The sequence below is a fragment of the Nicotiana attenuata genome, chromosome 12 (assembly GCF_001879085.1).
Source record: "Nicotiana attenuata strain UT chromosome 12, NIATTr2, whole genome shotgun sequence".
Taxonomy (NCBI): Eukaryota; Viridiplantae; Streptophyta; class Magnoliopsida; order Solanales; family Solanaceae; genus Nicotiana; species Nicotiana attenuata.
The window spans coordinates 46,081,773-46,153,861 of record NC_032000.1 but is presented as its reverse complement, the minus strand read 5'-3'; the positions used below and the strand labels follow the sequence as shown (position 1 = coordinate 46,153,861).

At 38.9% G+C, this 72,089-nt stretch overlaps 3 protein-coding genes across 6 annotated transcripts; 1 reads left to right on the top strand and 2 right to left on the bottom strand.

Moving 5' to 3' along the window:
- LOC109235667 (probable plastid-lipid-associated protein 13, chloroplastic) lies at positions 27,709-30,137 on the top strand. The gene is made up of 3 exons (XM_019401866.1): positions 27,709-28,077; positions 29,850-29,971; positions 30,050-30,137. Exons 1-3 carry the CDS (start codon positions 27,841-27,843, stop codon positions 30,135-30,137), a joined length of 447 nt encoding a protein of 148 aa, XP_019257411.1. The 5' UTR covers positions 27,709-27,840.
- LOC109235666 lies at positions 34,422-39,088 on the bottom strand. The gene is made up of 4 exons (XM_019401865.1): positions 37,993-39,088; positions 35,637-37,123; positions 35,006-35,066; positions 34,422-34,913 (listed from the first exon to the last, which is right to left on the bottom strand). The coding sequence occupies exons 1-3, from the start codon at positions 38,645-38,647 to the stop codon at positions 35,007-35,009; spliced, it is 2,202 nt and encodes a 733-aa protein (XP_019257410.1). The 5' UTR covers positions 38,648-39,088; the 3' UTR covers positions 34,422-34,913; position 35,006.
- On the bottom strand, positions 45,553-60,867 carry LOC109235665 (protein PHR1-LIKE 3-like). Of its 4 annotated transcripts, none has more exons than XM_019401861.1 (6): positions 60,363-60,867; positions 54,452-54,528; positions 53,726-53,777; positions 52,522-52,600; positions 52,368-52,440; positions 45,553-46,223 (listed from the first exon to the last, which is right to left on the bottom strand). In XM_019401861.1, exons 1-6 carry the CDS (start codon positions 60,559-60,561, stop codon positions 45,813-45,815), a joined length of 891 nt encoding a protein of 296 aa, XP_019257406.1. In that variant the 5' UTR covers positions 60,562-60,867; the 3' UTR covers positions 45,553-45,812. The 4 variants fall into 4 exon arrangements, with proteins under 4 accessions (XP_019257406.1, XP_019257407.1, XP_019257408.1 ...); XM_019401862.1 differs by having other exon boundaries at positions 52,368-52,437; XM_019401863.1 differs by having other exon boundaries at positions 52,522-52,585; positions 60,363-60,866.

Sequence of the window (72,089 nt, the reverse complement as noted above, 5' to 3'; positions counted from 1 at the left end):
GACATGGTTGACTTCGATATTATATTGGGGATGGACTGGTTATCACCTTACCACGCTATCTTGGACTGTCAGGCCAAGACTGTGACCTTAGCTTTATCGGGAATGCCTCGTTTAGAGTGGAGAGGGACTCCTGGTCATTCTACCCGCAGTGTTATATCGTATGCGAAGGCTCGGCGTATGGTCGAGAAGGGGTGTTTGGCCTATTTGGCATATGTTCGTGATTCTAGTGCTGAGGTCCCTTCTATTGACTCTGTGCCCGTTGTTCGTGAGTTTCCTGATGTTTTCCCTTCAGACCTGCCGGGTATGCCACCCGACAGGGATATTGATTTCTGCATTGATTTGGCTCCGGGCACTCAGCCCATTTCTATTCCGCTGAATCGTATGGCCCCGCCTGAGTTGAAAGAGTTAAAGGAACATTTGCAAGATTTGCTTGAGAAGGGCTTCATTAGGCCTAGTGTTTCGCCTTGGGGTGCGCCGGTGTTGTTTGCTAAAAAGAAGGATGGGTCAATGAGAATGTATATTTATTACCGGCAATCGAACAAGGTTACAGTCAAGAATAAGTATCCGCTGCCGAGGATTGATGATTTGTTCGACCAGCTTCAGGGTGCCAGGGTATTTTCAAAGATTGACTTGTGATCTGGCTACCATCAGTTGAGGATTAGGGCATCTGATGTCCCTAAGACAGCTTTCGGCACTCGGTACGGGCATTATGAGTTCTAGGTTATGTCATTCGGGTTAACAAATGCCCCAGCAGCTTTCATGGATTTGATGAACCGAGTGTTCAAGCCTTATTTGGACTCGTTCATAATAGTCTTCATTGATGATATATTGATATATTCCCGCAGCTAGGAAGAGCACGAGCAGCACCTTAGTGTGGTTCTTCAGACTCTGAGGGATAGTCGGTTATATGCTAAGTTCTCGAAGTGTGAATACTGGTTGAGTTCAGTTGCATTTCTGGGTCATGTCGTATCAGCAGAGGGTATTCAGGTGGACCCAAAGAAGATTGAGGCAGTCAAGAACTGGCCTAGACCAGCATCAGCTATAGAGATTCGGAGTTTCTTGGGATTCGCGGGCTACTATCGTCGGTTCGTGAAGGGGTTTTCATCTATTGCATCCCCGATGACCAGATGACCCAGAAGGGTGCCCAGTTCAGATGGTCGGATGAGTGTGAGGCGAGATTTCAGAAGCTCAAGACAGCTCTGACTACGGCACCGGTGTTGGTTTTGCCCACAGGTTCAGGGCCTTATACAGTTTATTGTGATGCTTCCCGTGTTGGGCTTGGGGCAGTGTTGATACAGGATGGCAAAGTCATTGCCTATGCTTCGAGACAGTTGAAGATTCATGAGAAGAACTATCCGGTTCATGATTTGGAGTTGGAAGCCATAGTTCACGCATTGAAGATTTGGAGGCACCTGTATAGCGTGGCATGTGAGGTGTTCATGGATCACAAGAGTCTTCAGTACTTGTTCAAGCAAAAAGAGTTGAATTTGAGGCAGAGGAGGTGGTTGGAGTTGTTGAAGGATTATGATATCACCATTTTATATCATCCGGGAAAGGCCAATGTGGTGGCCGATGCTTTGAGTGGAAAGCCAGCCAGTACGGGCAGTCTTGCTTATATTTCGGTCGGTGAGAGGCCGCTTGCTTTGGATGTTCAGGCTTTTGCCAATCAGTTCTTGAGACTGGATGTTTCTGAGCCCAATCGTGTGTTAGCTTGCACGGTCGCTCGTTCTTCATTATTGGAGCGTATTCGTGATCGGCAGTATGATGATCCCTATTTGTGTGTCCTTAGAGACACGGTGCAGCGCGGAGGTGCCGGGCAGGTTACCTTAGATGATGATGGAGTTTTGAGATTGCAGGGTCGAGTATGTGTGCCTAATGCGGATGGGCTCCGAGAGTTGATTTTGGAGGAGGCCCATAGCTCCCTGTACTCTATTCATCCGGGCGCCGCGAAGATGTATCAGGATTTGCTGCAGCATTATTGGTGGCGTAGAATGAAGAAGGATATCGTAGCATATGTGGCTCGTTGTTTGAATTGTCAGCAGGTTAAGTACGAGCATCAGAGGCCTGGTGGTTTATTTCAGAGGATTGATCTTCCCGAGTGGAAGTGGGAGCGGATCACTATGGATTTTGTTATTGGACTTCCGCTGACTCGGAAGAAGTTCGATGCAGTATGGGTCATTGTTGATAGGCTGACCAATTCAGCACATTTCATTCCTGTGGCAGTCTCCTATTCTTCTGAGAGGTTAGCTGAGATCTACATTCGTGAGATTGTTCGCCTTCATGGTGTGCCTGTATCTATCATTTCGGACCGGGGTACGCAGTTTACCTCGCATTTCTGGAGAGCAGTTCAGCGAGAGTTGGGCACACGAGTTGAGTTGAGCATAATATTTCATCCCCAGACGAACGGTCAGTCGGAGCGGACTATTCAAATTTTGGAGGATATGCTCCGAGCTTGTGTTATTGACTTTGGAGGTTTGTGGGATTAGTTTTTGCCCTTAGCAGAGTTTGCGTACAACAACAGTTACCAGACGAGCATTCAGATGGCTCCTTATGAGGCTTCATATGGTAGGCGGTGTCGGTCTCCGGTCGGATGGTTTGAGCCGGGAGAGGCTCGTTTGTTGGGTACAGATTTGGTTCAGGAGGCCTTGGACAAGGTCAGGATCATTCAGGATAGGCTTCGTTCAGCTCAGTCCAGGCAAAAGAGCTATGCAGACCGCAAGGTTCGAGATGTGGCTTTTATGGTTGGTGAGCGGGTATTTCTCCGAGAGTCGCCTATGAAGGGCGTGATAAGATTTGGGAAGAAAGGCAAGCTTAGCCCTAGGTTCATTGGTCCGTTTGAGATTCTTGATCGAGTGGGAGAGGTGGCTTATAGACTTGCTTTGCCGCCGAGCATATCAGTCGTGCATCTAGTGTTTCATGTGCCCATGCTTCGGAGGTATCAAGCCAACCCTGTCCACGTGTTAGATTTCAGCACTGTCCAGTTGGACAAGGACTTGTCTTATGAGGAGGAGCCGGTAGCTATTCTAGACCACTAGATTCGTCAGTTGAGGTCGAAGAGTTTCCCTTCTGTTCATGTCCAGTGGAGAGGTCAGCCTCCTGAGGCATCGACCTGGGAGTCCGAGTCCGATATGCGGAGCCGTTATCCTCATCTTTTCCCGACTCAGGTACTTCCTTCTTCTGTCCGTTCGAGGACGAACGGTTGTTTTAGAGGTGGAGAATGTGACGACCCAAAGGGGTCATCACCTGTTTTTAATTGAATTCTGTGTCTCCGAGGCCTTGAAAACCTCATTTAGAGATGCCCCGATTTGCGTGCGCAGTCCGGGTGCGTAGCCGGAAAGCTTAAGTATGAAATTCTGTGAAAAATGCTAAGTTTTGATGTTAAAATGTATTAATTTGACCTTGGTCAACGTTTTGGGTAAACGAACCCGGACCCGTGATTTGACGGTCCCGGAGGGTCCGTAGGAAGATATGGGACTTGGGCGTATGCCCGGAATCGAATTCCGAGGTCCCAAGCCCGAGATAGGAATTTTTTTGTAAAATTGTTTTCTGAAATTGTTTAAGGAAATTTGAAATGAAAATTGATTAGAACGTGTTGGTATCGGGCCCGTATTTTGGTTCCGCGCTCGGTACAGGTCTTATATATGGTTTAAGTCATTCCTGTGAAATTTGGTTGAAAACGGACGTCGTTTGACGTGATTCGGACCTAAATTGGGAAATTTGATGTTTTATGAAGTTTGAAAGAATTCTTGGATTTTGAGGTTTAATTCGGTGTTTATGATGTTATTTTGGCGATTTGATCGCACGAATAAGTCCGTAGGATGTTTTTGAGGTTGTTTATATTTGGTTTGGAGCCCCGAGGGCTCGGGTGAGTTTTGGATAGGCCACGGGGTGCATTTTTAAACTTAAAAGTTATTGGTATAAACTGACCTGCAGGCTTCACATTTGCGAAGCCTGGCTCGCAAATGCGGGAACTTTCTTCGCAAATGCGAAAGCCCCCATGTTGGCCAGTGATCGCAAATGCGATCCTTATGTCGCAAATGCGACACCGGCCTCGCAAATGCGAAGGTCCGGAATTTTAGAAGGGTTCGCAAATGCGAACTAAGCTTCGCAATTCCATATCTGTAGAGGTCGGGGTTCGCAATTGCGAACCCCTGTTCGCATTTCCCATATCAGAGACCTGCAATTTTACACTTAAACGATTTTGAACCCCATTTTTCATATTTTCTCAAACCCAAACACACTTAGGCGATTTTCCAAGAATAAGTCTTCTTCCAAATCAATTGTAAGTCAGTTTTTACTCATTTCTTTCAATCATTAATATCTTTTAACATGATTTCAACCTAAAAACAAAGATTTTCATGGGGGAAATTAGGTGTTTTGGGTAGAACCCAGGTTTTTCAAAAATTGGGGATTTGGACCTCAATTTGAGGTCCGATTTCAAAATAAATTATATATTTGAGTTCGTGGGGGAATGAGTAATCGGGTTTTGGTTCGAACCTCGAGTTTTGACCACGTGGGCCCGGGGGCAATTTTTGACTTTTTGGGTAAAACTTTGGAAAACTCATTTTCATGCATTGGGGTTGATTCATTTAGCACTTATTGATGTAATTAAGTAATTTGTGATTAGATACGAGCGAATTGGCGGTGGAATCAAGGGGTAAAGCTATAATTGAGACTTGAGTTGTGTTCAAGGCATCGAGGTAAGTGTTTGGTCTAACCTTAGCTTGAGGGATTAGGAGTTGAGTCCTATTTGCTATGTGGTATTAGTCGTGTACGACGTATAGGCATGGTGACGAGTATCTATACGTTGGTGTCTATCATGACCGTGAGTCTTTACATCGTGAATATTTGATTTCATTGTATCCTTCATGCTTTGGTGATGATTTCTAGTTGTTGTGAAAAGTTTGTGGAAGGAATTGAGACCTTTGAACATCGTGGAGCATTGGCTCGAGTTATATTATGAATTGTGAAAGTATATGAGATGATTGAACCCTTTGGAGCATTGGCTCAAGTGGTAAAGTGAGTTATGAAGTACAAGTGAAAGATAGAGAAAGAGTTATTGAAATGTTCCCTTGCCGGGATTTAATTATTTACTTGTTGCTCCCTTGCCGGGATTTAATTGTTAAATCGTTGTTCCCTTGCCGGGATTCCTATATGTTCTTGTTTATTTCCCTTGCCCTTGTTTGTGATTGTTGTTTGGGTGAGGAAGAGTGTTAAAGCACGAAGGGTGATGTCGTACATTGTTTGTTATTGTGAGGAAGGAGTGTAAAGCACGAAGGGTGATACCGTGCCGCACGATGTACCATTCCGTGCCAATTCTATTGATTATATGTGAGGAAAGAGAGTAAAAGCACGAAGGGTGATGCCGTGCACATTTTATTATTCTAATTGCTTTGGTGAGGAAAGAGAGTAAAAGCACGAAGGGTAATGCCGTGCACGTTTTCATTATATTATTGCTTGGTGAGGACGAGAGTAAAAACACGAAGGGTGATGCCGTGCACTTATTTGATTTCTGCTTCTTGTTGACATTGTAGTTATGTTGTTCAGTTCCTTACTTGATGCTTTATTCGGAAGTGTTATCTCCCCGCAACATGCTTCCCCCTCCCATCCTTACTTGTTTATTTCTGCTTTACTTTCCGTTGTGCATTACATAACTGCACAGGTTTATTTGGTAGTCTGGTCCTAGCCTCGTCACTACTTCGCCGAGGTTAGGCTAGGCACTTACCAGCACATAGGGTCGGTTGTGCTGATACTACACTCTGTGCTCTTTTGCACAGATCCAGGTCCTGGACAGCAGCAGTAGATCGGGAGCCAGCCTTCAGTCCACTGAGACACCAAGGTAGCCTTGCAGGCGTCCGCAGGACCGGCGTCTCCTCTATCTTTTATTTCATTCTGTTATCTCATGTATTCGAGACAAACAGTGTTATATTTCTTTCAAACGGTTGTATTTAGCACTCTTAGTAGTCCGTGGATGATGTGACACCAGTTCTTGGGTAGAGGCACATGTTGAATTCCGCATTATTGTTCAGCTTATTTAATTTAAGTCTTCCGCTCTAATTTTATATTTCGCTGTCATTTAAATATTTAACGCTTGTTGTTATGATTGATAAAAGGATTTAAAATGAAATAGGTAGGAGTTTGTGATTTGTGGCTTGCCTAGCTTCTATAGTAGGCGCCATCACGACCCTTGAGGGTGGGGAAGTCCGGATCGTGACATTTCTAAAAGGATAGCATCGACGGTGAAAGGAATAATAAAATAGGGCAAAATCACTTTTACTATGATATTAAGAGCCAAAATGGTTAAGGTGCAAACTCCCTAATAATCAATATTAGGGATAGTTATTTAACTATTTCTTAAGTCATTTAATTAATTTTTTGGCGATAAAGTCATTTTATTTTGTTTAATATTTAAAAATAGTTGTTTAGTTAATTTCATGATATTTAAGGATAGTTCTTTAATTAGTTATTTAATATTTAAATTCTTCATTTATAACTCCCATATTTAAATACTTCAAGTATCTTACTTAGAGTTGGCATTTAATATTTAATTGTCACGATCCAATTTCCCTCCGTTGGATGTCGTGATGACATCTAGTCTTAGGGACTAGGTAAGCCTAAAATTTACTGAAATAATAACAATATTTAAGTAACATCTGACAATAAGGAAATAGAAATCTCTATACAATTTACAGTCCCAAAACCGGTAGTACAAGTCATAAGCTCTACTGAGTTTACTAGAAAACCTACAAATATAACTGTTTCGAAATAGAGATAAAACAATGCAAGTAAAATATCAGAAGGTGACTCCTGAGCCTGTGAACGCAGTCGCAGATTTACCTTGAGTCTCCACAGCAGATCCGACAGCTAGCTAACGATCGACTGACTCCGAATACCTGGATCTGCACAAAAAATGTGCAGAAGCGTAGTATGAGTATACCACAGCGATACCCAGTAAGTATCAAGACTAACCTCAGTGGAGTAGTGATGAGGGACAGTCAAGACACCTACTGGACTAAATAACATGGACAAGTATAGGTATAGAACTAATAGAGTACGATATCTTTACAAAACTACGCATAATGACATCAACAATACGGTGCTTGCAATAGGAAATACAAGCAACAATTAACAGCGGAACACAACAAGTAATAACGCAGTAGAATAAGCTGAACACCATTTAAATCCGGTGAACACAGATAAAGGAAAGACAAATAGCAACTCAATAAGAATGCCCGCTTTCACACCAGGTTTTAACCAATAATCTCCACGAGGTACCCAACCTCAAAAATATTCACAATTCACGGGTCCCAATTCGTGAACCTAAACACTTGGCATCTTGTGCCATCATTACAACTGGTAACTGCACACACGATGCACGTGCCAATAGAGCCATTCTCACATAGGAGGCAAATAGACGAGGGTGTGCTAAATTGAGCAATAACATCAGGATCCATCATCTTAAACTGATAGGAGTGATTAACTACGTGTATGCTTGCAAGTGTTCTATCACAGTTCAAGTCAACTAATAAGAATAGAAACAATGATGACACATAATAAACGATCACCACGATGTTACGACCCAAAATCAATTAAAGGTCGTGTGTGACGACCCGACCCGTCGTCTCATGTGTTACTGCTCCGCTTTCCCCGTATATTGCTTCTTCATGTTTCGTTATCAGTAGGTGGTGTGTGAGAGTTGATTTGGATTGGTTTTGATAAGAAATGAGACACTTAGTCTCTTTAAGGAAGGCTTAAGTTGGAAAAGTCAACCGGACGTTGACTTATGAGTTATAGGGCTCGGATGTGATTTCCGGTGATTCGGTTAGCTTCGGGGGATGATTTGTGACTTAGGAGTGTGATTGGAATTGATTTTGGAGGTCCGGTGTAGAATTAGGCTTGAATTGGCGAAGTTAGTATTTTGGTGAATTCCGGTTGATGGGTGAGATTTTGATCCGAGGGTCGGAATGGAATTACGAGAGTTGTTGTAGCTTCGTTATGTGATTTGTGATGTGTGTGCAAAATTTCAGGTCGTTCGGGCGCCGTTTGGTCGGGTTTTTGATCGTGCATTTCTGGAGTTTTGAAGAAACTTAGGCTTGAATCCGATGTGAATTGATGATTTTAGTGTTGCTTGATGTATTTTGATGATTGGAGCAAGTTCGTATGATGTTTTGGGATACGTTGGTGCCTTTGGTTGAGGTCCCGGGGGCCTCGAGGTGATTTCGGGTGGTCAATCGGACCATTTTTGGACTTGAAGTGTTGCAGGTTTTTCAGCTGTGGTGTTGCAGAGTATTTGTGCGTCGCGATCGCGGGTGTGGTGTTGCGATCGCGTAGAAGCTTTTTGGGAGGCAGGAAATTTGGCCTATGCGTTCGCATCAGTGGCCACGCGATCGCGTGGGGGAAGTTGGACAGCCATCGCGTTCGCGTGTGAGAGGATCGCGGTCGCGTAGTATTAATTGGTAGTGCATCGCGTTCGCAGAGCTTAAGTCGTGATCGCATTGAGTTATTTTGAGAAAGCGGGATTTTTGTGTTACGCGATCGCGGGGCCTAGGTCGTGATCGCGTAGAAGGAAATGCTGGAGTTGGGCAGTGAGTTTATAAACATTTCATCCGCGATTTTGGGTCATTTTTCCTCCATTGTTGGACCTTTTGAGAGCTTTTTGAAGGAAAATGAAGAGGGATTCAAGGAGAATCAATTGGAGGTAAGATTTTTGAACTTAAAACACGATTATATTGTGTAATTGGTCTAGAAATTCATGGAAATTAAGCCTAAAATTGATGAACTAGGGCATGAGTTTTTGATATTTCAAATTGGGATTTTATAGGTCATTTGAGCTCGAATTTGGGAGTTCTTGGTATGTATGAACTCATGGCGAGACGAGGAATCCGGTAATGTGAGTTTTGTAATTTTTCGAGAAGTGGGCCCGGGGCTCGGGTTTTGCTAGTTTCGAGATTTTTGCTATTTCTCGATTGTTTTCGATTGGGTATTGTTCCCTTGGCATATTGTAATGTATTCGCTCTGATTTTGGTTAGATTCGACGCGCGTGGAGGCCGATTCGGGGGGCAAAGGCATCGCGAGGTAGAGATTCCACCGGTTCGAGGTGAGTAATGATTGTAAATGATATCCCGAGGGTTTGAAACCCCGGATTTGCACCCATAGTGCTATATTGAGGTGACTTGCACGCCAGATAGAGAGCGTGGGGTAGAGCACCGTTGGGGATTGTGACTTGGTCCATCCCGGTTGTTGATTTTACCGCGTATTTCGCTATGACTTGTTGTTTTTCACTAGGACTTGGGCTTATTGCCGACTGTTTGAACTCCCTATGAGCTATCATCACTGTTTTCCTCACTATTTGAAATATTATTTGAACTCAGTCCATTGTCATTACACTGTTTCATGAACTCAGCTATATTTTTACTCAACCTCGAGTTTTAACTGATATTTGAACTACTGTTTGAGCTGAGCATTATTGTTTCTTTACTGATGCCCGAGGGGCTTATGATTATTTTTGGACTGATTGAGGCCGAGGGCCATATGTGAGGATATGCTGAGTGATGTGAGGAGGCTTTCAGGCCTCGAGTGTATTGTGAGGAGGCTTTCAGGCCTCGAGTGTGCTGTGAGAAGGCTTTCAGGCCTCATGTTGATATTGTTCAGGCTTTCAGGCCTTGTTGATAGCGCTTGGGCTGTAGGAGCCCCTCCGGAGTCTGCACACCCACAGTGAGCGCGGGTACCCATCTAGAGTGATTAAATATTGAACAGTGGTAACAATGACACTGTTATACGCGTTTAGTCAGGTAACAATGACTGACCAGTCAGGTAACAATGACTGACCAGTGGTAACAATGGCACTGAATACGCGTTTGGTCAGGTAACAATGGCTGACCGGTCAGGTAACAATGGCTGACTTACTGGTTGAGTATGATTGATTTTTAACTGTTTCAAAAGATTTTTCTTACTATACTTCACTAGATTCTACTGTTTATCTGATGTTGTACTGTGTGATTAATATTGAGCCCAAGGGGCTGGTATTGTTTTGAGAGGTGCCCGAGGGGCGTAATTTTATGTGCTCATCTTGCATATTTATTTGCCCTTTTTACCTGTTATACTGTGGTATTTATGCCCGAGGGTGGATTTTTCTGTGCTTATCAGCACTAACTGTTTTGAAATCGTTTCCGCAATTATTGAAAAGATCATTTTCAAAGGAGATTTGAACTGAGCCAAGATATTTTTAAAGATCTCACAGATTTCACTGTTTTCTCAAAAAATTATACCCGGCTTCTATACAGCATGTTGGTTGCTTTACGTGATTTCTTGCTGCTCAGTTATTATTTACTTTTATTACTCACTGAGTTGGAAGTACTCACTTTACTCCCTGCACCTCGCGTGCAGTTGCAGGTATTGTTCACCCGGTAGCGGGTTATTAGCTGATTGAAGGTAGGGCTATTGTAGCTGAGCAAGGTGACCGCCAGCGTTCGCGGCATCGAATGTTGTCTTTTGATTTTTCCAGAATTTTTCTTTATATATTATTATTGGCCCTGTAGTTGTGTTCAGGTTTCTTTAGATGCTCGTGACTTGCGATACCCCGGTCGGGTTGTGTTGGGTTGTACATACCAGTTATTATTGTCGTTAAGCTATATTCACCTATTCGTTTATGTTTAATAAATATTAAAGAGACAATTTGGGTTAGTTGGCTGGCCTTGTCTTCACAAGAGGCGCCATCACAACCGGATTTGGAAATTGGGTCGTGACATCGTGACGGCGCCGGACACCGTTGTCAGGCAAGCCAACACAAAATAATTAATTTAATTCTCATTTTAGTTTTTTTGAAATTATAATTTCCTTCAATTAAATAATAAATGATGAACTTCGAAAAGTAAATAATAATGTTTTTAGCAATTTTAATACTGATTAATCTCATAATCATCCTAGAACCCAGTGTCACAAGTGCATGAGCATCAACTAAGAAAAAAGAAAATAAATAAATAAATAAATAAAAATAAAATAAAATACATCATCCGTCCGGAATACAGATTTGGACGGGAAAGAAAATATAAATACTCTGGAGGAGACTCTGCTGGCTGCGGATCGTAACATAAGATGCAACTCACCTAAGTCCATGCATCAATCACGCTCCTGCTCCCACAAGGCCACTATATGTGTATGTGCCTGTACAACAAAATGTACAGCAAGTGTATATGAGTACGAAAACAACGCGTACCCAATAAGTATCCAGTCTAACCTCGAAGAAGTTGTGATGAGAGGTCGACTCCGACACTTACTAGTGGTCCAATAATATCAGGTACAACAAAGAGGTAAATAAATGTGAGGCAGAGTAAATAAATGAATTAAATAAACATAAAGATACGTGATACAAATTTCCCTATTTACAATGAACACAAGCTTCCCATTAGAAATTTCCTTCTTAACCGGAGCACACATAAGGGTGTAGTGGACCTCATCAAGTAGTTTATCATAAATTCAAATCCGGGAAACTCACGAATACACTGGCTGCTTGCCGAATATTACGTACGATTCCATGAGGATATAATATGGGAAATACCGAGGCATACGGCCCGATCCAATATAAAAGATAACTGTGCATTGCCGAGGGTCGAATGGCGCGAACCATAGATGCATCTATTAACCTACCGAGGCGAACGGCCCGATCCCATAAGAGTGAAATACATAATCCTATCGTGGCGAACGGCCCGATCCCATAAGAGTAGTAGAAATTTACCATGCTCGCGGAATATAATGGCGACGCGGTTACACATAGAATTTCTTAAATAATTATTATTATAATATTCTTTAATTCTTTTCAACATCTGAAATCCAAATAAAAACTTTCAAGTCCCAAAATCCTCAATTTCAACTCTTTTCAAGGCATTTAATAAGCATACTCGGTCTAAATTCCTTTCAAGGCAAGTAAATAACAAGATCAAATAACGGTATCGGCAATCCATGGTGTAAACCAAAACTACCCGGACATAGGTATAATTAGTAGCTACGTACGGACTCTCGTCACCTCGTGCATACGTTCCCCCACAAATAGAAGCATGTATTAATTTAGTCCACCTATGGGATTAATTCCCTCTTACAAGGTTATAAAGGAGACTTACCTGCTCCGAAGTTCCATAACCGGCTCCAACATCGCTCTAACACCTCAAACCGGTGTCTGTCGCTCCAAAACTAGTCAAGCAATGTGCAAACAATAAAAATATACTCTAATACTCATAATAAATTAATTTATAACAACTCCCAAACTCTGCTCAAAAAGTTAATAAAGTCAACCCTCAGGCCCACGTGCCCGAATTTTTGAAAATTATTGAAAATAAATATTACCCATAACTCATATGGTCTATATCCAGAAATTCACCCAATTTCGTCCATGAATCGACCCTCAAATCAAGGATTTATCATTTTTCAACTTTGGGGCTCAAAATCCCAATTTGTACAATTCAAACACGGATAAAAATAGAAACCAACAGAAATAATCATGGAGAAACATCAAAATAGAGGTCAGATATGTACCCCCTTGTTGAGATGAGAACAACTCCGGGAAAATCACCCCAAACGGAGCTCTAGAACTCAAGATATGCCCAAAATACAAATTCTCGGTTTAAAACATTGTCCAAGCGATTTTTCTTCATCGCCTTCGCGGGAGACCTTCGCGTTCGCGAAGAGCAATTTTTCGCGTTGACCGGTCAACCCATAAATCCTTCTTCGTGTTCGCGGAACCTCTCTCGCATTCGCGAAGAACAAATCTTCGCACCAGAAACCAGCAATTTTGTCCGGCACGGAAATGGGCATAACTCTCTCATATGATATCAAAATTCGACGATTCTTGTTGATATGGCTCCGTAATTACGATACGGATCTAATGGTTCAATCCAATCAGAAATCAAAGATCATTTGCTTAATATGGTACCCTTTATGTCCAAAGAAACGACGTTGAAACATCAAATAAGAGCGCGATGCAACCCAAACACATCTGAAACACACTCGAGGCCCCCGGCACCCCGTTCAATCACACCGACCCGCTCCATAACATAACACGGACCTTCTCAAGGCCTCAAATCATAACAAATAACATGAAAACTACGAATCTCGCATCGATTCAAGCCTAATGAACTATTAAACTTCTAACTTCCACATCCGATGCCGAAACCTATCAAATCATGTCTGATTGACCTCAAATTTTGCACACAAGTCACATTTGATATTACATACCTACTCCAACTTTTGGAATCGCAATCTAACCCTGATATCAAAAAGTCCACTCCCGGTCAAACTTCCAAAAACCTCCAACTTCGAACTTTTGCCAAATGACCCCAAAATGACCTACGGACCTCCAAATCCATATCCGGACACGCTCCTAAGACCTGAATCACCATACGAAGCTATTTCTAGGCTCGGAATTCCAAATGAACATCGATAACATAAAAATACACTTCAACCCAAATTTATGAAATTCTTCCAAAATGCCAACTTTCCACAATAGGCGACGAAACGCTCCCGGTCATCCAAAACCCGATCCAGACATACGTCCAAGTCCAAAATCATCATACGAACCTTTTGGAACCTTTAAATTCCGATTTCGAGATCGTTTACTCAAAATTCAAACCTTAGTTAATTCCTCCAACTTAAAGCTTCCGAAATTAGAATTTTCTTTCCAAATCAACTCCTCACTTCCCGAAATTAAGTTCCGACCACGTGTATGAGTCATAATACCTGAAGTGAAGCTGCTCATGGCCTGAAACCACCGAACGACGCGCTAGAGCTCAGAATGGTCGGTCGGGTTGTTACATTCTCTCCCACTTAAACATACGTTCGTCCTTGAACATGCTAAGAACTGCGCTGGAGTTGTCAGAAATCACTGTTTAGCACCTCTTGCACCTACCCGTGCTACCACAACTCAGTTGAGCACATTAGCTCGAACTAGACTGAAGATTCTCCCTTTTATTTAGTCAAATAAGCTTTAGAGCCAAATTCCAACATCCGAAGTTCTCTATCAGAACTATTTCCAACCTACGAACACCATATTAATCACTACACGATGTATCAATACATGATTGCATACCTTTATTGAATTCATACCATGCACCGCATAATTCACGTGACCATAATAACATCCTCCAACAACAATAGGCGAAATCCCACAAATCTGATGCCGACAACACAACTCATGCTACATATAAGTCCTGATCCAACTCACGCAATGCTGCCACGATGGAAGAGATGTGTAGGAATTCATAACCAACTGCCGAGTCAACAATTCATTGAGTCACTCCACTTGACAAGAACCATTACCTCCTTCTGAGCTGAATAACGATATTTGTCCTTTAATATGCCTTATATAAACCCAATCGCACTGATCATAAATTCGATAATCTTATCTCACTCAGTATAAGCTGCTCAGGCAATAAGCCACCTCAAACACTGTCAAAAGTCTCATATGATGCCACAATGTGCCAACAAGCTACAAACTCGAATGTGATACATAAGGGAAAACGAACTCTGGAAAGAACCACTCAACCCACGTAACTAATTAAACAACCGAAAGGATGTTATGAACCTTCCTCAGAAAATGAGAAACAAAACACACAAGGATAGATATAGGGAACTATACTCAACATTACACTATTGCGGCGTGCAACCCGATCCACACATGATACCATTGTGGCATGCAACCCGATCGAAACAACATACCCGTAGCGGTGTGCCACCCGATCTAACCATATACCCATGACGGCATGCCACCCGATCCATACATGACAATAAATAGGGGCGTACCTATCAATCTAAAATGTTTATACCTATGAAGTATCCGAATATCAACCACAAGCATGCGAAGTGCATAATACAAATCCTGGGGAGACGGATAGCGCCATACTCTACGAAACTAAAGCACAACTAAGGTGCAATAAATGACCTGCATTTGGAGAGCCGACCTGACTCTCACAACACCACAAATTTCACGGGATCTCAATACGAGTGCGAATAATCAAATTGCCTCACAACCCACATGGCACAATAGAGATTACATGGAATGGCTGGCGACAGGAATAACATCCAAGGCCCAAAGGCTCCTCCGTAAACAATGCTATGCTGAAATGTAAACATCCGGCCTGATACAGAGCCCATATTCACATTTAGATCCATCCACGGACCTCAAGCCGATTCTGATCGTACCGTAATGGGCTAGTAACCTTTCAAGGATCCACAATAACCCTCTTTCCCATAACACACACGAATATCCGTCAAATCGGGATCAACTTCCACAGTCCTCAACCAAATGAACCGAGCGCCCTTCAAGCATAATTTCTCAATTAGCGATACTACCACAATCACCCTACTTGATTTCGATCTTCAATCAATCAAGTGACTACATGTCACACTTATACAATCTTCCCGTGGGACACGCTCCCATGACCTTCCTCACCATGTAACAAGTCTGCACATCCATACCACCGGCCACACCAATGTTGTAAAGAAAATCAAGAATCCGCAGTCAGTACACAAAGCCTCTTACACAGGACACCGATCTCAGGTGCCGCCAAAGACAATACCAACGTACTCTAACCATCTGAATCCTTTCTTGCTCATCCGAGCTTGTGATATCCTTGCCAACACCAAAAGGCAACCTTGATCCTCAACTTCCAATTCCCATGCCGCTCACTGCACCTAACATGCCAATACGCGACAGTAGAAGAATTTCACCATAACTCCTGAACCACTAGTAGAATAAACACTTCCTTATATAGAAATCTTTTACTTAGCTCATCTCAGAAGAACCAATGCAACACGCAATTGAATTTCCATAATCGTAGAAAATAAAATCCTCAAGTAGTGGTCTAAACCACCATGACTCTTCCGGAACCCATTTACTCAACCTATCCCTTAGAACCAAATACCTCCCAAATCAATCAAATTATGATGGTTGTCAAGCCTCGCACGTACCGTCACAAATCACATATATAACTAAACACGCTGAAGGAACTGATCACGGCCACAATTATATCGATTCAACCATTACTAGCCGACCCGTCTTCTCCCAATTTATTCTTAACTTGTCTTAGGAATAATAATAGCTCCATTCAAAACATAACGAACCCAAATCCGCACTCATCTTGAGTGACCTTATTTCACGAGACCACGTTGTCTCAAAACCCACGAACCATCCCATACCCTCCTTGTGCGCATATTCGCAGCTTCAACTGGTACACCCATTCTGATAATTCCTCTATGAATCCGAAGTTGTTTTCTCCCATTCCTCCTATGCCACACCGCAGACCGAGGATAATGTAGAACACCCCAATCCCCTTTTTATAATCCGCTGCAATGTCTCGATACTTAACCATACTACGGACTTGAAATCCTTAGGCACCGCACTTTAACTCTTTAATCCATTAGGACCATTGTTTCTGAATATAATCAAACTCCAAGGCTCTGCTAGCACATGAACACCCTCTCAAAGAAGCACCCGGCTGAATCACTTTCCTTGTAAATCACCTCTACGCGAAGCATAAATCCTGAATCTTCCCAAAGCCTGAACATGAATCGATAAGGCCAATTATAGCACACATTCGTCAAATCATTTGCTCAAATAACCACTAATATCTTCTTTCCTTAGTCGCAATAACCCACCAATATGCCGATAACCAGAAACCTTACAAGTAGACAACCATGCAATCCAATCGTAGACGGCGGGCTCTCCCACTTAGCTTGAAGCTACAATTACATAACCTTGGGACCCACCGAGATTCCTTCATCCCCATTGACATCAGCTAAAAGTCCAACAATGCATTCCAAACTCGAAGTCATGTTGCATCCAAATAAAATCCGTGGAACTAGCCACTGTCCACCACGAATTCCCAAATGGCTCCAAACTTTCCTCAAGGCGTGTGGCCATCCTACCACAGAACCCATATGTTACTCTGCCACTCTCCCACTTTGGTTAAACCCTCTCCTTTAAGAAACTCCTCGACTTTTATTTTTCATACTTGATCCTCTAGCAATTCAACCACCGCAAAATACCTCCCACATGTCCTTCTTCGTCCTTCGCTGCCCAATTGTTGCCTCAAATCCGAATCCATCTCTGTAACACTTGAGCTAATAAATTTCCACCAACTCACAAGCCTCCTAGAAGATCCTCCTTCTCGAGCCATCAATATTAGAAATACCTATTTGATTTCGAAATCTCGACACTCCGCTATCTCTAACAACTGCTTCTCCAGCACCATTTCACACAACCCTGCCCCGAAGGCAAATTGATGAAGACAATAACGCTGGCGAACCTTAACGTGGTCAACAAGGACGATGATACCACATCACAATTAAGAATTCCACCACACTCGAAAATACCAAGTCCCATTACTCCATTATCCCAAACCTAAACATTCATAGTCAGATTGCCTTTCCTCCGCTGGAAATAAAATGCTGAACCTTTGAATCATGCACTGAGAAAAACCTCCTTTCAAGTCATTCACTTCCTCGACACATAAACAAGCACCCTACCATTACACCAACACGGTGCGATAACAACGTCTGAACATCATAGCAATCTGCGTGCAGCCTTGAAACCATTAAAAATACAGCTATTGAGCCGAAATGACAAAACATAACGCCATTGACTTATGTGCGGGGACAACATCCTGCCCACGTCTGTAGTACCACTACAACTCCTCGATTCCCAATTGACACGAGCACTGCACATCGTATAAGAATGAGTAGGAAAGAAACAAAGGCATAAGCCTCAAAGGAATCAAACCGCATGATGAGGAATCAAGAAGGGAAGTGCTCCTAACAGTCTTGTAGCCTCTCGAAGATAAGTACAGACGTCTCCGTACCGATCCGCAAGACTCTACTAGACTTGCTCATGACTCGAGAGACCTAAGTGAACCTAGTGCTCTGATACCATTTTGTCACGACCCAAATTCCACTAAAGGTCATGATGGTGCCGGACACCATTGTCAGGCAGCCAACACCAAATAGTTAATTTAGTTCTCATTTTACTATTTTTGAAATCATAATTTCCTTCAATTAAATAATAAATTATGAACTTCACAGAGTAAAATAATAATGTTTTAGCAATTTCAATACTGATTAATCCCATAATCATCCAAGAACCCAGTATTACAAGTGCATGAGCATCAACTAGAAAAGAAAAAGAAAAAAAAATACATCATCCGTCCGGAATACAGATTTGGATGAGAAAGAAAATATAAATACTCTAAAAGAGACTCTGCTGGTTGCGGATCATAACATAAGATGCATCTCACCTAAGTCCCCGCATCAACCACGGTGATGCACCCACGAGGCCACTATATGTGTATGTGCCTGTACAACACAATGTACAGCAAGTGCAGTATGAGTACGAAAACAACACGTACCCCGTAAGTATCCAGTCTAACCTCGAAGAAGTAGTGACGAGAGGTCGACTCCGACACTTACTAGTGGTCCAATAATATCAGGTACAACAAAGAGGTAAATAAATATGAGGTAGAGTAAATAAATGAATTAAATAAACATAAAGATACGTGATACAAATTCCCCTATTTACAATGAACACAAGCTTCCTATTAGAAATTCCCTCCTTAACCGGAGCACACATAAGGGTGTAGTTGACCTCATCCGGGAAACTCACGGATACAATGGCTGCTTGCCGAATATTACGCACGATTCATGAGGATATGATATGGGAAATGCCAAGGCGTACGGCCCGATCCAACATAATAGAAAACTGTGTACTATTGAGGGTCGAACGGCGCGAACCATAGAAGCATCTATTAACCTGCCGAGGCGAACGGCCCGCTCCCATAAGACTGTGGTACGTAGACCTGCCGAGGCGAACGGCCCGATCCCATAAGAGTGAAATACATAATCCTGCCGAGGCGAACGCCGGATCCCATAAGAGTAGTGGAAATTTACCCCGCTCGCGAAATATAATTGCGACGCGGTTACACATAGAATTTCTTAAATAATTATTATTATAATATTCTTTAATTCTTTTTCAACATCTGAAATCCAAATAAAAACTTTTAAGTCCCAAAATCCTCAATTTCAACTCTTTTCAAGGCATTTAATAAGCATACTCGGTCTAAATTCCTTTCAAGGCAAGTAAATAACAAGATCAAATAACGGTATCGGCAATCCATGGTGTAAACCAAAACTACCCGGACATAGGCATAATTAGTAGCTACGTACGGACTCTCATCACCTCGTGCGTACGTATCCCCCACAAATAGAAGCATGTATTAATTTAGTCCACCTATGGGATTAATTCCCTCTTACAAGGTTATAAAGGAGACTTACCTGCTCCGAAGTTCCATAACCGGCTCCAACATCGCTCTAACACCTCAAACCGGTGTCTGTCGCTCCAAAACTAGTCAAGCAATGTGTAAACAATAAAAATATACTCTAATGCTCATAATAAATCAATTTATAACTACTCCCAACTCCGCTCGAAAAGTCAATTAAGTCAACCCTTAGGACCACGTACCCCGATTTCGAAAGTTATTGAAAATAAATATTACCCATAACTCATATGGTCTATATCCAGAAATTCACCAAATTTTGTCCATGAATCGACCCTCAAATCAAGGATTTACCATTTTTCAACTTTGGGGCTCAAAATTCCAATTTCTACAATCCAAACACGGATAAAAATAGAAACCAACAGAAATAATTATGGAGAAACATCAAAATAAATGTCAGATATTTACCCCCTTATTGACATGAGAACAACGCCGCAAAAATCACCTCAAACGGAGCTCTAGAACTCAAGATATGCCCAAAATACTAAAATTCTCGGTTTAAAACACTATACATGCGATTTTTCTTCAACCCCTTCGCGGGAGACCTTCGCGTTCCCGAAGAGCCATTTTTCGCGTTGAACGGTCAACCCAAAAATCTCTTTTCGCGTTCGCGGAACCTCTCTCGCGTTCGCGAAGAACAAATCTTCGCACCAGAAACCAACAATTTTGTCCGGTACGGAAATGGGCATAACTCTCTCATACGACATCGAAATTCGACGATTCTTGTTGCTATGGCTCCGTAATTACGATACGGATCTACTGGTTTAATCCAATCACAAATAAAAGGTCCTTTGCTCAATATGTTACCCTTTATGTTCAAAGAAACAACGTTGAAACATCAAATAAGAGCGCGATACAACCCAAACACATCCGAAACACACTCGATGCCCCCGGGACCCCGTCCAATCACACCGACCCGCTCCATAACATAACACGGAGCTGCTCGAGGTCTCAAATCATACCAAATAACATCAAAGCTACGAATTTCACACCGATTCAAGCCTAATGAACTATTGAACTTCTAACTTCCACATCCGATGCCGAAACCTATCAAATCACGTCTGATTAACCTCAAATTTTGCACACAAGTCACATTTGACATTACGGACCTACTCCAACTTCCGGAATTGGAAACCGACCCCGATATCAAAAAGTCCACTCCCGGTCAAACTTCCAAAAACCTCCAACTTCGAACTTTCACCAAATGACCCCAAAATGACATACAGACCTCCAGATCCATATATGAACACGCTCCTAAGACCAGAACTACCATACAAAGCTATTTCCAAGCACATAATTCCAAACGAACATCGATAATATTAAAATACACTTCAACCCAAATTTATGAAATTCTTCCAAAATGCCAACTTTCCATAATAGGCGCTGAAACGCTCCCGGTCATCCAAAACCCGATCCGAACATACGTCCAAGTCCAAAATCATCTTACGAACCTGTTGGAACCTTCAAATACCGATTTCGAGATCGTTTACTCAAAATTCAAATCTTAGTTAATTCCTCCAACTTAAAACTTCCGAAATTAGAATTTTCTTTCCAAATCAACTCCGAACTTTTCGAAATTCAATTCCGACCACGCGTACGAGTCATAATACCTGAAGTGAAGCTGCTCATGGCCTCAAACCGCCGAATGACGTGCTAGAGCTCAGAACGACCGTTCGGGTCGTTACACACGAAATGTACATGGCATAACTCACACAGGGTAAGTACGCCACTACACAAATATCAACAACAACAATCCTCCCAGGCCATCTTGTCATCACAAAACAATCCCCGAGATAGCCCATCTTGTCTTGCCACGTGCGCAATAATAAAGTAAATGCCTGCCTTGTCTCGCCGCACGCGCCTAATAACGTTCCCACCTTGTCTCGCCACATACGCAAACATACAGATATGGCCCACCTTGTCATGCTGCATGTGCATAATAATGTTCCCACCTTGTCTCGCAACATGCGCAAACACATTGACATAACCCGCCTCGTCACGCTGCATGTGCATAATTAACAGTAACAATAGCACGATAGAAACCTCGTGTAAACGCCCAAACAAAATATCCCAACAACATCACGTGCCAAAAAAAACACAACAACACAATAAAATGGCCTTCACAACATGTGCCCACATTTTCATTAAACAGTCTCTATACCACAATCGCGCATAGCCCTCGGCTCAACAAACGTAGCACCACAGTAGCAACCGCAACAATACACGAGAATACGACAAGTAAATCAACTCAAGAGCTTTAGAACACAAAGAAACGGTAGAATGAGCTCACAAGGAATAAACACAATAGAGATTACTAGTCACAATAAGAATCAAGGGAGAAATAATATGCAACAATCACTCCACAAAGTACAATTTGACAACAAGGGAGGTAACATGGGCAATAATTCCAAATAGGATGTGGCAACTATGATAAAGGATAACTGACTTTATTTAGGATTGAGCAATCAATAAAGAGATACAACAATTGCAATTAAGGATAAACAACAGAAAAGATAATCATGAACTCAATTAAGCATAGACAATTATAGAAAAGATAATAATAATTTTAATTAAGGATAAGCAGTTAGGAAAGAATAGTATGGCAATCGAAGAGGCAACAACTTCAGTTAAGGCACACAAGAGTCAAATAGGCAATAAGAGCGGAACATGAAACAATTAATTCCAATTAAGACATGTAGAGGTGAAACTAGTAAATGGGGAACTTAATCATAACAAAACAACTTCATATTTAGTGAACATAAGGATCTAAGAGCCCTAAAAGGTCAACTTTCCACAAATAAGCCCGAGCACATACTCGTCACCTCGCGTAAACAGACTTCACATAACACAATTAGTATAAAAGACTCAAGTCCTAAGGGGTAGTTCCCCCACACGAAGTTAGGCAAGATACTTACCTCAAAGAAGATAGACCGTTACTCTAAAATGAAATTCTCGAGTGCAAAGACCTCCGGACGGCTCAAATCTAGCCAAAATAACTTCAAAGCATAAATAAAACCCATAAGAAACTATTCCGGATAATAAAGCTTCAGTCTTATCAAAAACTAAAAATCAACCCGAAAGTCGAACCCCGGGCCCGCACCTCGGAACCTGATAAATTTTATAAAACTCGAACACCCATTCCGATACGAGTTCAACCATACCAAAATTATCAAATTCAGATACCAATTCATCCCTCAAATCATCATTTTACATTTTGAAAGGTTTCTTCAAAAATTCCCATTTTTTCTCAATTCAAATCACTAATTTAATGATAAAAATAACGATAGAATCATGGAATATAATAAATTTCGGGTGAAGAACACTTACCCCAATGATTTGCTTGAAAAACCCACGAAGAATCGTTCAAAACCGAGCTCCACAACTCCAAAAATGATAAAAATGGCTAACCCTCAGAATAGAATACTTTTATATTCGGCCCAAGTGTTAGTACATCGCGATCGTGGAATTTCAACTGCGATCGCGAAGAGGAAATGGCAACTAACCGGAAATAATGCTACGCGATCGCGAAGAGGGAAATTCTGATGGCCCAAGGACTGAACTACGCGATCGCGTGAAGCCACGTGCGATCGCAAGGGAGAAGAGGGAATCACTAGCTGAACTACGCGAACGCGTGAAGAAGTATGCGAACGCGAAGAAGGGAAATGCACACTTACGCGATCGCGGACAGGTATGTGCTAACGCGAAGAACAAATATTCCTTCCTCCAAAATTACACTACGATAACGCGGAGGAATTGGCGCAAATGCGATTAAGGAAATCAGGTACCAGCAAAACAACAGTCCAACAACATGGAGAAATTGCTCGTAACCCATCCGAAATACACCCGAGGCCCCCGGGACCCCGTCTAACCACACCAGCAAGTTCCATAACCTAACAAGGACTCGCTCGAGGTCTCAATTCACATCAAACAACGTTGAAACTACGAATGGCACCATGAATCGAACTTACGAACTTTCAAATCTTCCAACTTCTAAAACTCGAGCCAAAACATATCAAATCAATCCGGAATGATGCCAAAATTTGCATGTAAGTCCCAAATGACATAACAGAGCTAATCCAACTCTCAGAATCGTATTCCGACCCCGGTATCCCTAAAGCTAATTCTTGGTCAAACCTCTCAACCTTCCAAACTTCAACTTTTTCAACTTTCGCGGAAATGCTTCAAATTACCATACGGACCTCCAAATCCAAATCTGGATACACGCCTAAGTCCAAAATCACCATACGAAGCTGCTGGAATCATCAAAATTTCATTCCAAAGTCATTTACACAAAAGTCAAATTTCGGTCAACTCTTATCGCTCAAGCTTCTAAAACAAGAAGTCTTCTTCCAAATTGACTCCGAATCATCCGATAATTGAACTCGACCACGCACATAAGTCATAACACATAATACGGAGCTTCTCGAGATCTTCTTCAGCTGAACGGGACGTTAATTCTCAAAATGACCGGGTCGTTACATTAATATTTTGGCGAAATTCTCTATAGGTAAATCCTCGCCGTCAAACAAATGGCTTTAAATATACATAACATCAGTTTTACGGTCAAAAGGAGTTCAATGCAATAAGGAAAGAATAAATTATATCCAACATGAAATACTATGGACAAAATCTTAATTAATTTATAAATCCTAAATTTAAGACAAATTTTTGATATACTTGTGTTACATGGAATTAGGATTTGAAAGGTATATCTAAGGAAGAGTTTATATAAGGTGAGACATTAATCGATTTTAAAGTTTTAATATTAGGACTTCCTACCTAGTTTAAAATAAAAAAATATTTAATATTTAAAATTATAGTTGATTTCACATTCTAATATTTAAAATTTTAAAATCAATTAAATTTATGATTCAAAATATAGTTATTGGATTCCACTGTTGTAAAAGCAATTTATTCTTTTCTAATTTATCAAAAAAAATTATATAGTATTTCTTATTGATTAAAGAAATAGAACAACTTGCATTTTGCTCACGAGAAATAAAAACTTCTCTAATATTTTTTAACATACCATATTTGTGTCTTTTAGAATGAACTTGAAAATGAAGGGGGGGGGGGGGGGGGTAGAAAGAATGAACTTGAAAATAGCTTTTCTTTTTTAAAAATTAAAAAAAATTCTTAAATCTTTAAAGGTTTCATGTTCTTGATAAAATTGAAAAGGAGGCATGGTAATTGTGAAATTTAGATGATAAAATTATAGAACTGAAACTAAGCTAGCGTTTGGCCATAGATCCCAAATTTATTTTGAAAAATCTGATTTGGGTGAAGTTTGGTTTGAAGGTGAAAATGTGTTTGGACATACGTGTTCAAAACATATTTTCCAACTTTATTTTGAAAAAACATGTATATAATTCTCAAGTTTTGGGATTTTCGCCCAAAATCAGCTCAATAGCTGATTTTGAGATTTGGGATTTGGGATTTGGGACTTGGCCAAAATGTGGGAAAAATTGATGGCCAAACATGAGTTTTGAAAATAAATCCCAAATTTATTTTGGCAAAACTCATGGCCAAACGGGGCCTAAGTTTAGTTGAACATACAGAGAAATGATTAAGGGAATCTATGAGACAGAGTTTCTTCCTTTATTAAGTTAGCTATATATGATCAAAAGCCACCAAAAGTACCTTTTTGGAAATTTGATGTATTTAGCCGAGATGGAGAACTCGAAAAGCAGTTTCGTGCAACAAAAGCAATTTTTTTGCTTTTGGGAAGAAACTATAAATTCTACATTCTTTCAAGAAGTAGAAGCATAAACATAAGCATAAAATTATTATTTTTTTAGATAAAGTATCTTTAATATACATTTATTTTTAAATTATCCTTCATTATTTAACTTTTTCCTATTCCTTTTTTTTATTTTATTTTTACCATCCCTTTCTTCTTTTTTATTTATTTCAGGGATAATGTATAAATTCCTCCCCGACCTATGACCATATTACCAACTACACACTCTTCTTTTCGGGGGTCCTGTTACCATCCTAAAATATTTTAAAGTAAAATTATTTACCCCTTAGAAAGCTACAACCAGATGCGTGCAAAGTGGTGAAATACACGCGCCTAAAATGTGTATTTCTTACTTTAAAACTTTTTTTCACCGTTCTCTCCTTCTTCCTTATTTTCCTATTTGCAGACCTTCATTACCATATCCGGCCAAAAGGCAAAAGCCTCATTGGATGGGTTTTATATAATACTTGTTTAATATTGTCAGATCTGGCCGGAGAACGAAACTCCGACGAAGACCCTTGCTCGGCGAAACTCCACTGTTGTTCACCATTTTGATTGTTCGTAGGTTCTTACTGAATCATGCTCGTTGCTCCCTCTAGTTGTAGCCCTGTTTCTGTTATTAAACATATCTGCTTTTGATTTCTGGGTTAATTTTGCATTGTATTGGATTTTCGCTCCGGCATTTCGCCATTGAAACGATGTCCCCCTTATTCGTGGGAGAAGAGGTTGAGAAGACGAAGGAGACTAATTAATTAGATGTAATTAATTATGTAATGTCCAATCAAAAGATGACACTTGTACCTGTTAATCAATTCTAAAATTATTTTTGTAACTTCCACTTGCCCTTAAGAGAGTGTGCACACTCTCTATACCACGTCAGCACTTAGGGTGGTATTTATTATACTTTAAAATAATTCAGGGGGATAATAGGACCCCCAAAAAGAAAATGTGTGTAGTTGGTAATATGGTAATAGGTCGGGGAGAATTTCATGCATTATCCCTCTATTCTATTTTTATCGTATTTTTATTCTCCTTCTCCTATTTTTTTTTTTTAAATAATCTCTCTAATATCTTTTATATAGAATTTTACGAAGTAGATTTTTAATTTATACTGAATAAATATATTGATATACTTAAATTATCATGTAAACAATAAGTAATACCTGATATCTAGTATTATTGCTTTGAATAATATATTTTTATTGATTAAATTCTAGTATATGTTTTTACTTTATCTTTTATATTTTAATTAAATAAAAATAAAAATTAATTTATTTTATTAAATATTGCAAAAAGTACTTCTCAAATGAATTGGCTAAACATAAACTGCAACTCTCCCAAACTAATTTAAAAAAAATATTTTTGAACAAAAATATTTCTCAAAATGAATAATTTTTGACAGTTTGACCAAACGAATTTTTAAAACTAGCTAGAGCTTGGAAAGAAACATCTTACATCTCTCTTTGCCTAAAATAGGAGGACCTTTTGAATATATTGCAAGTGTACAAAGTAAACTGTTTTATACAGATGCATTTTCTAGTGGTGGAGAAGAATAGGGACCCTTTTTAACAAAACAACAAACGTGACCTTCGCTGCTCTTCAGTTCCTTCAAATTAACTTGCTATCAATCTTTTCGTAAACTTATATTATTCCATCAAAATTCATGTTCTCTAATCTAAAATGAAAAAAAAAGAGCATAACTATTTCATTTTTTATTTTTATTTTTATTTTTGAAGCTGCAACGTTTCTCTTCCACTTGCACATCCATAAATCTCAAATTTCTTAGAATATCGAAAAGTAAAAATCATAGAACCAATTTCTTGTTAGCATGTTACCTCTTCTTCACTTGACATTTAAATAATATTACAATTACTGTACCAAACAAAAGAAGGAATTTCAATTTATAGTGAAGATGGTATTAAGTTTCACTATTCATAAAAATAGTCATTTGACATAACTTACTATCAACAGTTGTAACCAAATTGAAGTTATCCATTTTTTGTTAAAGTAATGTCAGATTAAGCAGCTAGCCAGGATACATATAATTGGGTTTCAATTAATGTAAATAAAAATATATTAATAATTTACCCGTATTCGGTAAGTGATTAAAGTTATATTGCAATAACTTGTTTGGTGCGTGAATACCTATTTTTCCTTATTTACCAAAAAAAAAAGTATTTTTCTTAGTTAAATTTAAAGATAATCTGACAGTTTTGGCTTTGTGTTCATAAAAGACAAAGTTTATTTCACTCAAACATCTTCTCTTATACTTAAAACACAAATCATCCTTCCATTGAGTTGTTGACTCCACTACCGACCTTGTGTTATGGTAGGCAAAGTGTTACATTTTTTTTTCAAATAATGTTTTAACTTTTAACCACCCTTCTATCAACCAAAATAGAAAATAAACAAAATAAGTGGTCCAGAAAGTCATATTTATGTTCCATAATACACTTTCCTATTTAGTTTACCTCAAAAAAAATATTATTTTATATTTAGATGAAATGATATATAATCACTTAAATGTGTACAACTTATTTTAGATCGTAAAATCTAAAAAAAATTATTTCTTTCTTAATTTTTTCTAATCTCCAAATTTTATTTTCCAACAATGCCCCTGGTATACGACCTTCAGTTGTCGCACATGAGCTTGAGAGCGAACTACGAGTATTAAATTTTCCACTTTCCAGCAGAACCACATTCTCCAATTCCTCTTCTTAAAACCAAAAAGAATCAATTTTTCTTCAACCCCAAATTCCAATTCAGATTTTTCCTCGTAATTGTCAAATGGCTACTTCAATTCAAAATTTAGTACCACCATTTTCTTGCCGGCGTTTGAGCAGTACGTCGTCGTTTCCATCCCTTTCTTCTCCAATCGCCATTTTCCGACGCAGAAATGCAAGAAACAAGTTAAAAGGAATGTGTAGAGCAATGGTAGAGCAGACAGTACAAGGAGGAGGGGCTGCTTCTGCTTTTGCTAAAGAAATGGAACGACTTTCTGCTAAAGAGTCTCTTCTTCTTGCTGTCAGTAGTCATTCTTCCCCCCTTTTTAGCTCCATTTTAGATTTATTTTGTAATTTAGTCCTGCAATATTCGTTCTTCTAATGCTTGAAGTTCCAATTTTGTTACTCTCAATTTATGTGAAACCATTTGACACGGAGTTTAAGAAAGTAAAGAATTAATATTTTGAACTTATAGTCATAAACATGTCATAATATTTGTGTGATTATAAACACTTAACTTCTTATTAAGGGTAAAGAAAAAGTTTAAGTTAAATTGTTTTGAAATTTAGAAAGGAATCGTTCTTTCTGGAGCATACCATAAAAGTTATAGGGTCACATAAACTGGAATAGAGGGAGTATCTTTTTTCCATATGAATACAAGTGTTTATATTTGGTCATTAAGTGTAAGAAGAAAGGGCTATCTATAAAAATATATAAGGATAAATGGGTATCACTAATAAGATGAAGGATTGTTTGTATGTATCTGTATTTTCAGAAGTTTCAATCTTTCCTCTGTTTTAATGGGAAAGGTAATTCTTTGATGTTATTGTGCTTTTTTATGTGTGAGAAGACAATGTCATGTGGAGATGTATGATTGTATTTACCAAATGAGGTCGTTTGGTATGAAGGAAGATGTCTTCCATTGAATATCCTTTTTGTGAGAATTTTTCCTTTGGGAAATTGGTTTTTTAGTTTGTTTTTAGTCTTAGGCCTCATTTGTTTGCACTTAATCGAGATCTTAATCTTAATCATTCAGATCTCAATAATTAAGTGTGTTTGTTTTTTAGATCGGAATCTTAATCATTCAGATCTTAACCATGAAGACTGTTTGTTTTTTTAATTTTACAACCATTTAATGGGTCTGAATAGATCTTGATGATTAAGATCTATAACAAAGTCTTAATATCATTAAGCTGTTATACATTCAAGAGTTTTTGTAAAAAATTCTATTTCACTATTACTCCTACACTTTCACCACTAATCACCATCACCCATCATTGTCCCCCTACCATTATAGACCACCACCACCCACTACCCACGATCCATTACCACCATTCTCAACCATAACCATCATCGCTGCCAAGCATGAATGTCAGTTGTCACTACCACTAGCCATCATTTACAATCGTCACCACCAGCCACCTAACACAACAATCACCGATCACCGTTATCAACCACCACTATATATCATCATTGATGTTATCAGTCACCACCACCATCAAACACCACCGTTAACTACTACTGTCATCCACCATCTACTACCCATAATCACCACTATCAACAACCACCAGCTACTATCCAGTCAGCACCCACAACCACCAGCCATCATCACCACTAACCACCATATAATTTTGAAAAAAATATTTTCTTGATATAGTATTTACTATTTGATTTGAATTTATACTTATTAATTTTTAAATAAAGACAATATTTACACATTTTAGATGTAAAGAAACCAAACAACCTTAATTATTCAGTATTCAGATCTTAATACAACATCTTAATATTCAGATATATATTTAGATTCAATTGTTCTAATCTTAATACATATATTAATATTCAGATGTGTATTCAGATTCAGATGTCTTAATCTTAATAAAAACAATGAGGCCTTAGGTTGAGCGTAAAAATTGGTGTCATGTACTAATCATGCAAGATATAGGATAATGTATAAGTATAAAAATTGAAGAACAATATTATTGATTATACTGCACGGTTTATTTTCAAGGATTGCTCTTCTATACTTTTTGTTTGTCCTTTAAGCAGTAAAAGAAATTACTTATTCTGTTATAGTTCAAAGATGCTGGTGGGTTTGAGGCATTGGTCACTGGGAAGATAACAGATGTACAACGCATTGATGTGAATGAGAGGATCATTGGTCTCGAGAGGCTCAATCCGACACCTCGTCCCACAACGTAAGGTGTTAAATCTTACTGACAAACTTAACTTTCAAGCTTCTTGACAAGGTATTCATTGGTGGTTTCATTACTCAGGTCTAACAATTTGGAAGGCCTATGGAATTTTGAGTGGTTTGGAGCTGGTAGCCCAGTACTCATTTTTGCCAAATTTTTGTTTGGGTAAGTTCTATTTTTTGGGATAACATTCTCTTTTTTCCCCCTTATCCAGCTTAAATCAACTCTTTAGTGTATGAACCAAGAAGTAGATATGCTTGCTATCTTCCCGATTGCTGAAAACTGTGAAAGGGAAAACTAGACTTCCCAAAAGTATCTAGAGTCCATTACTCAAATGGTCACTTAACTATCCTAAATTATCTCCTAAAGTCACTTTTCTTTCGTTTGTAACAACTGTTAGAATAGTCATGTAAATAGGAGTAAATAAATAACCCTAATCCAATATATATTAGGAGTAGGACATGTTATGTGTGTGTATATATATATAGGGCTCATTGTAACATATGTCAATACATCAATAATATATTTTCTCCCGTGCATTCTCACATGGTATCAGAGCAATTGTGAGAGGTTTATCGCTGTGCATAAATTCCAGCAATTCCGGGAAGAGAAATCAGTCACCGGAACCCTTTTTTCCGGCGACTTTTTCAAGCCTGTTTGCGTCTGCTTTGTCTCTGTCAGTGTTGTGCAAAATCCAACACTACCACAAGAGTCGCCACTGTCCGACGACCAAACCCCACAAAAAATCTCCGGCAAACAGTACCCCACGCGCCTCCACGCGCCACCAGAAGCTCACGCGCGTGAGCCCACGCGCCGGCGCGTGCACCACTTTCCGGCCATTTTTTGACGAAGTTCCTTCAGGGCAGTTGGATCGCCCTCAAATTCCGAGCCTACCCATAATTTTATTTTTCAATTCCGACCACTTTGAGTTTTTCCGGCGACTACACTGATTTTTCCGGCAGCTACAGTATTTTTCCGGCAAACACAGTGTTTTCTTCATCTGTTTCAGAGAATTTTCAGTTGATTCTTTTTGTTATTTGGTAATAATCCAACCATGTCTTTGGGAGTCGATGCTTTCGGGTCTAGAAACCCGGGTTCTGGCAGTTCCGGTGTTATGATTACCTCAGAACCTTTAATGGGAGGTTCAAACTACTTAGATTGGGCTTCATCTGTCGAGTTGTGGTGTAAAGGTCAAGGAGTTCAAGATCATTTAACAAAAAAGGCTAGCGAAGGTGATGAAAAGGCCAAAACACAGTGGGAGAAGGTCGATGCTCAGTTATGTAGTATCCTGTGGCGATCTATTGATTCCAAGTTAATGCCCTTGTTTCGTCCATTCCAGACATGTTATTTAGTTTGGGAAAAGGCTCGTAATCTATACACTAATGACATATCTCGTTTTTATGATGTAATATCGCGAATGACAAGCTTGAAGAAACAGGAATTAGATATGTCTACTTACTTGGGACAAGTTCAGGCAGTCATGGAAGAATTTGAGACGTTGATGCCAGTTTCTGCTAGTATTGAAAAACAACAAGAGCAACGACAGAAGATGTTTCTAGTTCTTACACTCGCTGGACTCCCTAATGACCTTGATTCAGTACGTGACCAGATTTTGGCTAGTCCAACCGTCCCCACAGTTGATGAATTATTCTCTCGATTACTTCGCCTTGCTGCAGCACCTAGTCACCCAGTGAGCTCATCACAGACACTTGACTCCTCTGTCCTCGTATCCCAATCAGTGGACAATCGGGCATCTCATACTATGGAGAATAGACGAGGAGGAGGTCGTTTTGGAAGATCTAGACCCAAGTGCTCTTATTGTCATAAACTTGGACACACTCGTGATGTATGCCACTCTTTACATGGCCGCCCAACCAAAAATGCTTATGTTGCTCAGACTGAGACTACAGGTAACCAGGGATTTTCTTTATCTGAAGGGGAGTATAATGAGTTCCTTCAGTATCGAGCAAGTAAGCAGACATCTCCACAAGTAGCTTCTGTTGCTCAGACTAATACTTCTGTTGCTGGTAATTCTTTTGCTTGTGTTTCCCAGTCTAGTCCTCCTGGACAATGGGTTGTGGACTCAGCCGCTTCTGATCATATCTCTGGTAATAAATCACTTTTGTCAAATATTGCGTATTCACAGTCTCTTCCCACTGTTACTTTAGCCAATGGGTCTCAAACCAAAGCAAAAGGAGTTGGACAAGCGAATCCCCTACCCTCTGTCACTCTAGATTCCGTTCTCTATGTCCCTGGCTGTCCTTTTAATCTTGCATCTGTTAGTCGTTTGACTCGTGCCCTCCATTGTGGTACATATTTTATTGATGATTCTTTTATTATGCAGGACCGCAGTACAGGGCAGACGATTGGAACAGGACTTGAATCAGAAGGGCTTTACTACCTTAACTCCCTAAAATCCTCCAAGGCATGTCTAGTTACAGATCCTCCGGACCTAATTCATAGACGTTTAGGACATCCAAGCTTATCCAAGCTTCAGAAGATGGTGCCTGGTTTGTCTAGTTTATCCACATTAGAGTGCGAGTCATGTCAGCTCGGGAAACATACCCGAGCCTCCTATCCTCGTAGTATTGAGAGTCACGCAGAGTCTATTTTTTCTTTAGTTCACTCTGATATATGGGGTCCTAGTAGAGTCAGTTCAACCTTGGGATTTCGTTATTTTGTTAGTTTTATTGATGATCATTCAAGATGTACTTGGATTTTCTTAATGGTGGCCTTGTATGTCGCTTGCGTCGGTCACTTTATGGTCTAAAGCAGTCTCCTCGAGCCTGGTTTGGTAAGTTCAGCACAGTTATTCGAGAATTTGGCATGATTCAGAGTGAAGCTGTCTGTATTCTATCGGCATTCTGCCTCGAGTCTCTGTATTTATCTGGTGGTCTATGTTGACGACATTGTTATTACCGGCAATGACCAGGATGGTATTACTAAATTGAAGCAACATCTCTTGCAACACTTTCAGACTAAGGATCTGGGCAAACTAAAGTATTTGCTGGGTATTGAGGTCGCTCAGTCTAGCTCAGGTGTTGTGATCTCACAACGAAAGTATGCCTTAGATATTCTTGAAGAGACGGGAATGACAGGTTGTAGACCGGTTGACACTCTGATGGATCCGAATTCTAAACTTATGCCAGGATAGGGGGAGCCTCTTAGCGATCCTGCAAGATATAGACGGTTGGTTGGTAAATTAAATTACCTTACAGTGACAAGACCTGACATTTCCTTTTCTGTGAGTGTTGTGAGTCAGTTTATGGATTCTCCGTGTGATAGTCATTGGGATGCAGTTGTTCGCATTCTTCGGTATATAAAATCAGCTCCAGGCAAAGGTTTATTGTTTGAGGGCCGAGGCCATGAGCAGATCGTTGGATACTCAGATGCTGATTGGGCAGGATCACCTTCTGATAGACGTTCTACGTCTGGATATTGTGTCTTGGTAGGAGGAAATTTGGTGTCCTGGAAGAGCAAGAAACAGAATGTGGTTGCTCGGTCTAGTGCAGAAGCAGAATATCGAGCGATGGCTATGGCGACATGTGAGCTAATTTGGATCAAACAGTTGCTCAAGGAGTTGAAATTTGGTGAGATTAGTCAGATGGAACTTGTGTGTGATAATCAAGCTGCTCTTCATATTGCGTCAAATCCAGTGTTCCATGAGAGAACTAAACACATTGAGATTGACTGTCACTTTGTTAGAGAAAAGATACTCTCGGGAGATATTGCTACAAAGTTTGTGAAGTCGAATGATCAGCTTGCACATATTTTCACCAAGTCCCTCACTGGTCCTCGTATTAACTACATATGTAACAAGCTCGGTACATATGATTTATATGCACCAGCTTGAGGGGGAGTGTTAGAATAGTCATGTAAATAGGAGTAAATAAATAACCCTAATCCAATATATATTAGGAGTAGGACATGTTATGTGTGTGTATATATATAGGGCTCATTGTAACATATGTCAATACATCAATAATATATTTTCTCCCGTGCATTCTCACACTCTTGAAAGGGAATTGAAAGAAATAATATGATTTTTCAAATCAAAGTCCTAAATATTAGATAAATAATTAAATGACTATTATGATTTTCAAATTAAAGTCCTAAATATTAGGAAAATCATTAAAATAGCTATTTCTAATATTAGAAAAATAAGTAATGTCTATTCCTACATATTAGGACAATAAATTAAATTACTATGTTGTCCAATATAAAATATAGTTTAGAAGTGTATAAAAGGCGAACGACATTTCACTAAGGGCCTTCGTGCTTTTAATATCATATATATATATATATATATATATATATATATATATATATATATATATATATATATATATATATATATATATATAGACAGAGAGAGAGAGGGGGGGATGCATTTATCCTACTCAAGCAGTAACTTGGGCCATTTGTGATATGGTTGTGTTATGGAGACGAATAATTAGGTAAAGTACTTATTCAACATGTCCACTAATATATTATTAGAAAGAAAACATGAAACTTCTTGTACAAGTAGCTAACATTCAGTGCTTTACTATCTAATGATCCACAAAAGATGGAAGAAACAGCAGAGGTTCAACAACAGGGACCTGACATCTGAACACTGGATAGGGGTCAATAAATAGCAGAGTGATAAGTTGTTACCAGCAGTGAAAAGATAACAATTGTTGTGCCTTCTTACTCATAATCTTTCATATTATCCAATATAGGATCAATCCCAGTTTGTCCTCAGCGGTTGCACATTAATACCATCAGCTGCATGCTTTAGAGAGGCCGTTTGCCCAGCAAAACTTGTTCTCAAATAACTGCACAACATCTCTTCAGAAAAACAATATGGGGTATTAATTGGATTGTCTTCCTCTGATAAGAGCAACTGTGATGGAAGATTCGAGGCTCAGTATTAGGAACTCCAAGCTCAGAACCATTTGAACTCCTGTATTTTGTTTATCGGTAAATTCACAGTTCAAAGTTTTATGATGTCACAAGGGGAAAAATTATAGTAATCGTCATGTAGATTTACCATACCTCAAGAGCTTTGTTGCATTCCTACAGAAACACTTCGAGAACGCCTTTTCTTTGACATGCCCTGAAACACAACTTTCATACCATTACTTATTTGCTCAAGGAAGAGATGATGCAGGAACAACATAGTGATTACACTTAAAATTTGAAAAAGAACAGCATAGATAAGGTCAAAAAACAACTGTCAAGGTACTATGTAAACTAAAGAAAAAACAAGCAATTTGTCCCGAGCACCAAAATTTTGGAAGTACCATTCAAATTCCACAAAGATGAACATATCAACTTTCTTTCTTTTTTCTTTTTGTAGGGCCTAAATTGTAGGATGACAGCACTAAATGAGTGCTTATCTGGCGTCATCAAGACACCAAACAAGGTCAATTTTTAGAAGAGGTCAGAAAAGCAATTTGGAGTGATCATAGGTGGACAATCAAGAGGTCAACATAAAATAACAACAAAGCCAGGCCCAAGAAAGTGTCAAGCAGAGGCCACAGATAAACAATCACACGATGACTTGTTGACATTCATTTATAAATAACAATTCCGCGACAATAAAAGACAATATTAATTAAAAGAAATATGGATAAACTTACTAATAATCACAACAACAATAGATTTGAACATGCTAGTCTCATACCTTAGAGGACGGCAGGGGCAAGGAAGCCTGTCGTACAGCCTTCTCAGGTTCATTAAGCTGCCGAATCTCTTGAAGTTGGCATGCTATATCCTCCAGAAGCTTTAACTGCATCTTTTCTCTTTCTCTATGCTCTGAAGTCAAGTCAAGTTTCTCTCTTCCCTCTTGCACAATCTTTAACCTCTCACGAAGCCGTCCCACTTCAGTTTCAATTTTCAGTCTTTCATTGTCTACTGAGGACATGGGATTTCGCCGCAAATCACATAGCAAAGGTTTACCACGTGGCCCCACTGGTGGAAGCCCATAAGACGTGTCTGCACTGCTTTTAAGATCCACTTGTGTATACAACGTGTTAGTACTTGGACGATCTCTAATTACATTAATCCTCTGTGCAGGAGAAGCTTCAGTAGGGACACTAGTTTTTCCAGAAAATTCTAATGCACTATTCGTAGATTCACCACTATTGACTTCGTTGCAAAAGTTGGATCCATCAACAATTACATGAACATCATAAACGTGAGGTTCTTTATCCAAGGTCAAATTACATGGACATTTTAATCCCTGATATCCATCCGTCTCATGATACTTCAAACACTTGTCTTTTCCAGAAACATTAATACAAGCTCTTTCACAGGTTTCTGTATCTGGATTTTCTTTTAGCACTTCTCCTCCCAGCGAAATGGCATGATCAGGAAGCTTCTGGTTTACATCAGAGTTGTTAACCATAAACACCATCTCTTTCTCCTGAAATTCTTGGCTGCTATAAGAATGCTCTCTTAGGCCAACTTGCTTTTGGGAGCTGGCATCTTTATTCTGTTTTTGTATTGGTGCCTTTCCCCCCAAAGCAGTATAGTTTTTATTATCAACAGAAATTATCTCCACGGAATTCCTGTTTTCTGCCTCAAAAGATGCACTAATCTGATGAAGCATAAGAACTGGATCCTCATTAGGATCAGATGAAGCATCAGGACGTCTTAGAACATCCGCTATAATCCCACTATCAACTGTTGATTCTTCATTTCCAAGATCAGACATCTGCCTATACAGTTCAAGTTCCTTCTCCAAAAAGTGTTTCTCCCTCTCTGTCCGCACCAGGATCTCCGTTAGAATGTTCATCTCCTCTGCTTCGTAAGCAGATTTCTCTTCGATTAATCTCTGGTATTGCCGAGCATCCATTTCAATAGATGCCTTCTCCTCTTGTAGACGTAAGATCATAGCCATAGCCTCATCTGCGGCAGATGCGGCAGCATTTCTTTCCTTCTCAAGCTCAAGGCAGAGAGCAGCTCGAGCTTCTTGTTCGTGTTCTAAGGCTCGTTCCAAAAGGCTTAGTCTCTTTTTCTCATCGAAGCTGGAATCCAGTTCGCCATAATGTCTCAGCTCGTCAACGGATGCAAAGTTCTTTCCAATGTGCTCAACTTCATCAGGAAATCCATTCAATTCAAAGCTGTCTCTCTCGCCCAATCTCATAACAAGTGGAGGGTGGCAACCATCTGTATTCACCATAAAGAGAAGCATTTAGATTCATACATATTAGAAAACCAAGGATTTAATGTTAGTAAAATAAGGGAGGCTACAAATTGTGGAAATTAAAATTTTGAATTTGAGGTATCTTCTTTTATGCCCCAACTAGTCTGGGTTGAAGCTTAGGTTGTTGCTGCTTGTTGTATCCTCTTTTTCCATGGTTATTTGACTGAAAAGTAGTAGCTGATTTTGCTCAAACATATTGAATGTTACCAAAAATTTCTTCCTTCTCTTTTATCCATAAACGAATTATACCAAAAAATTCTTAGGCATAAGAGGTAAAATACTCGCTTGAAAGCATTTGATTGATAGTAAAATAACTATTTCTTCATACCATTTACACCCAAAAAGGGCTGTTTAAGTTACACTACTATACGGCATCTTTCAACATTTTGTTTTGGAAATAAAAAGGCAGACACATGTTCTAAGTCCACCAATATGTCTCCAGATCTTCTTCCCTTATCAGCGGAATAAGGCTCATAGCAACCTTAGAATGCAACCATAACAACAACTACTTCTACTACTCAATCCAACAACTACTTCTACTACTCAATCCCAAGCTAGTCTTGGCAGCTAAGGATGCAATAATAAGCTGAAAAGTACACAAAAAAAACAATGACTAAACATCAAACATACAAAGGAGAGCATTACAACTACAACTACAACAACAACAACACAGTATAATCCCACAAGTGAGGTCTGGGGAGGGCAGTGTTTACGCAGACCTTACCCCTATCCTAGGGGTAGAGAGGTTGTTTCCGATAGACCCTCGGCTCAAAAGAGTATTAGCATCTCTAAAATCAAAAATACATTGTGTCATCTTCAATCAATCATTTACCTTCTTTATTAATACTAGGCGGAGATGGAGGAGCAAGCGGAAACTCTTCACATGGAGGATCATATGATGAAACTGATGAAAATCTCCCAAAATCAACAGCTGCTTTACGCCTTCTTCGACGAATCCCTCCTCTTTGTTTCAGATTCATCACCCCTTTCCCCTTTATCCCAAGCCTTCCTCCACTCACACCTGATGAATTTACTGCCCCAAATTCATTCCTTGGACTTAACTCAATCCTAGCAATATTATTATGTGACTTTCTTGCATCTGATACTGAACTACATGAAGCCTCATCACCCATTTCAAGATACCTATTAGGACTATTCTCCCTTTCGCCAATTAATCTCCAATTCAAATTACAATTCTGTTCCTTTCCCCACATGGTATCATTAAAAGGGAAATTTGCTTTTACAGAAAGTTGAACATTAGACACTTTTTCAGCTGGGAAATCAATCAAGAGTCTATGAAAACATAAATTTCCATTACCAAAAAGACCATCACAAGGACATGGCAATCTTAAACCAAAAAAACCAAGAAACTTTGATGCTAAATAAGCTACTGTTGCTGCACAAAGCAAGAAATATGCTATAGCTAGATCAACAAAAGCTGCCACAATACCACTCAAACTCCACATATAGCTACCCTCACACGCCATTTATTCACCCCAAAATACAAGAAAAAATGCCAACTTTACTACTTAACAAAGTAAAGGGTCCACCTTTTATCTGATAAATTTGCACAAAAAAAAAAAAAAATTTCCCTTAGAGATCACCAATTGATTCCTTCAGGAAAATTCAAGAGCAAACCAACCAGACAAAATATCCCATCAAATTTTTTACCCCAAAATTCTAGCAAAAATTCCAACTTTACTACGTACTAAACAAATTAAAGGGTCCAGTTTTTTCTGATAAACTTGCAGAAAAAATGAACTTTCTCCCCTTCAAGAAAACCCACGAGCAAACCAATCAGAAAAAAATATCCCATAAAATTTTAGACCTTGCAATATAGTGGAAACTGTTGTTTCTTGATTTAGGTACCCCTAATAATGAATGTTTTGAAGTAGACATAGGACTTTTCTCACATGTAAAAGTGTTCTGTACAGATTTTTATTGTTTTTCTGTAGGCTTTTACGATGTCGTATTACGGCTTTGAGTGTTTCATTAGTCACAATCGTCAACTGATTGTAGCTTCAGTAGACACCACGTGCATTTTTCAATGTGACATTATTGTTGTCATCATTATAGTAGTAGTACTATATAGCTAACTTCTATCCGTTTAGCGCCTTCTAAAAATTTGTTAGCTTCCTTTTTGAAAAAATAATGTTTGACATCAAAATTCAAAGCATTCTAGATGTCTGAATTTACTTGTTTCTCCGATCATAAATATTTAATCAGCCGGCTCGCAAAATTTGGCTGAGTTGATTGGGCGAGTGATTTTTCATATGGGAGATCTGAAATCGATTCACTTCACCAACAGCTTCCTCAATCAGTGCTCGTCGATATGCCTAGTGCGGTTTACATTTCCTTTGTAGTTTACGAGTTAGCACAGTGAGCAGGTTATTCAATGCGCACCCTAAGAATAGCTCCAACAAATTTCTCTGGAAATTTTTCAAAAAAATATTTAATCGCCTTTTAAATACCTTCTAAGTTTGACTCCTTTTATTTGGTATACACACATGGACATATCTGTAACGTGTATAGATTCACATGAACGTAATAATTTTTGTTAGGATTTAAGAAATTAATTAAATTATAAATTTAATTAGTGTTATTATATATTTGAAATCGTGTAAAAACTTATAAATTTTAAATTCTAAATCTAGTACTATCGCTTGCCTTAATTACCCTTGACCTCATAGGCGACTTATGTGATAAGGAGCATGACTACAATTTATTTTAGACGCTTGAGAATGGAAAAAATTAAGGAAAAACTAACTTTTAAATCAAATTGACCAAATGAGTTACTGTAACTTATAAACAACAACATATCCAGTATTATCGTACATTATGGGGTCTAGAGAGGGTAGTGTGTACGCAGACCTTACCCTTACCTTGTGAGGATAGAGAGGCTGGTTCCAATAGATCCTCGGTTCAGGAAAGCATAAGCACCATATTAATGAAAATATAAACAAGAAGGGACAGTACCAAAAAAACAATATAAAAGAGAATAAAAACAACAAGATAGTAAGGTGATCAACAATGAAAGAAAACAACGGTTAGTCATAAAACCCCATTACCAACAGAAAGCGAGATTGTGTGCCAATACAACTGTTATGAACACTCTAGACTACCTACTCTACTACCATAATCCTCGACCTTCATACCTTGCTATCAAGGGTCATGTCCTCGGTCAGCTGAAGTTGCATCATGTCTTGTCTAATCACCTTATAAGCCACAATAAATAACTAAATGAGAAAAAAGTTAACTTCCAAACCTAAGATAAAGAGAAAAAGCAAACTATACTATGCCTACAATTATTGGGGTATTATCACTATACACATCGAAATCTTAATGGATTGAGTTAAATACTAAATTCAAGATACTACAAGACCTCTTGAAATTCTAGGAGTCTGTTAGTGTTGCTTAGAGGCTACTCTACCAAAACCCTAGGTCACTCTTATAAAAAGGGTTACATAATCCTTAAAAAAGATCTCAAAACTGGAGATCATCTCGAAAATCCCATAAACTCACGAGATATTCACAAAGAGATCAAGAAGTGGCCGGATAATTCTTGATAATCAAATACTTCAAGAAGATCCACAACATACTTCATGGATATCAAATAAATGCATGAAAGCCCGCACCATCCTACGTTCGAGAAGCACGTTGTTCTAGCCCTCGAATTGCACGGAGATAATCAGGAGAGAAGAATCAAGGGGATAAACAGAATTGTACCCGCATCTTTTTATGAATAAAATTATGTTTCTTCATATTTATATTGTGGTTGCAATTTATTTTTGAATCACGAAAATTTATTGCGAACAATCACTTTTTGCCTGCGCCAGAAACTATTGACATTTGGCAGTCGAAAAAGTATATAATTTTTGTATATATCATACAGAATGTATATATATACAAAAAATATATATTTTTGCGATTATTATTTTTACAGCGAGTATACAACGTCATTTTTTCACTAAGTATTCAAGGTTCTACTTATGAAGTGAAAGCAACATTTGAGACCATATTAGCCATACGATATATGTATGTCTATACCTCTAATAAATAAGAAAAAATGAAAAGAAAAAAAAAGAAGCGGAAAATCAAATTTTAGCATAGAATAGCGGTAATTCAGAGATCTCTAGTTCTAGTTCGGTTTGGATCGGTTTTTTCCTTAAAAGAGACCAAATTAAGTATGTCGGTTTTTCAAATATTAGAACCAAAGCAAACAAATTAAGTCGGTTTTTTCTCGATTCGGTTTATGTCGGGTTTTGTCGATTTTTCGGTTTTCGGTTATTTGTCGGTTTTTTCTTAAATATAAGACATACACTACCAAACACATATTCCGGCGATCACGTTTTCAACGTAACACTATCAAATCAATTGCCCTTTGAGAAATCTATTATTTACCAGGATATATTGTTGATAATTGAATCAAATAGTGATGAATAATTTCAGGACTCAATTAAAAATATATTATTTTTAACACGAAATGGATTCTTACACTTAACAAAAGAAAACTACCAATCAAACTAGAATGTAAAGGTAAAGAACTATACTAAAAGTGCAAACTATTAACATTTACCATTAAATTTTTGAAACTTTATATAAAAATATATATATAAGTAGGTGTAATAATAAATTTGAAATAGCTACTCCAATAGTCGGTTTGGTTCCTTTTTTTCGATTTTTTTCTGATTAAAACCAAAATCAAACCAAATTTGATCGGTTTTTAAAATTCAAAACTAAAACTAAACCAAACCAAAAAGTATCGATTTTTATGGTCGATTTAGTTTGGTTTCCGATTTTTCAGGTTTTTATGAACACCCCGTCAAAAAGGAACTAAAAGAAATAAACAAATAGAAGAGGATAATTAAGAGAAAGGTCCAGGCGCCCAAACGGATAGAAGTTGCTATTATGATAAAGAATGCTAAAAATTTTGGACATAATTGCTACTACAGCTTATATATCAAATAACTAATTTTAGCAAAATGATTGGACTATTTACCAGACAATATTTTTATTTTAATACGTTTGGAAAGAATAGTTATTTTTATATTTATAAATACTTTTGAATCAAAGGCCTATCAGAAATATTCTCTATACCTTCTTAATGTATGGATAAGGTTCGCGTACACACGACCCTCCCCAACCCTACTTGTGATTGAGCTTGTTATTATTTTTATTGTATATTTAAAAATAATTTAATTTTAAAATTTTTATTTTATTTTTAATAATTTAATTTAATACTCCCTCCGGTCCATAATAAGTGACCTTTTTGCCTTTTTATTTTAGTCCAAATAAGTGACATTTTATATAATCAAGAAGGAATTAATTTTATTTTTTTAAATTTGCTTTGTTTAGAAATCCCAATATGTCAAGTTAACAATATGCTAATTTTAATTAAGGGTAATTTAGTTAAAATATCCTCTCTTTTTTCTAGGAGTTAGTATTTTCTCAAAGGGTGTGTCAAATATTGAAAAATTATTTATTATGGATCGAAGGGAGTAGCACTTTATATCCGATCAAATATATTCACATAAAATCATGGAACTAATATTTTTTATTTTTAAGAAAACATGAACGCGAAGTAAACCAATTATTTTAGCTAACTTCGTATATAAGGTATCTTAGATTATTCCCTCTCTTTTATCTTATCCTGAGCCTTTCCATACCAGAGAAGAAGAAAAAATAACCAAATCTTTCTTTTTCTCTAAGAATTTATTTAAGTATTTATAATATGAGTCGATATTAATGTAGTAAAGTGGATAAGATATTCAACTGCCAAAAGTGATGACATGTAGTTCAATTTCTTTTGTTTCATTCACGCCGTTTTCCTCCATTTTCTTCTCCCTACCATAAAGATCCAAGCAATCCGACATGATTTTAATAGAATAATTATTTTAGCTGATTTCATGTATGGTATGTTGTTTTTCCGAAACTATATAAAAATGAGGATAGTGATTTACATTCATTGAAATTCCTTTGGTTAGAATGTTTATGTTCTCAAGAATTAAATGGATTAAAGTTTATCAACATTTACATTAAACTAATGAATGCAAGACGTGTATTCTAACTCTAATATTTAGCAGATAAAGTTAAATTGATCGGTTTAGTACAATTATTTGGGAGAAAATAAAAAATAGCGAGATTTACAATTGGTAATTGAAAAATAGCCATAGTTTCAAAAGTAATCAAATTTAGCCATCTTTTCATGTAAAGATAAAATCTGAACAAAACGCCGTTAAAAATCCTGAAATATTCCAACATAATATGCCGGAGTTCGAACTTTTACATATGAGATTCCAGCATAATGTGCTGGAGTTTCAACATAATATGCTGGAAGTTTATACGCATGAGCTTCATATCTAGCATATTATACTGGAACTTTCTGTGTGATGGAGTTCCAACATAATATGCTGGAAGTTTAAATGCAAGAGCTCTATAATCCAGCATATTATGCTGGAATTTTTCATGTTTCAGCAAAATAATATCTATTTTATAAGACAAAATTACACCATAATGCACTTCATAAGTAGACCTTGCACTATTTTAGCCCAGTTACAAGTTTGCAAATGTGTAGCCAAATATTAATAAGACATTTTCTTTTAACCTCTAGCTATAATAACCTCATCTTTTTTCTCATCACCTACCTACCGTATTGTAGCTCCCTCCTCATTTTTCACCTATAAATATTTAATTTAATTAATAAAAAAGTATCATATGCAAACAAAAAATGAAAACGAAAATCAGTTCCCTATTTTAGTGTAACCATTGATCGAGACGCTCAGTCAACACTCATTCATGCCTTCTCCCATAATTAATATTTCTCCGAATTGTTTTTTTTCGTTTTCTTATTTGTGTATCTTTAGGCGTGAAATATCCCTGAGTTTTTATTCTCTTTTTTCCTCAAGTTTATTCATACCTATCACAACTACAAAACGCAAAATCAGACGCGAGAAACCTAAAATCTCATCCCGTTCAATGCTAATCTTCTTAAATTTCGATTATGATTTTGTGAGAAATTTGGAGTGGGTATTGTTTGAACTTATTAGAAATAGTCTAAGTAGGTTGTATACAAAGTTTGAAGTTATTTGCTGGAGATTTGGACTAGTTTTATACAAGAATTGCAAGTGAAAATCGTACAAAAAGTTCATCATAGATGCTTATACACTTTTATACAATGTTATACACTTTTATACAAAGAGATACATTATGTATATAGTTGTATAAAAGTGTATAAAGATGTATAATCACAATAGTAAAAATATTTGTGATACACTATGTATATACGTGTATAAGAAGAATGAGAAGAAAAAGAAGTAGAAGAAGAAGAAAATGTGAGAACTTCACCAAATACCTGTATATAATGTATCAACCTTGTATAAATAGTGTATAAGAGGTGTTTATACACTTTATATACTATTTATACAATATTATATATTATCATACAAATGAATCCTATCAATGGATCTTCACGGGTTCTTCTTCTTCCTTGGGCATCCTATGAAATTTAACTCAAATCCAGCATAAATCTACTCCAACTCACTTGAAATTTAAGTTTTGAACTACTGTTGATAATTCCAATCAATTGGGACAACACCCATTCCAAAAAACTAACAAATCGAAAAACCCAATTTTTTGAAATCGAATCTTTGAACCATAAGTGACAAAATTACAGAATAATGTACTTCATAAGAGATTACCATCTTTGAAACTGGAAGAAGAATTGAAGGATAATAACAATGGTAGAAAAATTTTGGGGTGCACAGTACAAAGGCGTGACATGGGAAGAAGAAGAAGAAGAACGAAGAAAATAAAGGTGGGCTAACCGATGAAAAGTAATTTTCAGGTTATGTACAACTTGGGCTACACTGGGTAAGGGCACCAAACGTGGGTCATTTTCTGATGGGTTGTTGGGCCAAGTGTAATTCTTTTATTTTTTAATGACTTTTCAAACGCTAGCTATTTTTCTATTACTAGTCCGAAAACTGGCTAGCCCGTATTATTTTCACTTAAAATTTGCACTCTCAGAATTGAGATCTTAGGAACTTGAAATTCATTTTTGAAGCGGCTAAACTTACAAAATCATGTAAACTTTGGCTAATCTTATATAAGGGTCCTAAAAACGGCTATATATACACTTACCCCCTATGTTTATAGAAAGGAAAATCACATTGTATAACCGCTTTCAAAATAATAGCCGAAAAAATGTATATTTTTTTGTATACAAAAATTATACCGAATGTAAATAGTTTCTGACGCGGGCTAAAAGTGAAAAAGACTCATATAGAAAAGGGCTGACAGTTTTGGGCCCCCGAATGCATATGTTAGATATGAGAATGGATTTGGGTGGAACTAGCAGAGCAAAGCCCAATCCTGCAGATAACGTAGTTAAATGTATCTCAAGAAAAATGGGTAGTCATTCAGAAAATCCTACAGTCAAGTACAGAAGAATGATCTTCCTAAGAAAAGGTAGTTGAAATGATTAAACTTACAGAATATACAAAGAAAGTAAACTTAAAGAATATAAAAGTTGCATGTGGAATTCAACATTTCTGATCTTTTTGGATCAAAGGGATAGAGGGGGAACATATCTTATATAATATTGGACTGAGATAAGCTTAAATGGAGCGACACGCTTCATATAGCCGATTTCAATCAGGAATTAGTCATCATCCATTGCACCTGCCTTATATTGTTTTCCACAGGCAAGACATCCGCATTAGCAAAAGCTCGTGGTCTCTTCTTTAGAGCACCGATGCTTGTGGGAGAAACCGGACTTCTATTTGATGGAAAGCAGACGTCGATCAAGCAATCTCCAATTCTAGCAGGCATGTTAGGAGCAATTTTGTTTTCAAAACTTGTAACAACTTCGGGTAATGTAGGAACTGTAACAATCCCATCACAGTCGCTCTCAACTTTAATTGCCAATTCAGAAAGCTGTTCCCTGGCCGCGTCAAGATCAGGAGATGCCATGGCCTTGTAGTTAAGAGCTTTACATGCTTTCTCAAGAATTGTTTGCAAATACTTGCCCTGTGCTTCAATACGGAGCTGGACATGGCGCTGTACCTACTTTGATAAACCAAAATAACTTTTGTTTGATTATAATAACATACCATAAACTAACCATCATATAAGAACTTATCAGATGTTACATTTGGTCCAAGTTAAAAAAGCATGTCGGACTTCAACAATTTACAGATGGAAATGATCGAAAGGCATAAAACTCAGCCATGTTTGGTATTTAAATTGACCTGTCATCAGTAACTTTACAAAATATAACACTATTTATGCTGTCAAGTGCACTAAGCTCCCGCTATGCGCGTAGGGGAAAGCCGGACCACAAGGGTATTGTACGCAGCCTTATCCTACATTTCTGCGAGAGAATGTTTCCACGGCTCTAACCCGTGATCTCCTAGTCACATGACAGCAACTTTACCGGTTACGCCAAGGCTCCCCTTCAATACCATTTATTCTGCATTACTCAACAAAGCAACCTACTCTGATATTCATAAATACACAAAACTTGGAAGACTACATCCTTCTGTAATTTATAGTCCCTTCCCCAACCTCAAAAGCTAATAAAGGAGAAAAAGAAAAAGAGAAAGAGAACAAGAAAATAAATATTCTTTGACGGTTGGCCGAAACATATTTACATGCATTCGGTATGTGAAAGGCCAGCTCATATGTCTCAACTGATTGAAGAGTGGGAATTCAGTACAGGTAGTAAATGTGTTTTGTGTTTTATTTCCTTTTTTTCTTCCCAAAAATACCTCTAGTCAAAATTAGGGAGCTTTGGTTACTGCATTTTGGTTGAGAGATTTCACAAAGTCTGGCAACCTTTGGTCGAAGGCTAAGCTATTAGTCAACAATGTCATGAAGCCACAGAATCATCTTGATCACTAGGCACTAAGGTCTGAAGTGTTGGATGCAAATAAATTCCCGCATTAGAAGTTGATAAGAAAAAGAAGCTACATGTAAGGCAGAGATACTCTTAATAGTTAATAGTGAGAGGCTTTTAGGGGAAAAAACGTGCGAGCTTGACTGAAAGGGGACAGTATATCACCATGTTAAGAGTGTATTTGGGTTGCGTTAGCCCAACAGGAGGTTAGACACATAATTACTGTGAGAAAGCACGGGAGAAAATATATTATTGATGTATATACATATGTTACAATGAGCCCTATATATATACACACATAACATGTCCTACTCCTAACATATATTGGATTAGGGTTATTTATTTACTCCTATTTACATGACTATTCTAACACTCCCCCTCAAGCTGGTGCATATAAATCATATGTACCAAGCTTGTTACATATGTAGTTAATACGAGGACCAGTGAGGGACTTGGTGAAAATATCTGCAAGCTAATCATTCGACTTCACAAACTTTGTAGCAATATCTCCCGAGAGTATCTTTTCTCTAACAAAGTGACAGTCAATCTCAATGTGTTTAGTTCTCTCATGGAACACTGGATTTGACGCAATATGAAGAGCAGCTTGATTATCACACACAAGTCCCATCTGACTAATCTCACCAAATTTCAACTCCTTGAGCAACTGTTTGATCCAAATTAGCTCACATGTCGCCATAGCCATTGCTCGATATTCTGCTTCTGCACTAGACCGAGCAACCACATTCTGTTTCTTGCTCTTCCAGGACACCAAATTTCCTCCTACCAAGACACAATATCCAGACGTAGAACGTCTATCAGAAGGTGATCCTGCCCAATCAGCATCTGAGTATCCAACGATCTGCTCATGGCCTCGACCCTCAAACAATAAACCTTTGCCTGGAGCTGATTTTATATACCGAAGAATGCGAACAACTGCATCCCATTGACTATCACACGGAGAATCCATAAACTGACTCACAACACTCACAGAAAAGGAAATGTCAGGTCTTGTCACTGTAAGGTAATTTAATTTACCAACTAACCGTCTATATCTTGCAGGATCGCTAAGAGGTTCCCCCTGTCCTGGCATAAGTTTAGAATCGGATCCATCGGAGTGTCAACCGGTCTACAACCTGTCATTCCTGTCTCTTCAAGAATATCTAAGGCATACTTTCGTTGTGAGATCACAACACCTGAGCTAGACTGAGCGACCTCAATACCCAGAAAATACTTTAGTTTGCCCAGATCCTTAGTCTGAAAGTGTTGCAAGAGATGTTGCTTCAATTTAGTAATACCATCCTGGTCATTGCCGGTAATAACAATGTCGTCAACATAGACCACCAGATAAATACAGAGACTCGAGGCAGAATGCCGATAGAATACAGAGTGATCAGCTTCACTCTGAATCATGCCAAATTCTCGAATAACTGTGCTGAACTTACCAAACCAGGCTCGAGGAGACTGCTTTAGACCATAAAGTGACCGACGCAAGCGACATACAAGGCCACGAGACTCCCCCTGAGCAACAAACCCAGGTGGTTGCTCCATATAAACTTCATCCTCAAGGTCACCGTGTAAAAAAACATTCTTAATGTCTAGCTGATAGAGGGGCCAATGGCGAACAGCAGCCATGGATAGAAAAAGGCGGACTGATGCTATCTTAGCCACAGGAGAGAAGGTATCACTGTAATCGAGCCCAAATATCTGAGTATATCCTTTGGCAACAAGACGAGCCTTAAGACGATCAACCTTACCATCCGGACCAACCTTGACTGCATACACCCAACGACAACCAACAGTAGATTTACCTGAAGGAAGAGGGACGAGCTCCCAAGTACCACTCGTATGTAAAGCAGACATCTCGTCAATCATAGCCTGTCGCCATCCTGGATGAGACAATGCTTCACCGGTAGACTTAGGGATGGAAACAGAGGACAAAGAAGATAGAAAAGCATAATAGGGTGATGACAAACGATGATAACTCAAACCGACATAATGGGGATTAGGATTAAGGGTGGCCCGTATACCTTTCCGAAGTGCAATCGGTTGATTAAGAGGAGACAAGTCCGCAGTATTAGCAGGGTCAGGTGCAGGACGTGAATCAGCTGGACCTGATGCTGGGCGCGGACGACGATGATATGTCAAAAGTGGTGTTCCTGTGGCAGGGAGTCTAGGAGGAGCCACACTAGACTCCTCAACGGTTGGAATGGATAAGACTTCTATAGCGGAAGGTGAAGGAGGAGCTATAGGAGACTCGGGTAAGACTTCTGTGGCGGAAGGTGAAGGAGGAGCTATAGTAGACTCCTTAAAGGTCGGTATAGGTAAGACCTCAGATATATCAAGGGGGTCAGAAAGGTCAGAAGAGGTAAAGAAAGGTTTAGACTCAAAAAATGTGACGTCAGAGGACATAAAGTACCTACGAAGATCAAGTGAGTAACAACGATATCCCTTCTGAACACGAGAATAACCAAGGAAGACACACTTGAGAGCACGAGGAGCTAACTTATCTTTCCCAGGGGCTAGGTTATGAACGAAACAAGTGCTCCCAAAAACACGAGGGGGAACAGAGTATACGGGTGATTGGGGAAACAATACTGCATACGGTATCTGATTCTGGATGGGAGAGGAAGGCATCCGATTAACTAAATAACAAGCTGTGAGAACTGCATCGCCCCAAAAACGCAGCGGAACATGAGATTCAATGAGAAGTGTGCGAGCAGTCTCAATGATGTGCCTATTCTTTCTCTCTGCAACCCCATTTTGCTGAGGGGTATAAGGACAAGAGGTCTGATGAATAATTCCTTGAGAAGTCATAAACTGCTGAAATTGAGAGGATAAATATTCTAAGGCATTATCACTGCGAAAAGTGCGAATGGAAACACCAAATTGATTTTTAATTTCAGCACAAAAATTCTGGAATATAGAAAACAACTCAGAACGATCTTTCATTAAGAAAATCCAAGTACATCTTGAATGATCATCAATAAAACTAACAAAATAACGAAATCCCAAGGTTGAACTGACTCTACTAGGACCCCATATATCAGAGTGAACTAAAGAAAAAATAGACTCTGCGTGACTCTCAATACTACGAGGATAGGAGGCTCGGGTATGTTTCCCGAGCTGACATGACTCACACTCTAATGTGGATAAACTAGACAAACCAGGCACCATCTTCTGAAGCTTGGATAAGCTTGGATGTCCTAAACGTCTGTGAATTAGGTCCGGAGGATCTGTAACTAGACATGCCTTGGAGGATTTTAGGGAGTTAAGGTAGTAAAGCCCTTCTGATTCAAGTCCTGTTCCAATCGTCTGCCCTGTACTGCGGTCCTGCATAATAAAAGAATCATCAATAAAATATATACCACAATGGAGGGCACGAGTCAAACGACTAACAGATGCAAGATTAAAAGGACAGCCAGGGACATAGAGAACGGAATCTAGAGTGACAGAGGGTAGGGGATTCGCTTGTCCAACTCCTTTTGCTTTGGTTTGAGACCCATTGGCTAAAGTAACAGTGGGAAGAGACTGTGAATACGCAATATTTGACAAAAGTGATTTATTACCAGAGATATGATCAGAAGCGGCTGAGTCCACAACCCATTGTCCAGGAGGACTAGACTGGGAAACACAAGCAAAAGAATTACCAGCAACAGAAGTATTAGTCTGAGCAACAGAAGCTACTTGTGGAGATGTCTGCTTACTTGCTCGATACTGAAGGAACTCATTATACTCCCCTTCAGATAAAGAAAATCCCTGGTTACCTGTAGTCTCAGTCTGAGCAACATAAGCATTTTTGGTTGGGCGGCCATGTAAAGAATAGCATACATCACGAGTGTGTCCAAGTTTATGACAATAGGAGCACTTGGGTCTAGATCTTCCAAAACGACCTCCTCCTCGTCTATTCTCCATAGTATGAGATGCCCGATTGTCCACTGATTGGGATACGAGGACAGATGAGTCAAGTGTCTGTGATGAGCTCACTGGGTGACTAGGTGCTGCAGCAAGGCGAAGTAATCGAGAGAATAATTCATCAACTGTGGGGACGGTTGGACTAGCCAAAATCTGGTCACGTACTGAATCAAGGTCATTAGGGAGTCCAGCGAGTGTAAGAACTAGAAACATCTTCTGTCGTTGCTCTTGTTGTTTTTCAATACTAGCAGAAACTGGCATCAACGTCTCAAATTCTTCCATGACTGCCTGAACTTGTCCCAAGTAAGTAGACATATCTAATTCCTGTTTCTTCAAGCTTGTCATTCGCGATATTACATCATAGAAACGAGATATGTCATTAGTGTATAGATTACGAGCCTTTTCCCAAACTAAATAACATGTCTGGAATGGACGGAACAAGGGCATCAACTTGGAATCAATAGATCGCCACAGGATACTACATAACTGAGCATCGACCTTCTCCCATTGTGTTTTGGCCTTTTCATCACCTTCGCTAGCCTTTTTTGTTAAATGATCTTGAACTCCTTGACCTTTACACCACAACTCGACAGATGAAGCCCAATCTAAGTAGTTTGAACCTCCCATTAAAGGTTCTGAGGTAATCATAACACCGGAACTGCCAGAACTCGGGTTTCTAGACCCGAAAGCATCGACTCCCAAAGACATGGTTGGATTATCACTAAATAACAAAAAAGAATCAACTGAAAATTCTCTGAGACAGATGAAGAAAACACTGTGTTTGCCGGAAAAGTACTGTAGCTGCAGGAAAAATCAGTGTAGTCGCCGGAAAAACTCAAAGTGGTCGGAATTAAAAAATAAAAATATGGACAGGCTCGGAATTGCAGGGCGATCCAACTGTCCTGAAGAAGCGAAGCCGAAAAATGGCCGGAAGAGGCCTCACGCGCCGGCGCGTGGGACAGACGCGCCGGCGGCGGCAGAGTTCCGACAGGCGCGTGACGGCGCGTGGAGGGCTATTTTCCGGTGATTTTTTCTGGGGTTTGGTCGGATCTCTCTTGGGAACCTTGTGGTGGTGTTGGATTTTGCACAACACTGTTAATTAGTGACTTTGACGCAATAAGTCACTTAGGTCACCGGAAAATTGCACGGTGACTGAGTTCTTTCTTCCCGGAAGTCGCTGGAATGATGCACAGCGATATGTTTCTCACTAAAGCTCTGATACCATGTGAGAAAGCACGGGAGAAAATATATTATTGATGTATATACATATGTTACAATGAGCCCTATATATATACACACATAACATGTCCTACTCCTAACATATATTGGATTAGGGTTATTTATTTACTCCTATTTACATGAAAACACTAAAATGAGCAAGAAGAGGGGAAGGGACCAACCTCTAGCTGCTCATGTAGTCTACGCTGGACTTCCATCTGTACTCGAAAAGCCTCGGTAACTTGGTACCCACTGCTGAAAAGATTTAAAAACATATAAAATTGATGCAAATCACACAACTTTTTCCAAAGAAGAACTTCTGAAGACAGTACATACTCATTTATATCCTGGGTGACTACTTTTGATGAACCCGATGCAGATGAACCTGTATCTTGACTCTCTGCCACAGATGACGCTGTTAACACACATAGCTAGTAACAATGTAAAAATTAGGATTCAACTGCTCAGAAGGGTAAGATATAAAAACAACCATCTTTTCTTCCTTATGGAGATAGTAATCCCCATACTCACATGTCGATCATATAGTCCGTTCTTGTCTATATATACAATAACAACAACAAACCCAGTGTATCCACAAGTAGGGTCTGGGGAGGGTAGTGTATACGCAGCGTTACTCCTACCTTGTGAAGGTAGAGGTTGTTTCTGATAGACCCTCGGCTTGGGGGAAGCATAGTCACACCGCTTGTTGGAAAGAAAACAATAGTGTATAAACCGTTCTTGTCTATATATATCCTCCCGTGATTCACATATACTCTCATGCCCTTATATCAACGACACTGATTATATTTACTCCTCTCGGAGGTGTCAATAGCAAACATATAAACGACACTGATTATATTTAAAGCAAATGGCCTAAAAGATATACTATTTAGAGTGGACAGAAAGTCTCCTCTACAGATAGCATAGCGAATTGAAAGAGAGCAACAAGAGAAGAATGGCAATCAGACACTGGAATTTACACAGAATTAGCATTGATCGGATGGTACTCAGAAATCCTTTCAACATTATCGCGGAGATATATCATATATCACATATGCAGCACGCTCAAAAATCAAAATTGCATGTTATTTCTCCGTTTGGCCATAAATAATACTTAAGTATTTGCAAAACTGGTTTGGCCATCGGTATTTGCGAAAAGTGAGCTTCAATATTTGAAAAATTGTGAAATGTTGAAAACTTGCTTGAGTAGTATTTCAAGTGAATAATGGGTTTTACTCGCAAATCTTTAGCTCTATTCCAAGAGATATTATTCCCAAAAACAACTTCAATTTCCAAATATGATTTTCCAACTTCAACCTCAACTACTCTTTTTCAAAAAAACAAACTTAAACCAAATAGCGCCCACAAGAATGATTTCAAGTAGTGCATTAAATTTGTAGGTACATAGTCATCTTTTTTATTGTAGGTACATAGTCCTTAACGCGCTGTATAAGGAAATGGAGAAGTTGCATGCAAGCCATAATAATTAGGATAATTTGAAGGCATAGATCAGAGTGTTCAAAGAAAAATTCTCCAATACCATCTTTATAGTTCTCAGCTGACTCCTTAGATTGCTTCCCTAGGCGGTATTTCTGCAAGGAGATGGAAAATATGAAGAGCTCAGGATATGCTTGCAAACTATAAAAGAAAAACTTTGAACTACTTATTGTAGATCTCTTTCCATTTCGACCTGAATCCTTATGCTTTCTTGTTTGGCTAAAACTGAGAATTAAACTGAGCTGTGTGAAGTATTTATTCTTCATCTGTTTCTATTTCGGTCTGAAACTTTTTCTTTTCTTCTTCATCTAAAACTGAAAGTTAAACTGAACTGTACATAGTCCTTGTATCAACAACTATGCTTCAATCCCAAACAAGTTGCGATCTGCTATATGAGTCCTCATTGGCCATGTTTCTCCATTTAAATTCAGTGACATCATGAATTTATCATTATAACCATTTCGTCAAAGCGGTGAAAATCATGAACAAAACCATTTCAATCCTCATGACTTTGAACTTAAACGATTTAAGGCCTAGCTTCTTATCTAAGTAAATTCAAAATTAGGAAGTTAGCAAAATTTCTGAAATTGGGTCAAAGTTGCCCCTAATTCAATTTGTAAGATACTTGATTATGGTTGTAGTTAAGCTAAATTCTTCACCCCTAGCGCGTAGATGGATCTTGCGGTCGATTCTTGATTGAATACAGGGAAGCAGCATCTTGGCAACTAAACACAAATTCTGTTCAGAAAATATGAGACGAGAAATGAACCTGGAGATGTGACTTCAAATGATATAGGGTGAGTCCTTTCACCCCCATCGCCTTCATAATTGTTTTTGGCGTTGCCTCTGCAAAGCGAAGAAAAAATTCCCACAGTTAACATTGTGTCACTGTCTTACCTTAATAGGACAAGTAAAGCGAAGGTACAATTCAAGAAGAATCTATGAAAATTCTGAAGATTTACGTATAGCAAGACTACTAATTGTTGTTCCAAAACGCAAAACTAAACCAAACCAAATCCAAACAGTAATGTAATCATATGCCATTAATTCATATTAACTTGCATCCTAAGCAGCCTAAAAATGTTATTTTATTCTATAGCAATGTGTAGTGTAATATCAATATGTGTAATATACTAATATGTCGTCTTTTAGCATACCAATTCAGTAGTTTACTCATCCAATGATCCACCATTATCATACTACACGTGCAAGGAAAAAATGAGAGCTTTAAAGTGTGTACAACAACAACAAACCCAGTGAAATCCCACACGTGGGGTCTGGGGAGAGTAGTATGTACGCAGTCCTTACCCCTACCTAGAGAAAGTAGAGACGTTGTTTCCAATAGACCCTCGGCTCAGAAAAGATACAAAGGCGAAGAGGAAAAAAAGGCTCGGGAAAAAGTGTGTGTACAACAGAATAATCGTCAATTTCCAGGAAAATCTTTTTCCTAGAAAGTCTTTATTGTTAGGTTTACCAGAAGTCATTATACTTATAACTATCTTAGATTTTAATTTCATATCATTTGCTCCAACCACTGTCCGTTAGATGTTACTATTATCGATCTCTAATTCTAGAAAATATCATCAAAACACCATCCAAATTTGGTATGGGGAGTTGATAAGGATAATCCAAATCCTAACATATCATTCTCACCAACGTGATCCATTTACTTCACCATTTACTTTAAATTACATTAGCTAGAGTCCTAGTTATAGTCACACTCAAACTCTTGTAAATATCTATTGTACTTATCTATTTAGATTGAAACCTTCCGAATGTACTATATAAATCGTACATAGTTGAAGCAATGAATACAATCCTTTTCCTGCAGATATTGAGATTCATTATGGTTTCAGAGCGTTGAAAAACTCTAACGAGTAGCTCGATCCTGGAAACCTTTTTTTTCGTCAATTCACTTCACTTTGCCTTTTCTCAACATCAAACCAGTTGCAAATCATCCAACAATAATGGCTCCTTCAAACTCCAAAGCCGTTGTTATAACTGCCACTGGTGGCAGCAACCCTCCACAACAAACTCAGCTCATCACCATCAATCCTGCCTTGCAATTGCCTCTCAAGCTCACTGGCAGTCACAATTTTTTGACATGGAAGGCCCAACTTTCTACCCTTCTCATCGGATATGATCTGATGGGATATATTGATGGCACAGAGAAGTGTGCGCCACAGTTCCTTACTGCAACAGATGGTTCAAATACACCCAACCAAGCCTACAAAATTTGGATGAGGCAAGATAGCCTTCTCCGAAATGCAATCATGGCTTCTGTGGAGTACAATAGAACCAGTTATTGCTAATGCCACCACAGCAGCAATTGCCTGGCAGCGCCTTCACACTACATACGCAAGCAAATCCCAAGCTCGAATTTTTGGCCTGCGGGAACAACTATCCACACTTCGAAGAAATTCTGGATCTATTGCTGACTTTATGGGTGAAATCAAATCTCTAGCAGATGAATTGGCAGCGACTGGATCCCCTCTTACCAATGAGGAGTTGACCATCAAAGTTCTTAGTGGTCTAGCCCAGAATACAAGGAAATCTCAGCAGCCATCCGAGCCCGAGACACACCCATCAATTTTGAAGAACTATATGACAAACTACTTGGTCATGAAGTGTTCCTTAAACATGAAGATGCCAAAAAGGAACAACTCACTATCACTGCTCAACTTAACCAGAGAAGCTCCTCGAATAATCGACCTCGTGGTAACAACTTCAATAGCAACCGCAGGTCATCCTCCATAACTGGACGGTTGGGCAACCAACACAGACAACAAATGGATATCCGCCAAGGCAATCCAATAATCAACGGGTGCAATGTCAACTCTGTGATAAATTTGGCCATATCGCCAAAATTTGTCGCTCAAAGTCTCACTCAGCTGCCGAAATGCAAGCCAACTTTGCTGCTCGTAACAACTTACCAAATAATCGTTGGGTGATCGACTCGGGCGCTTCTCACCACATGACAAATGATCCACAAAGTCTTATGTCTGCATCTGACTTCACTGGGAAAGATGAAATCATCATTGGTGACGGTAATGGTATCCCTATTTCACATATAGGACATACTACTCCCTCAAAATCTAACTCTAATAATCCATTTGGGCTAAATAATGTCTTGTGTGCACCTCACATACGAAAAAATCTAATTTCAGTAGCCAAATTCTGTCAACAAAATAATGCCTCTATTGAATTCTTTCCATATTCTTTTCTTGTGAAGGATCTGAGAACGGGGGCATCACTTCTTCAAGGCCATAATAATGGGGATCTCTACGAATGGCCATCACCACCTTCCACTCAATTTGCACTTTCAACCGGTCGTCCACACTACATCTGTGGCATGCTCGCTTTGGTCATCCTCAACCTTGCATCACAAAATTAATTGTCTCGACATTGAATTTTCCAGTCTCTATGTCCAAGTCCTTTACCTTTTGTGATTCTTGTTTATGTAATAAGAGCCATCGGCTTGCATTTGGAATAAATACTTTACAAAGTGTTCGACCTCTTGATATTCTTTAATCAGATGTATGGGGACCTTCTCCTATTTTATCCTTTGATAAGGCTCGTTATTATGTTGTGTTTGTCGACCACTTCACAAAGTACTCTTGGCTTTTCACATTTAAACAAAAATTTCATATCACTGTCATCTTTGATAACTTTAAAAATCAGGCTGAGCAGTACTTTAATACTTCAATTCGTTCTGTCTACAGTGATGGTGGTGGCGAATATCTTGGTCTACGTTCCTTACTCAATAGACTGGGTATTCAACATTTTACAAGCCCACCTTACACTCCCCAACATGTAAGCACAGTCGAACGAAAGCATCGCCACACATAGAGACGACACTTACATTACTACACCATGCTTCTGTTCCACTTCATTTTTGGTCCTTGGCATGTCAGGCAGCCGTATACTTGATCAATCGAATACCGTCACCCACTCTCAAAAATAAATCTCCCTATGAAACATTATTTCACATTGCTCCAAACTACTCAAAACTTCGTGTCTTCGGCTGTTTATGCTATCTGTGGCTCAAGCCATACACAAACCACAAATCAGAAAACAAATCAGATCCATGTATCTTTATGGGGTATGCAAAAATGCCCATCTGTTACAATCCCAAAAATCAGAAATTTTACTCTTCGCGGCATGTTATTTTTGTAGAGCCTGAACAATCTTCCTCGTGTCAATCCCGCTGAACTGGAGTCTTGGCTAATCCGTACCACTCAATCTTCTCCACCCACGGGAGAAGAAACAACTCCTTCCACAAGTTTCTTCCCTGATGACATGCCAACAGTTCCTGCAAATAGAGTTCCCCATGACTCTGCCTTGGCCAGCAGCGAGCCCGCCATCTTACCATCACAGGTAACTTCTTCACGTTATCTACTCCACTTCCTGCTCATATTAGTCCTACTTCTACAGCCAACACTACTGGAACTGAAGCTTCTCAACCTGCAGACTTAACTCAATCACAAACCCCTTCCTCTTCCGGTACCTGCATCTCAGACTTTGCTGTCTAACCAACCTGCTTCATCATTCAATCGACCAGTGACACGATCAATGAACAATATTTTCAAACCAAAAGAGGTGTTTGATTATTTGGCAACAACAGACTCATCCCCTCTTTCGTTAGCACCCAGTACATATCGTCAAGCTAGCCGACATCCTCAATGGCGTTCTGCAATGCAAGCAGAATTTGATGCTCTGCAACTCAATCAAACATGGTCCTTGGTGCCCCCTTCTCCTCATCATAATGTCATAGGATGCAAATGGGTATCCAACATAAAACACAATCCTGATGGCACAGTAGAACGCTATAAAGCTCGACTTGTCGCCAAAGGATATATACCCAACAACCAGGCCTTGACATCAACTCCACATTTAGCCCCGTAGCTAAGCACACCACAATCCGTGTCATTATCTCTGTTGTTGTCACCTTAGGTTGGCCTATCCACCAGTTGGATGTCAATAATGCCTTTCTACAAGGCTCTTTGCACGACACTATTTTTATGAAACAACCTCAAGGCTTTGTGGATCCTCGCTTTCCTGATCATGTATGCCTCTTGAAAAAAGCTATATATGGTCTACGTCAAGCTCCCCGTGCTTGGTACATGGAGCTTCGTTCTTACTTGTTGTCCTGTGGCTTTAATAATGCTCGATCTGATACTTCACTGTTCACCTATCATTGTGGTAATTCTCATCTCTTCCTTCTAGTGTATGTAGACGATATTATTATCACAGGTAACTCAAAGTCTAATGTCCAGTCTATCATAGCGAAGTTGGCAGCTCGATTCTCTCTTAAAGATCTTGGCATCCTCCACTATTTCCTTGGAGTAGAGATTACTCCCTACAATGGTGGTTTAATTCTTACACAACACAAGTACATTTCTGATGTACTGGAACGCCACAACATATTAGATGCAAAAGGGGTGTCCACTCCACTGTCTTGCTCATCAGCTTTGCACTCCACTGTCTTACTCATCAGCTTTGCAAAAGGGGTGTCCAAAGAATATCGAAGAGCTATTGGTGCCTTGCAGTACCTATCACTCACTCGTCCAGATATCTGCTTTGCACTAAACAAATTAGCTCAATTCATACATTCTCCAACAGTTACCCATTGGCAAGCTGTTAAAAGGCTTCTTAGATACCTCAAGCACACTATTACTTATGGCTTACACTTCAAAAAGTCTACGTCTCTATCGCTAACAGCATTTCTCAGATGCCGACTGGGCTGGCAGCCATGACGATTGCATGTCCACATCAGCGTACTTAATTTTCTTGGCTCTAATCCGATTAGTTGGTCTTCCAAAAAGCAACGCACAGCTGCTAGATCATCCACTGAATCAGAATATAAAGCAGTGGCTACAACAGTTGCAGAAATAAATTGGCTATCTAATCTTCTTCATGAACTTTCTTTGAACCAGCTCAAGTTACCAGTTGTATATTGCGACAATAGTGGTGCCACTTATCTTTGTAAAAATCTCGTTTTCCACAGTAGAATGAAGCATGTGGCTGTTGACTTTCATTTTGTGCGCGACCAAGTTTCCAAGGGAGAAATCGTAGTGAAACACATACCAATAGGTGACAGCTAGCTGATCCACTGACAAAGGCTCTTCCTAAGCGGCAATTCTTCCAACAAGTCAACAAGATTGGTCTTCTTTCCATTCAGCCCATCTTGCGGGGGCATGATAAGGATAATCCAAATCCTAACAGATCATTCTCACCAACGTGATCCATTTACTTTAAATTACATTAGCTAGAGTCCTAGTTATAGTCACACTCAAACTCTTGTGAATATATGTTGTAGTTATCTATTTAGATTGAAACCTTCCGAATGTACTATATAAATTGTACATAGTTGAAGCAATGAATACAATCCTTTTCTTGCAGGTATTGAGATTCATTAGCTAGTATGTAAAGTACTCCTTACCCCCACCTTGTGAAGGTAAGAGAGGCGGTTTCCGAAAGACCATCTACAGCAAGCGAAATAGTAACACACTATCCAAATTGCTAACATTGTAATTTCTGACAAACATTTTCTTGAGAAATAGTACTTTTCACTCGCCAACCAAACATCATTATTTTCCTAGAAAATAGTTTCCAGTAAGAAAAATGATCCTACCAAAAGTAGAAAAAGAAAAAAGAGGAAATAATATTAGTAAACTTACTATCAGGGCCACCGAGTTGGGTGACGGCGTCAACGAAGCGTTCATGGAGCTCCGCCGTCCACCGGAGACGAGGCTTATGATCCGCCGTCAAAACCAAGCAAGCATCCCCCAACATATTTTGATATTCACCAACTCCGCCACTGCCACCGCCTATGGCGTTTCCTTCCATACCAAATGGCAAAGCCGAGTACATTTTCATTCCAAATACTACACTAACCAAAGAATCTCTAATTTCACTAAATGTGAGTTTTTCACAGTAACTATTTGTTTTACAGCTGATTTTAAGAGCTTAATTGGTGTTGTAGTGACACGAAACAAGGAACCGGTTAATGGCCTTGGGGTGTTTCCTAGGCTACTGTTGGGGGTGGGGTTGAGAGGGGGAGGGGGTAGGAGGTAGAGATAGGACAAGACAGCGATGTCTTGTTCTGTACTGTCGTTTTCTTGTCTCTTTATGCTGTCTCTATCTCTGGTACGTATCCAATCACAACACAGTGAAGGGGGGTGACAGGTAAGTTAGGAGAAAGGGAGTAAACGTATTGTAACGCTCTCTCAAATTTATAAAAGTTTCGAGAGCTAACTATAAAACTAAAAATTAATTATATTTTTCTATATATATATANTGAGTATGTTTGAAAGATTTATACTTGAAAAGTCACAAGAAGAAGTTTTAGAAAGAAAAGATTTTTGTGGAGTATCCTTTATTCTGAGAAGGGGTCATCGTCCAGGCAGAGGGTCCTGACCAAGGCGTTGACTTCCTGAAACTACTTGTGCCAAAGTAGGGAGCACACGAGACGAGGGCCTCGTTGCCGAGAATTTACTTAGCCATGCTAAGGTATGATATATGAGCGCTGAGAACCATGAAGCGAGTGGCACCTCGTGGATTGGGCCTATTCGATCAGGTTGGGATCGAACCCGTGTCGATCACACGGTGACTGAGACAAAATTAAGTCAGGATAGTTGGAACTCCCAAAGTATAAAGTGAAATATTTTTTTTATAAGAAAGAAAAAGAAAAGAATTTCTTTTAGAATATTCATAAACTGCTATTATGCAATTATTTAGAACTATTCTTATAAGCCTTATGTTTTACATGCATTTAGAACATTTGCTCGTAATATATATGTTATTAAAGTTTCGCCCCCTATTGTTGAGACTCACTGAGTACAATGGATGGTACTGACGTTCTCTTTTGGGAACCTACGTTGGTCCGCGGTACAACGTAGGAACCGATTTTGCAGGCGAGCAGGCTATTGGTTAGGACTTCCTTCTCTTTTAGTGCTATTGGTGAGCTCCGCTTTTGTTCGTGGAGTATTCCTTAGAGTCGTCTTTATTTAGTTATTTCTTTGTTTACTTAGAGAACTGTCCAGGAAATCTTATGTCATGAGCAGTGCGTCAGTTTATCTGTAGAGGCTTCATAGACATAGTCATTGGGTTGAGATTCAGATGTTTTTTTTATAATAACTTAGCAGTAATTCAGTAGTTACTACGAATAAAGTGTTGGAGTTGATTTATTTAAATATTTGAATTAATCAAAAGTATTTGGTTGGAGTATTGCCTTGTTGCATATAAAGTTTGGAGCTATAATAGATTTGATAAGCAGAGATGGTTCGCTCGGTCATGTTTAGTGATCGAGTGCCTGTCTCGGCTTGTTCAGAAAATGAGTCGTGACAAACTTGGTATCAGAGCCTCAGGTTTATGGAGTCCTAGGGGTCTATGAAGCCGTGTTAGTAGATTTTTGTTTATGGGTATGAAGCGCGTCATACTTATAAACAAGAGGCTACAAGCATTTAGGAAAAGTCTCAATTTTTTTCATACTTTAGATCGTGTTGTAGATCCTACCTCTAAAAAACTATCTAATGTATTCGTTTCTTTAAAACTCACAGAAATGGCTCGTACTCGCAACTTTGACACCGACACTCTGGATGCTGCTCAAGAAACTATTGCTACTATTGTGGCTCAAGGCAGAACTAAAAAGGCTTCAACTCAGAAAAGGAAGGGTAAATCTACAAATGGGGTTCAAGTACCCCGGGTTGAACATGAAGAAGGGGTGGAGCATGATGATCCAGTACCTCAGGATCCAGTACCACCCCCAACAGCAGCTCCGGCTCAGGCAACTATATCTCCCGAGGTGGGTCAGATGTTTAATGTTGTCAACAGTGTTATGGAGATGTTTAAAGCCTTTATGGCCAACCAGAACGAGAGAAGAGATGAGATTCCACCTCAATCAAATAGACAGAACAATTCTGAGTCCTCAAGAGTGAATGAATTTTTGAAGTTGAGTCCTCCAGCGTTCCATGGTTCTATAGTTGATGAAGATCCGATGTTGTGGCTGGAGGGTGTCAAGAAAGCCCTCCGAGTGATTAAAGCATTTGATGATGAAGCTGTGGAGCTTTGGCTGCTTACCAGCTTAGAGATGTGGCTGGCGCTTGGTTTGAGATGTGGGAAAAGGAAAGAGATGAAGATGATGGTCCGCCTACTTGGGAAGAATTTGAAGAGGCCTTCATGGATAACTTTATCCCAGAAGAGGATAGGGAAGCTAAGGCTACAGAGTTCGAACAGCTCAAGCAAGGGAATAAAAGTGTGCAAGAGTACTACATGGAATTCATAAGGTTGGCTAAGCATGCTCCTCACATGGTTAAGACAGAAAGAGCAAAGATTCTCGCAGGTTTGTTGGCGGTTTAGCTTACCACATTAAGGATACGACATCAGCTGCAGCAGTAGGGATGACAGTCTTCTCCTCTGTTGTGGGGTTTGCCAAGCACTTAGAAAAAGACAGACAACAAAAGAGAGAAGAAAAAGAGCATAACAAGAAAGCCCGGACAACGGGCAGGTTTAATGGTACATCCAGTGGAGGTGGAAGGGATTCCTCTAATAAGGAGTCATTAGCACCATCTCAGTCCAGTCATCAGTCAGGCGGTGAGTCTTCCTTCAGACGTACTCAGAGATATGGAAACCAGTCTCACCAGAATCAGAATTTTAGGACATTATCCTCACATAGCCAGAGTCATGCTGAGAAATATTTTCACCAACAAGGTATTTGTGGAACATGTAAGCGGCAACATTCGGGTCAGTGCAAGCTCGGGTTTCATGGTTGCTACCATTGTGGAGACACTGGTCATATAAAGGCCAACTGCCCAAAGTTGCCACGTAATTTTCAGTGGTGGTCATATAATTGTCATGCCAAGATAGTCAGGTTCCAATTTCCAAATGAAGAAGTCTTAGAGTGGAAGGGTAGTTCAGCATCGCTTGTAGGTAAGTTTATTTCTTACCTTAAGGCACAACGGATGATCAGTAAGGGGTGTCTCGCCTATTTGGCTCACATCATTAATCCAGAATCAGAACCACCAGCTCTTCAGTCAGTGCCAGTTGTTAGAGAATTTCCAGAAGTTTTCCCAGATGACCTTCCCGGACTTCCTCCCGAAAGAATCATAGACTTCGGCATTGATCTCATGCCAGGCACTCAGCCCATATCTATACCTCCTTATAGGATGGCTCCAGCAGAACTTAATGAGTTGAGAGAACAGTTGAAAGACCTTCTTGACGAGGGCTTCATCAGACCGAGTGTTTCACCGTGGGGTGCCCTGGTCCTGTTTGTCAAGAAGAAAGATGGGTCTCTCAGAATGTGCGTCGACTATCGGCAGTTAAATAAAGTTACAATTAAGAACAAGTACGCACTGCCAAGAATTGATGATTTATTTGATCAACTTCAGGGTGCAAAGTACTTTTCAAAAATAGACTTGAGGTCGGGATACCATCAGTTAAGAATCAGAAAAGAGGATATATCTAAAACAGCCTTTAGAACTCGCTACGGGCACTATGAATTTCTAGTGATGTCCTTTGGGTTGACAAATGCTCCAGCTGCATTCATGGACCTCATGAACAGAGTTTTCAAGCCATTCCTGGACACCTTTATTATTGTGTTTATAGACGATATTTTGGTATACTCTAAGAGCAAGGAAGATCATGCAGAACACCTCAGAATAGCCTTGCAGACCCTGAAGGAGAATGAGCTTTATGCCAAGTTTTCAAAATGTGAGTTTTGGTTGCAGTCAGTGGCATTCTTAGGCCACGTGGTATCTAGTGAAGGAATCAAAGTAGACCCTCAAAAGACAGAAGCAGTCAAGAACTGGCCTAGGCCGACAACGCCAACCGAAATCAGGAGTTTCTTGGGGTTAGCTGGCTACTATAGAAGGTTTGTGGAGGGGTTTTCCTCACTTGCAGCTCCATTAACTAAGTTGACTCGGAAAACGGTTAAGTTCCAATGGTCAGACGCTTGTGAGCAGAGTTTTCAAGAGTTAAAGAAGAGGTTGACCACTGCACCTGTGTTAACCTTGCCGACAGGTTCGGGTGGGTTCACAGTGTATTGTGATGCCTCCAGAGTGGGCCTTGGTTGTGTTCTTATGCAAAATGGAAAAATTATTGCTTATGCTTCCAGGCAGTTAAAGAATCATGAAAAGAACTACCCCACACACAACTTGGAGCTTGCAGTAGTGGTGTTTGCATTAAAAATATGGCGACACTACCTTTATGGCGAGCATTCTGAAGTGTTTACAGATCACAAAAGCCTCCAGTACATTTTCAAGGAAAAAGAACTAAATTTGAGACAGAGAAGGTGGCTCGAGCTATTGAAAGACTATGACATCAATATCCTTTATCACCCGGGCAAAGCTAATGTGGTAGCAGATGCACTTAGTAGGAAGTCAATGGGTGTCTTGGCCCATCTTGCAGTACAAAGGCGATCTTTGGGTCGAGAAATTCAAAAACTAGCAAATGATGGAATTAGATTGGATGAGACCGAAGAAGGAGATATAACTGCTTATGCCATAGCGCAATCCTCCCTTGTTGCGCATGTTAAGGCTAAGCAAGATGAAGATCCGTACTTAGTGAAATTAAAAGAAGGAGTCAGAAGCAAAGAAATCACTGCTTTCACTCTAGGAAGTGACGAAGTTTTGAAGTTGAATGATCGGTTATGTGTGCCTGATGTAGATGGTCTTAGGAAGGCCATAATGGAGGAAGCTCACAGTTGGAGGTACTCTATCCACCCAGGTGCTACCAAAATGTATCTAGATTTGAAAGAGTTGTATTGGTGGAAAGGCATGAAGAAACAAGTAGCAGATCATGTGGCTAAATGTAGCATCAGAGGCCTGGTGGCCTAGCTCAAGACATAGAGATACCACAGTGGAAGTGGGAGATGATTAATATGGACTTCGTAGTAGGTCTACCTCGCACATATCTTAAACATGATTCAATTTGGGTTATTGTAGACCGACTGACAAAGTCCGCGCATTTCCTACCAGTAAAGACGACAGACTCCACAGAGCAGTATGCGCAGTTGTACATCAAAGAAATAATCCGATTGCATGGTACTCCAGTTTCAATCATATCTGACAGAGGCCCTCAGTTCACGGTGCATTTTTGGCAGGCATTTCAGAAAAGATTAGGTACCAAGGTCAATTTAAGCACCGCTTTTCATCCACAGACCGATGGCCAGGCAGAATGGACCATTCAGACTCTCGAAGATATGATGCGTGCGTGTGTTATAGATTTTGGAGGTAATTGGGATGATCACTTGCCGCTTATAGAATTTGCTTACAATAACAGCTATCAGGCCAGCATTGGTATGGCTCCTTATGAAGCGTTGTATGGGCGGAGATGTAGGTCTCCAGTGGGTTGGTTTGAACCAGCAGAGGTGCTGTTGATTGGTCCAGAGTTTGTTTGTGAGGCCTTGGAAAAAGTTCAGCTAATTAGAGAAAGACTTAAAGCGGCTCAGAGTCGTCAAAAGTCTTATTCTGACAAGAGGCATCGTGAGTTAGAGTTCATGGTTGGAGATAAGGTATTTTTGAAAGTTTCACCAATGAAAGGAGTTATGAGGTTTGGTAAGAAAGGAAAATTTAGCCCTAGACTTATCGGACCTTATGAAATTCTAGAAAAGAAAGGAAACGTGGCTTATAAGCTAGCGCTACCCGTTGAGTTGTCCTCTGTTCATCCTGTATTTCATGTGTTTATGCTTAGAAAGTACATTCATGACGAGTCGCATATAATACCTGCCGATACTATAGAAATTAAAGAAGGCTTGACTTATGAAGAGGTACCTATAGAAATTCTCGATAGGCAAGTAAGAAAGTTGAGAACAAAAGATTTAACATCGGTAAAAGTTTTGTGGAGTAATCATGATTCCAAAGAGGCTGCATGGGCGGTCGAGGAAGATATGAGGAAGACGTATCCTTATTTATTTGAGTAACAAGGTATGTGAACCTAGGTTTGGCTTGACATTTATATTTCATTTATTAAATACAAGTTAGCAAGTGTTTATGTCCTTCCTAGATTATATTTAGTTGTTTTAGTGATTTAGTTTATGCCAGAGTATATTTAATTCATTAAAGTGATTCACTTTTGCTAAAGTGTTGTGTTTTAGATTCTTGTTAGTTATTGTGGTACCTCCTTGCCGGAGTGTGAGTAATTAATTTATGAGCTGTGTATGGTGCCTATTAATGGCCTGTTATGGTATATTTGGTTGTTGTTGATGTGGTTGTGGTATTTGTGACAGGGATATTTTTTTGGATAGTCCAATTTACAGGTGAAACTCTGCCGAAATTTTTGAAAATTTAGGGAGTTAGCCAAAATTTTGAGTTCNGCGAGGACAACTTCGAAAGTTCTTAGTTGTGGATTTTACTGGCCAACTTCGTATAAAGATGCAAGTGATCTTGTGAAGAGGTGTGACAAATGTCAAAGAGCGGGTGATATTTCGAAGAAAGATGAGATGCCTCTCAACATTATTCTAGAAGTGGATATTTTTGATGTGTGGGGTATTGATTTCATGGGCTTATTTGTAAGCTCATGTGGGAACACCTACATTCTAGTGGCGGTTGACCATGTTTCAAAATGGGTCGAGGCCGTGGCCTTGCCCAACAATGAAGCTCGGAGTGTGGTTGCGTTTCTCAAAAAGAGCATTTTTACAAGGTTTGGTACTCCTCATGCAATCATAAGTGATGGGGGGTCGCACTTTTGCAATAGAGCTTTTGACACCTTGCTTGCAAAGTATGGTGTCAATCACAAAGTTTCTACTCCTTATCATCCACAGGCGAGTGGCCAAGTTGAAGTCTCAAACAGGGAAATCAAGAGTATACTGTCTAAAACGGTCAATGCAAATCGGACCGATTGGTCTAAGAAGTTGGATGATGCTCTATGGGCGTATAGGACTGCTTACAAGACTCCAATTGGTATGTCTCCGTACCGGTTGGTGTTTGGGAAAGCTTGCCATTTACCGGTTGAGTTAGAGCACAAGGCCATGTGGGCCTTGAGGAAGCTGAATCTTGAATGAGAGGTGGCAGCAAATCTTCGTGTGGAGCAACTTAATGAACTTGATGAATTCCGATTCCATGCCTACTCCAGTTCATCCTTGTACAAGGACAAGATGAAGTACCTTCATGATAAATATGCTCGTGGCAAGGAGTTCAAAATGGATGATTTGGTTCTCTTGTTCAACTCTCGGTTACGTCTGTTTCCGGGAAAGCTTAAGTCAAAATAGAGTGGACCTTTTGAAGTGGTGTTTGTGACTCCGTTTGGTGCACTTGATTTGAAGAACAAAAATGGGGAGGTTTTTAGAGTTAATGTGTAACACTCCTCAAATTTATAAAAGTTTCGAGACACGCTAATTATAGAATTAAAATTTTTTTTCTTGCCTATAGTGAAAATTTATATATACAAAACACGCACATTAAATAATTGGATATACAATTAGGAAAATATTAATAATTTTAATGTTATTATTTATTAAAAGTGGGTATCATTAATTATTAGTTAAGTTTAAAAAAAAAAGTAAAACACTTAAAATTGGGCTTAAAGCCCATAGCATATGTTGGACGTAAGATAAGGAAAAAGGCTTAAAGCCTGGCACGAAAAGGGGCAAAGGAAGTGGGTTTCAAAGAAATACAAAGCATCAATTCAATAAGTAGTCCACGAATAAACATGAGTAAAATCTTGAATCAAAAAAATGACAATATTGGCTAATAGTCAATGCGGGTCTTGGTAAGCAAGAAGTTCACCACAGTTTGCAATCATTTAGCTGACCTGAAAGATAACAGGTAAATACATCTCAACTAGACATCCAAACTGGAAAGAGACTAGTTTTTATCCAAGTAAATTCATGAAACCCAAGCCGCACAGAGACGAAGCAATCAGTCCCAGCGACTATTCACGCAGACAATCCGATTTCTAGGGTTCTTTACAAGTCACTAATTCTTGCACCCAGGTATATAAAATCCCCTATTGTCAATTATTCTACAGTAGTAATAGGTAAGAATTGAATAGTTAATTCCCTTCTTCCTCTGCATCAATAGTAAATCTCATGTTTAGGTGTGAAACTTTAAAATTAATTAAAGTGCACTGGTTGTTGTAGAGCCAATTGTTTGACGGGTATAAATTGGACTGGGGTCTACGTATTGGCTCAAGGAGTTTTAAGGTGAGTTGATATAACCCTTTACTAAAGTGGTTTAACTCACAAAAGCACGCATACAAGGTGTTTGATAAATTGCTTAAAAGAGTTTATATTTATTTAATTGGAGCGAGTGAGTACCCATTAACTTAGAATTGTTCTAGCAAAAGTTTAGATGATCTATGTGCTTAAAATTTCAGATTTTTTATGTTATTCATATATGCCATTTTCATGTTGAAAATTCATGAAGGATCAAGAACCTTTATAAATACTTTTGAATGTTTATTTCATTCTTATGTCATGCCTTACATTTAAGAATACCAGTATGAGTATGTATAAAAGATTTAGACTTGAAAAGTCACAAGAAGAAGTTTTAGAAAGAAAAGATTTTGGGAGTATCCTTTATTCTGAGAAGGGGTCATCGTCCAGGCCGAGGGTCCTGACCAAGGCGTTGACTTCCTGAAACTACTTTTGCCAAAGTAGGGAGCACACGAGCCGAGGGTCTCGTTGCTGAGAAATTACTTAGCCATGCTAAGGTATGATACATGAGCGCTGAGAACCATGAAGCGAGTGGCACCTCGTGGATTGGGCCTATTCGATCAGGTTGGGATCGAACCCGTGCCGATCACATGGTGACTGAGACAGAAATTAAGTCAGAATAGTTGGAACTCCCAAGGTATAAAGTGAAGAATTTTTTTTTTTTTATAAGAAAGAAAAAAGGAAAGAATTTCTTTTAGAATATTCATAAACTGCTATTATGCGATTATCTAGAATTATTCTTATAAGCTTTATGTTTTACATGCATTTAGAACCTTTGCTCATAATGTATATGTTATTAAAGTTCCGCTCCTGTTGTTGAGACTCACTGAGTACAATGGATGGTACTGACGTTCTCTTTTGGGAACCTACGTTGGTCTGCGGTACAACGTAGGAACCAGATTTGCAGGCGAGCAGACTACGAGTTAGGACTTCCTTCCCTTCCAGTGCTATTGGTGAGCTCCGCTTTTGTTCGTGGAGTATTCCTTAGAGTCGTTTTTATTTAGCTATTTCTTTGTTTACTTAGAGAACTGGCCAGGAAATCTCATGTCCTGAGCAGCGCGTCAGTTTATCAGTAGAGGCTTCATAGACATAGTCATTGGGTTGAGATTCAGATGTTATTTTATAATAACTTAGCAGTAATTCAGTAGTTACTACAAATAAAGTTTTGGAGTTGATTTATTTAAATATTCGAATTAATCAAAAGTATTTGGTTAGAGTATTGCTTTGTTGCATATAAAGTTTGGAGTTATAATAGGTTTGATAAGTAGAGATGGTTCGCTCGGTCATGTTTAGTGATCGAGTGCCGGTCTCGGCTTGTTCAGAAAATGGGTCGTGACACGTATAAACACTATGTTTACAATTATATTAAATAAATTACAATTTAATCATATATTAAAGTTAAAATATGCATGAATCACCTGCCTTTCACAAGATAAGCTCAAGGTTACATCGCACCCTCCTTAAATTACACTTGTTTGATTTTACTGGATATGTTATTGCTGTTGTTCACTTTCTTCTAATATCAAATGGAAGCTAACCACTAAGCTTATAGCCTATTTGGCCAAGCTCCAAAAATTAACTTATTTTGAAAAGTATTTTTGTACTTTGACGATAAGTAATTTGTGTTTGGCTAATTAATTTGAAAACCACTTCTGAATAGCAATTAGTGTTTACCCAAACTTTTAAAAATTGCTTGTAAGTATATTAAGTGTTTTAAGAAAAGTGCTTTTAGAGAGAAGCTACTTTTTTCTGTTTCTCTGAAACTGCCTCTACTTCTACTCAGAAGTATTTTTTCTTTCGAAAACTTGACCAAACATTTCAACTTTGAAAAAAAACACTTATTTTGAAGAAAAGAAAGTACTTCTAGAATCGAAGAAGCTTGGCCAAACAGGCTATTACTCGTTGTGTTTCGAGAACAAGATCACTATGTTTCTCGAGCATTAACTTTCTGTGAATCATATTAAATTATTTTTAAGTTTTGAAAAAACTCAATGCAAAGGCAAACCAAATTCAAAATGCCCCACAAATCAATGAATAACCTAACTTAATTAAGGAGCCTAATATGTCATTTCAAGATTTAAAAAGACATAATATAGTCGAATAATTGAAATCCATGATTGCCGCATATACATAGTTCACGCCGAAGCAAGTTGGCTTAACCATTTTCAAGAGAAAGAGAATGGGGGGGCATTCCATTATAAATAATTAAAAACATTCTTTTAGTTTACTAAATAAGCATCAGTTGAATTGTCACATCTTTATCTTAATTAATGTTCCCATTATCAAAATTGATTAACTTAGTATAGACTTTGAAGCTTTAATGCCTATATTTGACACGAGACAGATAATAGAATATGATAATATGGTAATGCTACATCTGTAAATAGTTTTAAGTTTTTTTATGAAAGTGATGTTTGGGTTAGCTTGTACGTACCTTGATTATTTTATCGGGTACAGTAACTTTATCAAACAAAGCTTATGCATATTAGACTAAATAATCTAGTATTTTGTTGCTTTCGCTAGGAATTTTTTTTTCAATTGCTTTTCTTTTTAAGAAGAAAAAGATGGATTATAAAGGGGAAATTACGCTCCTTGTCACTTGGCCTAACAGTCCATTAAAAAATGGCCAACGTTTGAAGCTCTTACCTCATATGGCCCAGGTTGTACATAATCTGAAAGTTATTTTTCACCAGTTAGCCCACCCTATTTTTTTCCTTTTCTTCGTTCTTCTTCTTCCTCTTTCACGACTTTGCACCCCAAAATTTCTTTACCATTATATATATTCTTCAATTCTCCTTCCAGATTCAAAGTTTATAATCACTATTAAGATGAGAAGAAAAAATACCACTTAAGAGAATTATTATTTTTGGAGTCACCATTAAAGATCATTCGAAACTTCAATTTCAGAAATTGGATTTTTCGGTTTTGTTAGTTGTTTGGATTGGATGTTCGCCCAATTGATTGGGATCGTCAAGGGAGTTCAAAACTCAAATTTGAAGTGATTTGGAGCAGATTTGAGCTAGATTTGAGTTGAATTTCGGAAGATGCCCAAAGAAGAAGATGAATCTGTGAAGCTCCATTATGTTTCATTTGTATAATAGTGTATAAGTAATGTATAATGGTGTATAAATACCTCTTTTACATTATTTTATACAAGGTTGATACATTACTTACAGGTATTCGGTGGATTTATCACATTTCTTCTTCTTCTTCTTCTTCAACTACTACACCTATATACATGGTGTATCACTCATAT

Bases quoted from the DNA above. Each gene is read 5' to 3' on its own strand.
- LOC109235667 (XM_019401866.1), top strand. From the start codon at position 27,841: ATGGCTACTTCAATTCAAAATTTAGTACCACCATTTTCTTGCCGGCGT. The intron at 28,078-29,849 runs GTCAGTAGTCAT...ATTCTGTTATAG, and splicing joins AAGAGTCTCTTCTTCTTGCT to TTCAAAGATGCTGGTGGGTT. The intron at 29,972-30,049 runs GTAAGGTGTTAA...TTCATTACTCAG, and splicing joins CCGACACCTCGTCCCACAAC to GTCTAACAATTTGGAAGGCC.
- LOC109235666 (XM_019401865.1), bottom strand. From the start codon at position 38,647: ATGGCGTGTGAGGGTAGCTATATGTGGAGTTTGAGTGGTATTGTGGCA. The intron at 37,124-37,992 runs GTAAATGATTGA...TGGTGAATACAG, and splicing joins GCCTAGTATTAATAAAGAAG to ATGGTTGCCACCCTCCACTT. The intron at 35,067-35,636 runs GTATGAGACTAG...GTTGTGTTTCAG, and splicing joins TGCCCCTGCCGTCCTCTAAG to GGCATGTCAAAGAAAAGGCG.
- LOC109235665 (XM_019401861.1), bottom strand. From the start codon at position 60,561: ATGAAAATGTACTCGGCTTTGCCATTTGGTATGGAAGGAAACGCCATA. The intron at 52,601-53,725 runs GTATTGGAGAAT...GTGTGTTAACAG, and splicing joins AGCTGAGAACTATAAAGATG to CGTCATCTGTGGCAGAGAGT. The intron at 46,224-52,367 runs GTTGGTCCCTTC...TTATCAAAGTAG, and splicing joins GACTACATGAGCAGCTAGAG to GTACAGCGCCATGTCCAGCT.